This window comes from Chrysochloris asiatica, unplaced genomic scaffold, assembly GCF_000296735.1.
Source record: "Chrysochloris asiatica unplaced genomic scaffold, ChrAsi1.0 scaffold00174, whole genome shotgun sequence".
Lineage (NCBI taxonomy): Eukaryota > Metazoa > Chordata > Mammalia > Afrosoricida > Chrysochloridae > Chrysochloris > Chrysochloris asiatica.
Window position 1 is genome coordinate 4,133,024 of NW_006408692.1, and position 66,374 is coordinate 4,199,397.

Here is a 66,374-nt window from a genome sequence, read left to right on the forward strand (position 1 = left end):
TCCCCAGATTTCTGCCTGTGTTCTCCCTTTCAGGCAATTTATATAAACACCATGTTCCCTGTCTTTATCTGAAATTACTCAACTGCAGAATGCACCCGGGCCAACTGTGACACCAGGCGTGTGGCAATCCTCATTCATTTGTTGATTCCACAAACATGTATTGAGCAATGGATCCCTGTCACTGGTGAGGACCTTCTACAAAGGAAACTGCAGAAGCCAGAGGTCACTTTCACAATGGAAGGTTTGGACACATGACCCTCCAAGATTTAGAGGTTAATAGCTGAGATAGCCATTGGTGGGACACCCAGCTGCATGATTTATTAGCCTCTCTCTTGGGCAAGTTACTTGCTGGCTTCCTTTTCCTCATTATCAGGAGCTCTGCTGGTGCTGAGGGGTAGGTGTTGAGCTGCTAACTCACCAGCTGCTCCCTGGGAGAATGTTGGGGCTGTCTGCTCCTATAAAGACCCCTAAGATTCTGAATCAACTCAATGGCAGTGGGTTTGGTTTTTGGGTTTCTTCATCAAAAGGTAAAGGGGCTAAAAGTTTCATTGCAGTATTTTCTGTGTCTACCTGGCATATTGTCAGGAGGGACAGGTCGCTGGAGAAGGATATCATGTTTAGTAAGGTGAAGGGTCAGAGAAAAAGAGGAAGACCCCCAACAAGATGGATTGGCCAAGTGGCAGCATTGATGGACTCAAGCGTGGCAACAGTAGTGACGTTTGCCCAGGATCGGGCAGTGTATCGTTCTGCTGTGCATAAGGTCGCTATGAGTCAGTACCGACTCAATGGCAGCTAACAACAGGAACAACATCCTGGTATCAAATTCTGGTTCTGGGGTCCTGGTGTGGCAGTATAGGATGAATACTGGACTGCTAACTGCAATGTCAGTGGTTCAAATCTACCAGCTACTCCATGGAAACCCTATGCAGAGTCGCTATGAGTAGGAATCTACTTGAAGGCATTTAACACAAATAACCATCTGGGGTCATATCCTGGTTCTGCCATTTGCTAGCTCTGTGACCTCTAAGAAAGTTACTTAACTTCTCTGGGACTCAGTTTCCTCATCTGTAAAATGGAGGTAGTAGTACCGACTTCAAGGGGGCTGTTGGAAGAAGTAACTGAATTCATATATATAAGGCAGCTTCAGAAAGTTCATAGAAAAATTCCATTATCTTTCTATTCCATTTTCCCATGAATATTTTGAAGTCCCCTTATATAAACTGCTTTAGTAGTAAACCTGTTTTTAGATGTTTGATTGTTGCAATAGAATAATCCTGAAAATCGGTATCTATTAAAACCTCTTGGGAATAAACACACCGTTGCTTATAGAAAGTGTCCACAGTCACACTCAAGTGCGGTCTTTCTCTGATAGACTCAGTGCAAGTGTACAAAGAATGACAAATACAGAGCTATGCCGGCGTTAGTCTTATTTGAACTTGCACTTCAGTCACCCGTACCCTGGCTTCACCCTGAAATTTGTCATCACTTGAAATTGATAAACATGAGAAATCTTAAATTCCATCACTGCATCTTCTGACCATGACCTTCTAGCCTTCCATTTTCCCTCCACCTCAGTAATCTCTGTCTTTGGACCTGGTCTCTGGTCAGTTCCTATTTCCTTCACTTCTAACAGCTTCCTCACTTACTTTCCTGGTCCCTGCAGTTGCTCACCTGAGTCACTCTTTTTTTCAGTGCTTTGCAATTGCTTTACAACCCTAAACTGATGCCTATACTCTGAGTTAAACCTGATCCCTGGGCCATAGGAACACTGCCATCTGTTCCCTCACGTGGAAGACTCTGTCACAGAAAGTCTTGTGCTTGTGTCAATCATGGTCTCGCCCCGCTACTTGTCCATCTCCCTCCCAAATTTCACCTACCTCTTTAGGCTCTTGTCAATATCTACCTATTAGAGGAAGAGTTGACCTCCTTCATCTCTGAGAAAATTGACATCCTTAGATAGGAATCACTTTAACGTTCTACCCTTCTCCATCCATTCATTCACTCATCCAATACATATTTCTTGAACACCTGTCGTGTATCAAGCACTATGCTAGGTGCTGGGGACAAGTTAAAAAACAAACATATATTCTCTGTCTTCATTGGGTTTACTCACTGGTAATAAACACACACTTCCAACTAAACTCATGTTTGATGTTCGAGTTGACAGTCCCAGCTGAGGCCAACTTTTGAGTTACCCTAGTCTAGACATTAGACACGAAAGTGAAGAAGACTCCAGCTGACTCCTTCTTCTAGTGATTTCAGCCAGCTCCAGTCCTTTGAGGATTCCAAGCTCAGGCCTCAGATATTGTAGAGCAGAGATGAGCCGTCTCCACTGACTCACTCCACATTCATGATCTAAACCATCCGGGCTGCTTACTTGTTAAAAAAAAACTATTTCATTATTTCTTTCTTTAATTTTCCCCGTTCATTTGTGGATAGTTATTTATTTTTAGAAGAAACAAAACTTTGCCATTTCCACCATTTTCACATGAACAATCAGTCACATTGTTGGACAATCACACTTCCTTCCCTTTGTACACAACCATCACCACTCTCTATTTTCCAAACTTTTTTTTTTTTCACTTTCACCTTTCTTTTCTTCATCTTCTTTTTAATGCTTGCTCTGCCTTGAACATACTTTACAACTTTCTTTGCTTGGCTAGATATTTCTTAAGACCTAGCTAGATATTTCTTAAGGCTAGATATTTCTGACGGAGTCCTGGTGTGGCACTGCAGGATAATGCACGTGACCGCAAGATCTGTTTGAACCACAAGGTTGGTGGTTCAAGCTCACCAGTTGCTCCTTGGAAACCCTAAACAGGGTCTCTGTGAGTTGGAATCAACTAGACAGTACGAAACAAAAACAGGAAGAAGCACTCCCTAAGGCCTTGTAATGTCACTTTAGTCACAAGTTCTTAGTGAAGGGCTGTTGGGAGCAGAACACAGAGCAGATATTTTAGTGGCAACAGAAACTGGTGTGTATGATTTAGAATAAACTGGACAGGGATGAGGAAACAGCACACATTATCAGCTGCCCCAGTTAGGTTATATCCAAGCATGCCCCAGACTGCATCATGGGAGAAGAATGCCTAAATTATTCTCTACAAGGTTTAAATAGCACGTACAGAGAACAGGTAGAAGAAGAGGCAATAAAAAGTAAAACCTGAACGAAGCTGAACTTGGTATTGTCAAGTTGATTGCAACTCAGTGACCCTTTAAGACAGTGTAGAACTCCCCATAGGGTTTCGTAGGCCATACTCTTTACAGAAGCCAACTCCTTCCCATTGCTACATCTTTCCCCCATGGAGTGGCTGGTGGGTGTGAATCATGGACCTTTGGGTGAGCAGCCAAGTGCTTAAGCACTGCACTACCAGGGATCCTTAAAAGGTTGCTATGAGTCAGTACCGACTCGATGGCACCTAACAACAACAACAACAACAACAAACCCACTGCAATCCAGTGATTTCCAACTCATAGAAACCCTATGTAGAATTTCCAAAACTGTAAATCTTGACGGGAGCAGACAGCCTCGTCTTTCTGCTATGGAGTGGCTGGTACTTATCATACAGAACCACCAGAGCTCCTTTAAAAGGTAAAGGGGGGAAATAAAAGTGGAAGGTCCCCAGTAGCCAACATTGTTGCTCGGTGCTGTTGAGTTGGTTCTGTCTCATAGCAACCCCTCGTATAACAGAATGAAACACTACCCAGTTCTGTATCACCCTCACATTATTGTTGTGTTTGTGTCCACTCTTGCTGACACTGTGTCAATCAATCTCTTTGGAGGTCTTCATTTTTACCGACCCTTCATTTTTCCAAGCATGATGTCCTTCTCCAGGGACTAGTCCTTCCTGATAACATGTCTGAAGCATGGGAGACAGGAGCATTCTGGCTGTACTTCTTCCAAGACAAAGTTGTTTGTTCTTCTGGCAGTCCATGGTACCTTTCATAGTCTTTTCCAACACCATAGATCAACTGTATACATTCTTCTCGATATCTCTTATTTACTGTCCTATTTCCACATGCATATGAGGCCGTTGAAAATACCATGGCTTCAGTCAGGCGCACCTGAGTCCTCGAACTGATATCTTTGTTAATACTTTAAAGAGGTCTTTTGCAATTGTTGTTGTTGTTAGGTGCTGTTGAGGTAGTTCTAACTCATAGTGACCCTATGCACAAAAGAACGAAACAAACACTGCCCTATTCTACACCATCTTAACAATCACTGGTAAGCTTGAGCCGTTGCTGCTACTACTATGTCAAACCATCTTGTTAGAGGTCTTCCTCTTTTTTGCTGAACCTCCACTTTACCAAGCATGATGTCCTTGTCCAGGGACTGGTCTCTCCTGATGATATGTTCAAAGTATGAGAGACGAAGTCTGGCCATCCCAACTATTAAGGAGCATTCTGGCTGTACTTCTTCCAATACAGATTTCTTTGTTCTTCTAACAGTCCATGCCATTTTTAATATTCTTCTCCAACATCATAACTTAAATGGTTCAATTCTTCTTTAGTCACTATCCAACTTTCACATGCAGATGAGGCTACTGAAAATACCATGGCTTGGGTCAGGCACACCTTAGTCCTCAAACTGGCATCTTTGTTCTTGAACACTTTAAAAAGGTCTTGTGCAGATTTGCCTGATACAATACATCATTTGATTTCTTGATTGCTGCTTCCATAAGTTTTGATGGTATAAGTAAGCAAAATGAAGTTTTTTACAACTTCAATATTGTCTCCAGTTATTATGTTATTTATTGGTGCCATTGTGAGGATCTTTGTTTTTTTTTTTTTACATTGAGATGCAATCCATACTGAAGGCTGTGCTCTTTGATCTTCATCAGTAAGTATTTTAAGGCCACTTCACTTCCAGCAAGCAATGATGTATCATCTGCATGGCGCAGGTTGTTAACAAGTCTCCTTCCAATCCTGATGCCACACTCTTCTTCATATAATGCAGCTTTTCAGGTTATTTGCTCAGCATATAGATTGAATGAGTATGGTGAAAGAATACAACCCTGCTACACACCTTTCCTGATTTTATAACATTCAATATCTCCTTGCTCTGTTAAAATGACTACCTCTTGGTCTACGTACAGGTTTCTCGTCAGAAAAGTATTCTAGAATACCTATTCCTTTCAATGTTGTCCATAGTTTGTCATGACCCACACAGTTGAAAGTCTTTGTATAGTCAATAACTCACAAGTAAGCATCTTTCTGGTATTGTCTGATTTCAGCCAAGATCATCTGACATCGGTAATGAGATCTCTAGTTCCACATTCTCTTCTGAATCCAGTTTGAATTTCGGGCAGTTCTCTATTGATCTACGATTGTAACTGTTTTGAATTGTCTTCAGTAAAATTATACTGGTATATAATATTAATGATATTATTCAGTAATTTTCACATTTCTGCAGGCAATTGTTGTTTTTGCTAAGTGCCATTGAGTTGGTTACAACTCGTACCGACACTGTGTAGGGTTTCCAAGGAGTGACTGATGGGTTTGGCCCGCCGATCTTGTACCTCAAACTCACCTTGTGGTCCAGTGCATTATCCTGCAGCGCCACACCAGGACTCCTCTGTAGGCAGTGGGCATCATTTATTGCCCCTATTCAGAGTGGCTAGATTTGCAGCTTCCAGAGAACAACACTTCTCATGTATTAAGATAGAATTCTTAGAAGGCAGTCAACTACCACAAAGCATCTACTTTACATCCACTAGTAGCTATTATGTTGATACTTTGTTGTTGTTAAGTGCTATCTCATCTGTTCTGATTCATAGTGACCCTGTATAGAGTTTCCAAGGGGTGGCTTGTGGTTCAAACTGACCTTGCAGTCCACTGTGTTATCCTGCAGCACCATACCAGGACTCCTAATAGCTATTTACTGCCCCTGTTCAGAGTGATAGGGAGGTGACAAAAGAGATAAAGTATAGCTGTGCACCTTGCCATTGTTAAGTGCCGTCGAGTTGAACCTGACCCATAGTAACCCTATATAGTGTTTCCAAGAAGCTGCTGGTGAACTTGAACCAGCGACCTTGCAGTTCAAACAACTCTGCAGTCTAATGCATTAGCCACAGCGCCACCCCAGGACTCCTGTTGCTGTTGTTGTGTTGGTTCCGACCCATAGTGACCCTATATAGGGTTTCCAAGGAGCAGCAGGACTTCTAGCACCCCTTAAATCAGATAAAAACAGTTACCATTTAGTCAACTCTGACTCCTGGTAACCTCATGTGTGTCAGAGTAGAACTATGCTTCATGGAGGTTTCAATGGCTGACTTTTGGGAATTAAGATTGTCAGTCTTTTCTTCTGAGACACTGGGAATGAACTTGAACTTCCAACCTCCTGGTTAGCAGCTGAATGTGTTAAGCATGGGCATCATCCAGAGACTTTCCGAAATCCTTAGTTTAAGTGGTCCTTTTCTGGCTGCATCAGAACATCTCTTTTTTAGTATTATGTAGAAATGACTGTCTTTGTCCATCCAGTATTAATGTATACGCCTAACCTAACACAGATACTCTGCATATGCTTAGTAGCTATGTAGGAATAAATACAGTCCTTTGAGCCAGCTCTATGCTGATCTGAAAGGAGGATACGTTTGTCTTTAGCACCCCCTATCGTCTTCCATGCTGCAGAAGACCTTTTTAAAATGTTGAAGAGCAAAGATGTCAGCTTGAGGAGTAAGGTGATCCTGACCCAAGCCATGGTATTTTCAATAACCTCATATGCATGTGAAAGCTGGACAGTGAATAAGGAAGACTGTAGAAGGAATTGATGCATTTGAGTTATGGTGTTGGAGGAGAGTATTGAAAGTGCCATGGACTGCCAAAAGAACCAATAGATCCATTTTGGAGGAAGTGCAGCCAGAGTGCTCTTTGGAGGCCAAGATGGCCAAACTTCATCTCTCATACTTCAGACATATTGTCGGGAGGGACCAATCGCTGGAGAAGGATATCATGTTTGGTAAGGTAGAGGGTCAGAGAAAAAGAGGAAGACCCCCAACGAGATGGATTGACCAAGTGGCAGCACCGATGGACTCAAGTGAGGCAACAGTAGTGCGGTTGGCCCAGGACAGGACAGTGTTTCGTTCTGCTGTGCATAAGGTCGCTATGAGTCGGTACTGACTCGATGGCACCCGACAACAAATTGTCTTCCTTAACACTCTTTAAGCATTCCTTGTCACAATTCACTTTCAATATTACTGAAAAAATAATAAACCACCCAAACCCACTGCAATGGAGTCCATTTTGACTCATAGTCACCCCATAGTATAAAGAATTACCACATAGGGTTTTCAAAGGCACTACAGGGTAAACACTGGACTGCTAACCACAAGGTTGGCAGTTCCAAGCCACCAACTGCTCCTTGGAAACACAGGGTCACTATGATCTAACCGATTCGATGGTACTAACAACAATCTTTACAGAATCTGACTGCCACATCTTTCTCCTGCAGAGCAGCTGGTGGGTTGTAATTGCCGACCTTGTGGATACCAGCTGAGTGCTAGAACACTGTGTCGTTAGGGCTACTTTCACTATTACTGTTGCTGTGAAGTGCCATCGAGCTGGTCCAGACTCATAGTGAGCAACCCTGTATAGGGTTGCCAAGGAGTGACTGTTGATTTTAAACTGCCGACCTTGAGATTCAAACGCCTTGTATTTCAGCGTTGTATCCTACAGTGCCACATTACAACTATTATCAGGCAGGAGATGTAAAACGCATTATTTGGGACATGGATTTGCAAACGCTCACTCACTTCCGAGTCCTGTGTGGCACTGTGGAATCAAGCACAAGGTCGGCAGTTCAAACTCACCCAGCCACTCCTTGGAAACCCTACACAGAGTTGTTATGAACCCACTCAATAGCATTTATCAATGACTCACTTCCTAGTCTTGGTATGGCGCTGTACGATAAGAACTGGATTGCTAATCACAAGATCGGTGATTTAAACCCACCACTGGCTCCACCAGTAGCTCCTTGGAATCCAAAGGATTGTTGTTGCTGTTGTTGTTAAGTGCCGTCGAGTCAGTCAGTGACCCTGTATAGGGGTTCCCAGGAGTGACTAGTGGGTTTGAACTGCAACCTTGAGGCTCAAACTAACCTTGCAGTCCAGTGCATTATCTTGCAGTACCACACCAGGACTCCTAGGAATTTGAGCTGAACTCTGGTATTCTTCACAAGGAAGACAAGTGAGGCTTGAGAAGCAAGTAATTGTTCAAAAGGAGAAAACTGCTTGGGAGAGAGAGGTTATCAGGATTCTAGGAATAAACAGGAACCTGTCTCTTTGATACCTGCCTTCCAGGTGTCTGCTCCTATCAGGTTAGGATTTGAGGGACTACATCAGCTCTGGTAATGATATACCCCACTCCGCACATAGAAGACACCACTCTTGTTGGCTAGAGTGTGTTGGCCAGTGGTGGATCCAAGCTAGCTAGACCAGACTCTCTCCTCAGGGCATTTAGAATTACATTAGCTCTTCATGTGGTAGGAATCTTTGCACTAGTAAAGTTGGAGAGTAGTCTGTCCATAAGTTCTGTTCTGGAAACTCAGAGGTGACATATAAGATATTGATAGCTCTTAAGAGCCCATGTGTGGTTCCCCTTCTGTCTGTCCTCGGGTACTAATAGCCTCCCCCGTCCTTTATCCTTAACAATAATCCTCCTCTTCCATTTCTGATTTGGAATAACCAGTCATTTGTGTGGTTGTTATTTTCAAAAACAATCCTAAATAATATAGCTGTGGTTTTCAAACTGGATGTCAATGTGCCAGGGGACACTTACTAATGCTTTGGAATATTTTTAAATGTTAAGAAAAATCAGTACCATTTGCTTGACACCACACAATTATGATTCAGTTTGAATTTAACTATTTAACACATGAAAGAGTCAGGTGTGTGGATTATTTTGTCCAGAGAGTGCTGTGCAAAAATTGCCAGCAGGTGCTGAGAACTAAGAAAGCCTGGGAAACTGTAATACAGTTCATTGGGGCTTTCTATCTTCCCTAGTTAGAATTGTTAGATCTTAGCTACGTCAGTTACTCTCTTCTTTCTTTTGGTCAAGTTGCTGTAATGCTTTTAGTATATTTCTTTCTGCATGCTCTATGTGGGTGACCAATGAGGAGGAAGATACAAGCTACACTGACAAGACTCTCAATAGGATACTTGAGGGGCTGATGGGAAGTATTTAAATGCAGTGTGGTCATCTGACCCTTGATGGACAAGAGACCAGATGAATCCAGTGGGTCAGTGCGCTGGATCCAGAAGCTGGGAACAGAGCACTTGCTAGAGTATACATTTTGGTGAGGGGATCCATCCTGCATCTACCAGGCTAGTAGTGAACAAGTCTAACCAAAAGTTCACATTGAAGGATCTTTAAGAAACAAAACACTAACAGTGCTGACCTTTTGGGTTGCAGCAGATTCAAATGAAAGAAGTTTAATAAAACATCAGGTAAATCATGCAGTGACATATTTTGTGGTTATTCTGGGAAAAAAAACGAATATGAAGCCCATTTTCAAAACTGCCATTTGCAAAGATTAAACATCGTGAAAATTTACTTCGCAAAGAACACACACCACTTTTTAAAAATGTAGCTCAGCTTTATTTTCACAAAATTACTGACAAAAAAATTTTTAAAGCCCAAACCAAGAAAACACTTTTAATTACACTATGAGCGGAAGCGTCATATTTTTTTATGAATTCGATTTTAAAAAGCAACTTTTCAGAAGTCAGTCACAGGCAGATCCTAATCCACTTTTAAGTCTTTTCCCACCAGCATGGCCGTCACGGGATGCATGTTTGCTTTGTGCTGCTGGTAGGTGCAGACGGCTAGATCATGGGATTTGTCAAAGGCAGCGAGATCCCTTAGAAAGAAAGAACAGTCAACATCTCAAATGAAATTCATGAAAGAGGGCAGGGGTGGTAGCCGAGTATTTAACAGCAGTATGACTGTGGAAAAAGTGTGCAGGTGAGATTCGTTGGGGTGTTGCACTTAGGTAGCAGGGAAGTGGGTATAAAAATGAGTGCCGAACAGTGACATAAACTCGGAAGAGTGTTCATTCAGAGTTCACTGTGCACAGCATTAATAATCCTCATCTATATTTGGAGTCATGGTGTTAATGCGCTAGACTGCAGGTTAATGTCCTCGACTGCAAGGTCGGTTTGAATCGCAAAGTCAGCGGTTCAAGCTCACCAGCCACTCCTTGAAAACCCTATACGGGGTGGTTATGAGTTGGAATAACTCAAGGGCACTTAACAGCATATTTGGGGGGCGAGAGAAGGGGAGGGATGCAAATACAGGTAAAGAAAATAAAACCACAGATCCATACAGTATGATACAAAAACGAAAGTATTTTCAGTACCTGAGCTGTCCAGAGCAGTAGCCACTAGCCACATATGGATATTTAATTTTTAATTGATATAAAATAAAAAATTAACTTCCCTTGTCATATTAGCCATATTTTAAGTGGTCAGCAGTCCCAGGTGGCTAGTGGCTACCCCATGGGCAGTGCAGCTAGAGTGCATTTTCACTATTACGAAAAGTTCTGTTGGCAAGTTGGATAGTGCAACGCCAGAGAGATACTCAGGCCCATTCGTCAGATTCGTCTTATTTCCTAAAGAATCAGGAATTCTAGATGATTGGCTCCCTAAATATTACTCATGCTTTATTAACTTTTTATATAATGCTTCTAAAAGAGCTAATAAAACAATCTCACATTTTAAATATTTAGAAACATTACTTCCTATTGAACAATTGCATCTCTAAGCTTTAATAACTTTAAAGATATTTATCATTAAGGTTATCTTTTACAAAAAGTTTAACAACAGCAAAAAAAATCCCGCCCCCCCCCCCCCATATAAGTTCAAAACAGAGCTTGATTTGGGTTCTTACTTAAATAAGGGTCGTGTGAACTTCATTCTTCCCTGTTCAGTTGCCATTTTCAGAGCCAAAGGAATTGCTTCCTCCCACTTCGATTGAATGCAGAGCCTTAACCATCTGAAAGGGAGATTTTTAAAGGGGATAGAGTGGGAAGTGAGGAAGGGGCAGATATGGTAGCATGTTTGAAAAGGACTTGTGTAATGATGAATAATAATCCCATACCAATTATATTGTGTAATAGTTTATATTGCTTTACTCTGTGAATCTCAAATCTTTATATATATAGATGGAATTTTAATTGGAGACAACAAGGAAAGGAGTTTGTTCTTGAAAAAGATCTATGTTTTAAAAGGTTTGGATTATGTAAGTGCTTATGTTTCTTTTAAGTGCAATTTCTGAATGAATTAAACTCTGGTTTAAGCCCAGACATTAAACTTGAATTTAAAAAGATGGGCATAGAGGCTTAAGCAGCACTTTATTCGGCACCACTTGGGGGCAGCTGCAATGCCATTTTGTTGATCAGGAGCAGAGTCTTTCAGAATTACTAGTCCTACACCATACAGCTACAGGAGGATACATTAGCTTAGCAAGCCTTTGAAGAGGCTCCGATAGAAGAACACTTGAATTTGAAGATAGAGACAGGTCTGTTCAGGAGGAAATGGAGGTGAGAGTTTCACAGCTGCTGGCACTAACTGGCAAGAAGATAACAAGTCCCTAGTCCTGGTTCTAATTTAGGTGATGGTGATGACCTCAAACTTGGTTAATTAGTAGCACAGCAGATGTGTTGCTCATCTTTACATATATATTGCTTCTAATTGGCAGACATAATTGATTCCAAGACCAGAAACTGTGATAACTGGAGGTACTACAGTATAATTCTCAACCTTAGACAGTAACAGACACCACAAATTGCCATGGTTTTGTACTATGATTATAATACCTGCATTTCTAATATTTTAAGCATGTAGCCAGTAACAATTTGAAATTTGTTTCTATGCACGTTTACTTTGTTGGCATTATTTTAGTGAGTTGGAACTAATCACTTGTAAAGCCCTTTTTTCTTCATTGTAATTTAAATTTCATGTCATTCAAACATATGCCAAGAAGTTAAAATTTATATCAGAGGGGATTTTCTCCCTAGTCAGTTGCTTTAATTTTTTTCGTACTTTTAGATGTGTTGGTTATACAGTTTCATTTTAGATAAGCATTCCTGAATTTTTTTATTTTGTTTCCCTCATTTCCTTTTTTGTTTCTATAGTCTATGGCATTTTAAAACTGCTAATGTGTTGGCATTATTTACAAGCTAAAACCTAGTAGCACAGAGCTGTCTGCCACAGCCTTCTAACGCAAAGTTTACAGTTGTTAAAGTTGCAGTATCCTTTTAAACACTAGTAACACACACCCTTTGTTTCCTTTTTAAACAAAATCTTTAAATTGGTATTAACTGTAATCTGCACCAGTTCTGTAACCATGAGTTTGGGTGGAGATGGTCTACACAGATGAAAATATTCTACTGAAACACCTAAAGAAGTCACCGGCTGGCTTCTGTTATATTCAGGGATTATTATTATTATTTTTTTAAATCAGTTAGAAAAGAGATACAGGAGCTTCTTCATGTATGTAACAGTATATTAAACTGGAGACAGTGAGGAGTTCGCTACAGAGGTAATATCGTATTAAAACCATGTTTGAGATAGCTGCTTTTATGTGTATTTCATATTGCATGCTTCTGTAAAAACAATGCCAGGCAATGAAAGATTAGTCTTAAAGAGAAAATATTAATTTGTGCAGAGGATGCATTTTCTTCCAGTAATTATTCTGGAAAAAAAAAACATTCACAACTATGCATATGGTATTCTCCAAGACGACTATTCATAGAACCTTTGGAGACAAATTAGTGTAAGAATTTTGAAAAATACGTTCAATATCAAATTAAATGCAACTTTTAAAAAAATGAGACTGGAAAAAGTGCTACATGATTTGGCACCACCGTACAAATATTTTACATGGGTACATTCATTAAATGTTGCTCGTAGCTGAATTTTTACAAAAAATATATTTTAGCATAATAAAATGGCATTGAACTACCCTGGTCAGTTCAGATAAAGAACTAACATCTGAATGAGGTCAGTACATTGAAAAGCTATATTAATATACTTGATGGAAGAGGGAGGTGTGACTTTCATTGTAAACAGGTCTTAAAATTCAGAAACAGATATCCTGTATCTCAGAATGAAAACAGTTGTTATATATTCAAGTTGTGCATGGTAAGGAGTGTGTTTAAATAGCCATAAACAATAACACATCATCACAGGTCATGGTGATCTGTATCTAAGTCCTCTGAATGAATTTGGTTGGTATTTGGTGTTGTGAAGCTCACATGTTTACACACTCAGTGCCCCAATTTCCCCTGAGGAGACCACCTTACAGTGGTGTTTCACAGTTACTTTATCACAGAGTTCTTAGCTCTGATTTCTGCACTTAATTTTTTTTTTTTTAAATAATATGATGATGATACATTTTTCTCTACTGCTTCTAGCTTTTAATGCACCAGTAAATAAGATCAAATGCTATGAAATGTCTATGTTGCCATCTTTCTGTAAATATGGAATTTCTCTTGTCATTTAGCACTGCTTCTTTGTGTTATGCTGGCATTAAGGTCATGAGCCCTTCCCCTCCAATAGTGCAGGCTTTATTAAGTTATTTGATGCAATTTGATATTTTTCATAATCTCTATTTAAATGAAATGACATCATTGCATCATCTTTTCTAAATTCATTTCCATTAAAACGTTCCTTAAGCTGCCGGATTGCTTTTGTCATCATTAGCCATGATGTACTGTGTGTTGCCTGTTTAATTTACTTTCACAATAAACTTCTGTGTAGTGAAAAAAAAAGATGGGCATAGAGCAAAACCAAAGATTTTTCATTATTTCAACTCATGAATAGATTCAGTTAGTTGTGGAAAAATGTCTATTTATCAGCAAATGTCTAATTCTAGTTTTATTAAGGCAGGAGAGGTTCAGAACAAACTCTCACACAAAGATAAACACTAGTATCTTAACAGACATTCCACATATTCCTTAAATCCAATGCTAACTCCTTGTATAGATGCAATCAATGATTTGACAAGCATTTCCCAAGCCTCACATGTCTCACACTCTGCTTCCCTTTTTACACTAGTTTTCTGCTCTCTTCCATAAAGACAAGTGAAAATGATGTACCTGAATCGTATTTCAGAATTGTTCACGGCATTCAAGTTGTACACCTCTTGCATGCGCTTTATGTGGCCCAACGGAAGAGGTGCCTACAGGCAAAATAAAGAAGAATAAAGTATCATTTCAACAGGAGTTCTTGAAAGAAAGGAGCTGGAAAGAAAGGTTAGCCAGATTAAAATCCTACACCTTTTATAATATGGAAATATATTGGATGAAAATAAAAGAAACAAATGCACATTGAAGGAAATTTTGTGCAAATGTTCTGGAGAAGGGTGTTCTACTAAAAGCAAAGGGATAATGAGATACTCAGAGAATTAACAGGAGCCCTGGTGCTGTAGTGGGTTAAGTGCTGGGTTGCTAACCACAAGATTGGTTGTTTCAACCCACAAGTCATTTTGCAGGAGCTAGATGAGGCTGTCTGCTCTTGAAAAAGATTCACAGCCTTGGAGACCTTCTCTGCTCTGTCTTGTAGGGTCACTATGCGTTGAAATTAACTTGATGACTGTGCACTTAGAGAATGAAATGAGAATAGTGTGTTTATTGGAGTCCTGGTGTGGTGCTGTGGGTTCATACGCCAGACTGCAAAGCCATTTGAACTGCAATGTCGGCGGTTCAAGCTCACCAGTTACTCCTCAGAAACCCTATACAGGGTCATTATGGGTCAGAACTGACTCGACGGCACTTCACAACAACACAATTGTGTTTATTATACTTCTTGGACTTTTCAGTACAGAACAATATTAACTTTTAGATACTTTCCAGTTTTTCAAGTTCTCCTTTATACTTCTTGAAGCTTATCTGTATTTCCATTCTCCAGATTAAGTCACAGTTCCTTCATTTTTTTCCTCATGGATTCTCCCCGTTTTCATCTTTGTATGGTGGTTGGTGGTTAGGTGCCATGGAGTCGTTCAGACTCATAGTGACCCTGTACAGGGTTTCCAAGGCTGTAAAGCTTTACTGAAGCAGAAAATCTCATCTTTCTCTTGCGGAGTGGCTGGTGGATTTGAACTGCTAACCTCGTGGGTGAGCAGCCCGACATGTAACTCTCTGAAATCTCTTTTAAATGATCTACACAGGTACATAAAGCACCTCTTAAAGTTGTGCATTACAGAAAAAGCTGGCTATGCCAGGTGTTTGAAAAGGACTGCAATGATAAAGAATCACAGAATAACGATACTGCATACCAGTTTATACTATACTTTTACTACGAGAATCAACGCAAAATGAGGAAAGCGATTCTAAGGCAACAGGGGCCTAGTGAAAGTGAGAGAGGATCCACATTTAGTGAATCAGATCTGCACAGTGTGCGAACCTAATGGATAATATAGACCTTTTTCTTTAGAAAAATACATTTACACATAAATACAAACATCTATATACAATTTCAAGGAGCTCTGGTAGCGTACTGGTTATGAATTGGGCTGCTAACTTCCAGGTCAGCAGTTCGAAACTACCAGCTGTTCTGTGGGAGAAAGACGAGGCTTTCTGCTCCCTTAAAGATTTACAGCCTCGGAAACCCTGTACAGGGTCGCTATGAGTCAGAACTGACTCCATGGCACCACACCACCACCGCTATGTACAATTTCAGGAGGTTCCCAAGTGTTCTGAGCCTACCTTAACCCATGCTAAACTGGAGAACAAGTTTGAGTGAAGAAAAGAAAGATGGTGAGTTCAGTGTGAATCATGTAGAGTCTGTGACATGCACGTACAGGTGCCATGAGGGCTATGCCAACATTCCACTCCATCCACGACCTCCTTACTGTACAACACACTAGCTCCACACTAACCAACCATCTCTGTTTTCAATAACTGCTTCCTCAATGATTTAGTCGCTAAGTCTCCTATGGGTACACTCAACTCCAAGTCCAGCTTGGTAGGGCAGCTAGTTATGGCCAGCTCCTGGGTTTCTCAAATTTCCCCAGTTTTTGCCAGTCTCATTCTCAAATCATCCTCATTGAGTTTTCTCTCTTCCTGCTCTCAGGCCACAAGGCAGTGCTACAGAAAGTAAATTCTGAGGACTGGCATCACTAACTACGGGTCCTCCCTTATTTCAGGTAGAGTCCTCTTGCCTTTAAATCCTCTTCCTTGTTTTACATCAATTCTGTAGGAAATTCTGTTCCAAATATTCTCCATCCCTCTCAAGTTTTGATATCCTGTAAGTAGTGTAATACTTAAAGACTTAGTCATTCTTTCCCTCTCAAAATGCAGCTTCTCCTTCCAGCTTCACATATTATTTCAATTGGCTGGAACTGAAACTGTAAAATCCACTAGGGTTCTTTTTCATTAACCCCCAAATCCAGTCAGTTACACAAAGCTGAGCTTTCATCTTGTATAATCATCTAACTGGCTTGCCCCGCCCACCAGCTCATTGCCTCAGATTCCCATACTCCTAATAACTGTTTTTCTCAACTGGTCTCTAAAATTTGTCCCAAAAAACCCAAACCCATTGCCACTGAGTCAATACCAACTCACAGTGGCCCTACTGGGTAAAATGGAACCGCCCTATGGGATTCTCCTGGGCTGTGTCTACCTTTTTTTACAGTGGCAGACTGCCACATCTTTCTGTCAAGGAGTGGTTGGTGGGTTTCAACCTCCAACCTTTTGGTTAACAGCCAAATGCTAAATCACTGCACCACCAGATTTGCATCTAAAAATGCTGTTGCTGCTGTTAAGTGCTGTTGAGTCAGTTCCAACTCACAGCGACCCTGTAAAGGGTTTCCCAGGAGCAGCTGGTGGGTTTCAATCGCCAACCTTGTGGTTCGCAGTCCAGTGCTTATCCTACAGTGTCACACCAGAACTCCAATTTGTGATAAAAGCAGGTATATTTTTATTTTTAGGACTCCTGGTGTGGAATTGAATCAAAAAGTTGGTTTGAACCGCAAGATCGGTGGTTCAAACTCAGAAGCTACTTCTCAGAAACCCTATTCAGGGTTGCTATGAGTCAGAAACAACCCGACGGCACTTAACAACATCTTTCCTACTAGATTATAAGTTTCTTGATTACAAGGTCTATTTTTACCTATTTTTGTATTCAGAACAATAATAGTAAACATAGTAGGAAGAGTAAGAATGTAACACATATTTTTAAACACTTTTAGTGTTTAATTCAGTTTTTCTCCATTAGTTTTGTTCAAGTTGGATTTGATGTCAGTGCTATTCCTTTAGGCCCAGTTATTAGATCTCTACAGCTCTGACCTGGTACTTACTTTCTGGAGCACCAGTGCCAGAAACTCACTCAACTGATGTGAAGAGAGATCTGTCAGGTCTGCGGCGCTGAAAGAATTTAAATCATCTTCTTTGGCCTAAAATACATGTTACTTGGTTATTTTCACTCTTGTACAATTCAGTAATATTCATTGGTTTATCTGACATAGAATATATAAAAATCAAGAAATATATAGCCACAGTTGCAAAAAAAGTAAATATCCTTAGCTATCTAAATAATCCTGGGATTATTTAAATTATGACTGTAATTTAAAGAGCTAAAATCTCTACTACATAAGAAAAGTTAGACTATTAATAGTAAAGCTAGAAGAAACTTTCGACCACCTTTCTACCACTCAAGGTATATAGATTTTCAAAGTAAAGAAAACATTTTTAAAAGCATGTCAACTAACATGAGGGAGCTTCAAAACGTTTGTGGAAAAATTAAATTCAATGATAATGAAATTTTTCACAAACTTTTTGAACTCCTCTTGTATATGTTAATTAAAAATTGTGAATAAAGGCTCAAATAGCATATTTGTGGTATTATCACACTAATAAATTGATAAGACCACAAATTGATGCTTCCTCCAGACACACACATCTTATTTTCCCTAATTAGCTTTGGAAATCATCTAAAAAAAAGAAAAGTGGGTCTGTGCTTTTCGAAATCAGTATTCACAGACATTGATATTTGGGGATAGGAACATGAAATGCTATATAAAGTTTGCTAAAGTAAACATTTAAAAATTAGTTGAATGGTTTTTAAAACTGGCTTTTAAAATTTTTATAGAGGTATATGCAATTGTTAAAAAAACTAAATAGGACAGAATGAAAAATTCTTTTGTTTTTGTTCCATCTCCATTCCTAGTCCATAGTAACCAATATTAGTATTTCCTTGTACGTCTTTACAAAGGAGCTCTGGTGATACAATGGTAAGTGTTCACCTGCTAACCAAAAGGTTGGCAGTTCAAATTCATCTAGTGGCTCTGCAAGAAAAAGACCTTGTGATCTATTAGATGGCACTGAGTCGGATCCTACTCATTGTGACCCATGTACAACAAGATGAAACACTGCCCTGTGCCATCCTCACAACCATTGTTATGCTTGTGTTCACTGTTACAGCCACTGTTTCCATTCATCTCGATTATAAAGACTGTTGTTGTTAAGTGCCATTCAGTCAGTTCTGACTCAGAGAGAGCGACCTTGTATAGGTTTTCCGAGGAGCAGCTGGTGGGTTTGAACATATCCCACCTGATTCAGAGATCATACCAAGAACAGACTTGATCTATTAGACACTACTGACTGAAGACCAGCAGAGCCGTAGGATGACATCAAGAACATCATAGAGGAAGAAAGCAAAAGGTCATCAAAAAGACAAGATAGAAATAAAGAGACTAAAATGAAAGTCAGAAGAAACTCTGAAACTTGCTCTCCAGCACAGAGATGCTAAAATGAGTGGAAGAAATGAGGAAGTAAAAGAACTGAACAGAAAATTTCAAACAGCGGCTCAAAAAAACAAAGTATTATAATGAAATGTGCAAAGACCTAAAGTTAGAAAACAAAAAGGGAAGACCACAGTCAGCATTTCTTAAGCTGAAAGAACTAAAGAAAAAATTCAAGCTTTCATTTGAAATCTTGAAGGACTTTATGGGCAAAATACTGAATAATAGAGAAAGTATCTAAAGAAGAAGGAAAGTATGCACAGAGTCACTGTACCAAAAAGAAATGGTTGATGTTCAATCATTTCAAGAGGTAGCATATGATTAAGAGCTGATGGTACCAAAGGAAGAACTCCAAGGTGCACTGAAGGCATTGGCAAAAACAAGGCTACAGGAATTGATTGAGGACAAATTGAAATCTTTCAACAAACTGATACAGCACTGAAGGCACTTACTCATCTGTGCCAAGAAATCTGGAAGACAACTACCTGGCCAACTGATTGTAAGAGATTCATATTTGTGCCCATTCCAAAGAGAGGTAACCCAACGGAATGTGGAAATCATCAAACAATATCACTAATATCACATGCAAATATAATTTTCCTAAAAATAATTTAAAAATGGCTGCAACAGTACATCGACAGGGAACTACCAGAAACTCAAGCTGGATTGAGAAAAGGACATGGAATGAAGGATATCATTATTGACGTCAGATAGATATTGGCTGAAGGTAGAGAATACCAGAAAGATGTGTACCTGTAGTTTATTAACTATGTAAAGACTTTCAACTGTGTTGCTCATGACAAGCTATGGATAACATTATGAAGAATGGGTATTCCAGAACACTATATTGTGTTTGTAAGGAATCTATACATAGCCCAAGAGGCAGTAGTTCGAACAGAACACAGGGCTAATTTAAGATCAGGAAAGGTGTGTGCCAGGTCTGCATTCTGCCACCATTGAATACTCTTATTCAATCTGCATAAGAAACTGGATTATATGAAGAAGAGGGAGGCATCAGGATTGGAGGAAGACTCATTAAGAACCTGCCATATGCCAATAATATAGCCTTATTGCTGATAGCAACGAGGCCCTAAAATACTTGCTGATGAAGATTGAAGGATTGCACCTCAATGTAAAGAAAACAAAAATCCTCACCACTGGAGCAATCATGATAAATGGAGAAAAGACTGAAGTTGTCAAAGACTTCATTTCACCTGGACCCACCATCCTGTGACTTGTTTGGCCAGGGCTGCGGCTCTGCTGCTACCCAGGAGAGGCAGCATGGGCTCCAGATTGCTGGCAGCAGGTGGTGGAGTTACCCTGAGGCTCCCTAGGGGAAGAAGTTGCCTGAGGGAGTCAGATGGGCCTCAGGATGCTGCACCACGTTTGCAAGGGGAGTGGTACCTGGAGCTTTTCTCACTTGGATCCTAGCAGAGTCCTTCCCAGCCCCCTGCTCCAGCTGCCCAGGGCAGCTTTGGTAGCCAGCATTTTGCCATTGTTAGGTTCAGTGTGTCCTTGCCTGCCGATATCAATCTGCAAGGAAGTTGCATGAAAGCCTCATGTTCATCGAGTGGAGACAAAACCTGAGAGTCAAGTTTACAGATGACCATGTCTGTAAGAGTCACCTTCTGGACTGCTGCTCCCATGACATCCTTGATTCAGGAGAATGTACCAAATCCACGACTTAGCCCTCTGAGCAGATTGTGAGATTGCAAATAAAGAAAAGGATCTTTCCTCTTAATTAGATGCGATGGATCACCTGGAGTCCTTCATTGCCAAAAGTGACTGCAGAATGGAACTCCCCAAGAAGTGGTTGGCAGAGACAAGACACAGGAGGGGATCAGCGGAGGTCTTGGCCAAGACAAAGAAAGTACATGAATGGACAATGAATAAGGAAGACTACAAAAGAATTGATTCATTTGAATTATAGTGTGGGAAGAGAATATTAAAAGTGCTATGGGCTGCCAGAAGAATAAACAAATCTGTGCGGGAAGAAGTAGTCAGAATGCTCCTTGGAAGAAATGATGGCTAGACTTCATCTTTCATACTTTGGACCTATTGTCAGAAGGGTCTAGCCCCTGGAGAAGGACATCATGTTTGATACAGTGGAGGGTCAGAGAAAAAGAGGAAGACTCTCAATGAGATGGACTGACACAGTGGCAGCAGCAGTGGGTTCAAGCCTAACAATTGTGAGGATGGTGAAGGACCAGGCAGTGTTTTGTTCTGTTGTTGTGCACAGCGTTTTTATGAGTCAGAACTGACTGGGATGGCACCTAACAACAACAACATCTGAAGTTTATACCTTAAAGTAAAGAAAACAAAACTGTTCACAACTGAACCAATAAATAACATTATAAACAGGGAAAAGATTGAAGTTGTCAAAGATATCATTTTGATTGAATCCACAATCAACACTTATGGAAGCAGCAATCAAGATATCAAATGACATATTGTATTAGACAAATCTGCTGTACAAGACTTCTTTAAAGTGTTCAAGAGCAAAGATGTCAGTTTGAGGACAAAGGTGTGTCTGACCCAAGCCATGGTATTTTCAGTCACCTCATATGCATGTGAACATTGTACAATGAATAAGGAAGACCAGAGAAGAATCAATGCATGTGAATTACAGTGTTGGTGAAGAAAATTTTAAAAAGTAAGGTAAAATGCAAATGTTTCTGCATTACTTTTTGAGCTGAAAAGGAGCAAGAAAAATCAGAGCTACTGATACTGATATCAATTTTCACTCCATGGAACTTAATTTTTATACATTGTGGGTTTGTAGAGAATCACCTTAGAAACGTTAAAAACATGACATAAAAATAATCTTTGCAAATAACTCTTCATGAATGAGATCCACTGTCCCCCATCTTCATGAGTACAGACATATTTGTATTATTCAAAAAGGAGAACAAAAAAACACACATCACTACTCACAGTAATCCATCTTTGACTTAAGGTAATGCAAGCATTTGTCAGAGTCATATCATAACTGCATAGACAAAAAATATATATATATATATCAAGAATTCATTTTTATAAAAATACACATTTCCCCTGAATGGAATTTTTAAATTGTAGGACATATTTAAATTTTAAAGTAAGGAATTCTAAATGATGGAAATAAGAAATAAATCTTCCTTGACTTAATTATGAGCAATAAATTGAACTAAGTTATATTTATAATATTATACCATGGAAACTATTCTTTTGGCCTCAGGGTTAAGGTACAAACACCTAAGAACTCTATTCTAATCATTAACTAGTAATAGATTAAGTAAGTAAGGCATACGATCCTCTGAGATATCTTGAGGCGCTCCAAGGTGCAACCACTAGTTGAAAGGTTGGTGGTTCAAGTCTACCCAGGAGCAGCTTGGAAGAAAGACCTGTGGATCGGCTTCTGAAAACTCCATATAGTGCAGTTCGACTCTGCACATATGAGCTGCCATGAGTCAAAATCAATGAGATGTTAACTAAAAGCCACAGGACTTAAGAGACCAAGAAGGTAAGTATTTACTTGGGTTTTACAGGAGGCACGCCAGGAGCATGCAGCCACGCATTCCAATCAACTTGATTGAGAATATCAACCTGTGAACAGTCAGAAAAATACCAGCTTGCCACAGAACCAATCTTTCTGGCCGAGGAGGTAAAAAGAAAAATCTAAAGCATGCTTTCAAGTTCTCAAATCAACAATTTTGTCAACATTAGCATGTCAAGAAAATTTCTAAGTTCAAAAATAAATGAAATGCATAATAAGTGAACAAATTATAGCAAATTTGTATGGGTTACTTATTAAATAATTAAAATAGTAAAATTAAGTATACACAGAAAATGAAATACTAAAACATACTATTAAGGATTGCTTCAAAATAGTATAATTCTACACCTTAGTTCATGATGTTGACGTCACTTTTCAAACAGGAAAAAAATATAATGAGATTGAGCCTTAAAAGAAATATTATACTAATACCACTGTTAAGTATTTCAATTCAGCATAATGAATAGTCAATAAGTACAGCTGTATGGACAGGAAAATAAGAAAGCTTTTAAAACCTAACCTTGTCTTTGAAGTGGTCATAGAGAAAGTCCTTCCAGTCATCAGTGGTTATGCTCTTGTAAGAAAACTTCTTAACATAGGCCTTTAAAAATCCTAGGAAAATCTCTAAAAGTACATATAAAAAAAACAATTAATGGAAAGGTAACTACCTAGCATTTTTATGCTTGGCATTGTGCTATTAACCACAGAGAACAAAGAACACTCAAAAAATAGGGAAACAACTCAAGGCTTTAAGAGTAAAGACTATTCGAAAAAGGAGGTAGGACTTAAGCTGGGCCAAAGAATATATGTAATTTAGTGGAAGGAAGAAGCGAAATCCTAATTAATCCAGTTTAGGGGGACAACACAAATGAAGACACAGCAGAGGAATGAACAACCTAAGTTCTAAAAACGATGATCCTAGCCTGACTGGCTGGCTTGCTGGCAGGCTGTGTGCCATCCAGTCGGTTCTGACTCATAGCAACCCTGTATGGGATTTCTGAGGTTGTAAATTTTTACGGAACCAGCAAACCTCATCTTTATCCTGAGGAGTGCCTGACAGACTCAAACTGCTGACCATGTGTTTAGCAACCCAATGTGTACCTTGTACCACCAGGGTTCCTTCTAACATGACTGGTGGTGGTGGTAGTGTATGTACCAATAAGTCAGTTCTGATTCAGAGTGACCCTGTATAGGGTTTTTGAGACTGTAAATCTTTATGGGAGTAGAAAGTCTCATCTTTCTCCCATGGAGCTGCTGGTGGATTCAAACTGCTGACCTTGTGGTTAGCAGCCCAGCACATAACCCAGCACAGAACCAGGACTCCTTTGTAGCATAACTAAAAAGTCAAACAGTGAGATCAGAGAGGAGGAATGGGCCCAGCTCGTGGAAGGCCTTCAAAGTCAAACAACCAAGGAGAATAACTCAAGGCTCATCACTAGGGACAGGTTACACCAATTCAGCACACGTATTTGTTGTTGTTGAGGGCCGTCAAGTCGGTTCTGACTCATAGTGACCCTGTATAGGGTTTCCACGGCTTTAAATCTTTGCCCTGCAGTGCACATATTGGTATAATGAAATACTACGATGACATTTAAAAATATGAGCTAGATCTCATGTATTGACATGAAAGGATGTATATGCAATATTGTTGAGTAACAGCATAAAATACAGAGCACATATAGTTCTGTTTTTGTAATTAAAATATGACCTACACATATTTATTTGTCTGCTAGTTTAGTTATATTTAGAAAAGATCTGGAGCCACACACCAAACTGCTGACAGTGGTTTTTCTTGTTGTTGTTAGGTGCCATTGAGTCAGTAACGTCCCATAGCGACCTTATGCACAGCAGAACAAAACACTGCCCGATCTTGGGCTAACCTTACTACTGTTGCCACACTTGAGTCCATCGATGATGACATTGGTTACTCATGGGGAATCGAAAAGGCTGAGGGTGTCTCATTTGTTACTAATGAACTTCTATGCCATACACATTTTTTTAGCAAGCATGGGCTGCTTTTTTGATTTTCCAAATGTGGATGAGATTTTAAAAAGTCAAAGATTTCAATTTAGAACTCAGGTTCCACTCAAGGTTTTATGTAAAGAAGGTAACATTAGAAAACAAAACACACTTCTTTGACAGCCATGTATAGAATGAAATAAAAATTTTAAAGCAACAGGTTAAAATCCTTCCTTATTCTTTATATTACTCTCAAAAAGAAGAAGATGAAAAAAAAAAAAGAAAGAAAGAAAAATGTCAATGACTTGCCTGGTCCTCCAAGAAGTTGTTCGAGGTAAAAGAGTAAAGCAAAACCCTTCTCATAGGGAACTGAAGAATATGCCACATCAGGGTCTACAGCCTTGAGATCGACCACAAGCTTGGTGAAAGGATGTGTATCCCCCAAATTCTTTATCTGCAAGACACAGAAATGGATGCATGAAGACAGGTATCACTATGCAAACAAGTTAAGAGGATTATATAACTTCACTCAGGCGATTAACTTTCTTGGGAATCTACACCTGGAACAGATTTAAGTGACTGGAAATAGAAGGATATATTGGCATAAATATCTGGAAGTCTATTAATGGAATGTTGTTGTTGTTAAGTGCCATCGAGTTGATTTTGACTCATAATGAGCCTGTATAGGGTTTCTGACGAGCAACAGGTGGGTTTGAACTTCTGATCTTGTGGCTAGCAGTACTTATCTGACAGTAGCACACCAGGACTCCATTAATGGAATGGCTACTTGTTATATAAGGCTACCTGTATAATGTTCCGTGTTCTTTCTTGCCTAATTAAAGGCAGTGATATTAGCAACAAAAAGCCCTAAGTGGTCCTGAAGCTCTCAATTCAGACAACGGTTGCTCCCTACACAAGAATAATAAATGGCATTACTGATTGAGTAACCCACTGACACCAGCATCCGCTTCAGTTTCCATATCTATAAAAATGACTTTCGTGTTGCCACTATGTAAAGGCGCTTTACAAGCTAAATTTTTGATACCTATAACCTTTGGATAAATGTTTCTAAAAATCAGACTCATTTACCGTATTCTGTAGTTCTCCCCATCCTCCCAGAGCATGAAAATGTCTAAACTTTTCCCCAAACAATCGTCCACAAATATGGCGTTCCAAGTACACAGTATGTCCTTCATTTAACCTGAAAAACAAAACAAAAAAAACCCCACTGTCATAACTGAGAGGAAACAGCATTTGAATCAGTTAGGTATTTTCTTGGGGATTTTTCTACAAATTAAAACAACTGTAAAGCATGAACACTACTCATAAATACCATGAGTTTCACCCAGAGCTAGTTCAGAACAATGGGAAGCTGCACAGCAGATGGCAGCAGGGAAAATTAGATCATAGTTCTGGTTTTATGTCTCTATGCATTACTATGTGCCTGCATCAGAAACAAATTAACAAGCATAACTTGAACAGCTACAGTGATTCTAACACTTTAACAACTATGCCAGCATTGAAACACAAAATCTGTCCACCTTGATGATAACACAGAATAAGAAGATATATACAATTAGGAGTGGTGGGTGGTGGGCGACATGAAAAGAAAGCATTAACAAGAAATGAAAACCTTACCAAAAGTGATCCCAAGTTTTGTTAGTCACCAGATTTCCTGTCCAGCTGTGAGATATTTCATGTGCAATAACCTTAGGAAAAAATGAAAGTGATGAGAGGGAAGTTTTAGTACCTTACTTAAACGTATCTGTTTTTCAGGTACTTGAATTCTTTCAACTCCACTATAATTCCATTAAAAAAAAAAAAATTAGCTAAGACATTCAAGGGTTACTCAGTTTAGTCAAAAGAAATACAAATAAATAAAGAACTAAAATTTGTTAAGTGCCATCATTAAAATTTAGACAAAGATAAAAATGTGTGGCTTCATTAAAATCATTAAAAACAAAATTACTATGGAAATACTAAACTAAATGAATATATAACTTCATTAGAAAATATTTCATAAACATATGAAAAGATTGAACCATACATTTAAAAGAAACCTGTTAGATCTAATTGCTAATGTGGTAATACCTTACAACAAGGATTCCCAAACGATTTCTTTTAACCACATCTTCAATGTAACAATGCAATGAATATTTAAAAATCAGATGATTTCACACTTCTTGAGAGTAAAACTATCATAAGAAACATTAACTTACATTGGAGAGTGACTTGTCACCTGCCTAAAACAACAAAAAAAAAGAAATTTACCTTAGTATTTCATTAATTAAATGATAAACTTTATCTAAAAAACCACCTACTTCAATATCTAGTAATCTAGCATTAAAGACCCACTGTGCTTTTATAATTCAAAGAGGCATATAGTCAGAAAACACACAAATAAGCAAAAAACACAGGATGCAAAAAACAGCATAATTCTCTCATTAACCCTAGGGAATTTTTCCAATACCAGGTTCTTGTTGTTAAGTGCCTTTGAGTCAGTTCTAACTCATAGTGACTCTGTATAGGGTTTCTGAGGCTGTAAATCTTTAAGGGAGCATAAAGCTGGTAGAAGCAACCTGCTGACCTTGTGGTTAGCAGCCTAACCAGAGCTCCTTCACCTGGTTCTAGCATGTATTTAAAATAGTTTGCAAGGGCATATAAGATACAGCCACTTAATGTGGGAGTGCAGTGGCTCCATAGGATAAGCACTGGACTACAAATATCAAAGTCTGCGGTTTGAGCCCATTAGCCACTCTGTGGGAGAAAGATGAGGCTTTCTCCTCTCACAAAGATTTAAAGCCTCAAAAATCCTACATGAATCAGAACCAACTCCACGGAACTTAACAATAACAACAATATTTTGACCTAATCCTTAGGCAAACTGAGTTTTTTTCACCAGTACCTACATAGCAAATGTAGGAGTCCTGGTTTGGCTCTGTAGGATAAACACTAATCTGCTAACTGCAAGGTTGGAAGTTCAAACTCACCAGCTGCTCCTTGGAAATTCTATACAGGGTCACTGTGAGTCAGAACCAACTAGGTGGCACTTACCAGCAACTTAACTTAACCCTGAGTGGTGCAAGTGGCTAACAGTTTTGGCTGCTAACCAAAAAAGTTGGAGGTTCTAAAAAATCAGCCACTGAGAACCTCAGGGAATGCAGTTCTACTCTAACACACAGGAAGTTGCCTGCTATGAGTCAGAATTGACCCAGAACCGGAAACTGGTATATGAGTGTGAATGGTATAGTTTCTTTATCTGGAAACACAATCCATTAATGATGGCTTGTTATATAGCATACTCCCTTTCCCAAGTTCTCCAACTTCTGAAGCACAATATTCTCTTCCCACAAATGGCCAGTTTTCTTTGAAAGATGAGATGATGATATAACCACAATAAGCGATAAAATTAAACCAAGGGTATAAGGTGAGAGATACTATCAGGAGTAAATGGCTCTTCAGGCCTAGATCTATTTCTGAGAAGCCATGATTCAAATGAAAAAATGTTTATACTTACCAGGAGTGTAGGAGTTGCAAAAGTAAGGCAAGGATTCTCCATGCCACCGTAGGGGAAGGAGGGTGGCAGGACCAATAGGTCATACTGCCCCCATACATACGGTCCTCCCAGATCTTCTGCAATTTGAAGCATGGATTCAGTCTGAAAAATGAAGGCATGTCTTAATTACTACCATAAAAAATGTCTTAGAAGCCTCTGTGGTTTTCTATGAAGTTTATGAATTAATGATGCATATTTTAAACAAAAATGATAGGATCTAGCAACTGAAAATTCATGTATAATAAGATTTGATTCTTCTGCTACATCAAGTAAACTGATTTCATATCACACTCGAAATCTTAAACCTATTGTCTACCACAATTATTAAAAAGGGTAACGGTGTAACAAACCTCAGAAAATTCGTAAGCCGACTTTTCCACCTGTTCTTTCTCAGACCATACCAATGTTCTTGGGCCAAGCTGCCTACAAAATTAGAAAGTGTAATGAAACAGAAAGTCAAGGCAAATTACTCGCTTGGTTCTAGGGAGGATATAAGTGCTCGCAGAAGAAGTGTAATCTACCAGGTGCTTATGGGGAAGGGCTGAGGGCAATGGCTTTATACACGCCTGCTGTTTTAAACGCCTGGATAGATAGCAGCTCTAAATGGGGAAAGAGTCTGGGTCAAAGGAAAACAAAGACATAGATTGTCCCCAAGGTCAGTTTACTAGTTAAGACCTCTAGGCATCTAGTTTTCTCCCTCAATCTTACCACTGTAGAAATCTTGCCACAGAAGAAACAAACAGAACTCTATCTATCTTGTATGGCGCTGTTGTCTGTTGCCACCAGGTCAATTCTGATTCATGGTAACCCCATGTGTGCAGAAGAGAACTGCTCCATCGTACTAGGTAATTAGATCAGGGAAAGAAGGGGGTCTCAGGTCATTCTAGGTGTGGCTTGTCTCAGCAAGAAACAAGCCAGCCTCAGCAGTGAGGAGTCAGAGAAGGTGGGGTGGGAGAGAGAAGAAACAGTTTTCAAGAGTAAATAAATATAGTTAAGAGGAGTAGGTGAGACGGGAAACTATTGGAAGAAGAAAGTTACTTCATAAGCTGAACCCTGAATGACAAATGTCAAGGAAACTGTACATAGACCATTTCCCTGTATAGGTTACTGGGCACTCAAACCAGGAAGACAATCCACTTCCCTGACAAAGGGCTATACAAAGAAGAAGCCAAATTGTACGGGGCTCCACCTCCTCTTCTCTCACAAGGTGGAAGCCCACTCTTACCTCTCTCTGTAAAAATGCCTATACTTATAACAAACCTGTCTTTCACTTCCCTTAGCCTCTTGTCTTTCTAACTTCTTTTGCATGGATGAAGTGTGTTACGCCTTCCTAATTCTTTGGAAGGACAGTAACACTGTTCTAGGGATAACAATTCAACCAGGACAATAGAGTTTCCAAGGATATGATGGTTCAGAAGCAGCTCACCAAGGCTCTCTTCCAGGGTACTTCTAGCTGAGTTCGAATCCCCAAAATTTGGACTCTTAGTCGAGAGTTATTTGTGCCATCCATGCACCTTGTATGGTATTACAACTCATCTAAACTTCACTTTAAAACAATTTATACAAGAGGGCTTTGTGTTGGTATCCTGCATAGAAGGGCAATGATCTCAGAAGCAGAACTTCTGTAAATTTAATGGGCATACACATTATTTGGGTGACTTGTTCAAATGCAAATTGTAATCTAATATGATTAAAATAGTATCATTTTATCATGTCAACATAAAAAGTATTAATGAAGCAGTTCATATTTTATTCATTCATACTAAGTCTTAGAAATTTGGTGCATATTTTACACTTAATAGCACAACACAACGTCAAGTGCTCCATAGCATCATGTGGTTGTCTATTCTGCATGGATTCTGAACTCAGATGGTGTCAGTTTAGGGCTTTGCCACTTCCTAGCTGTGTGACTCTGGGAAAGCCAGTCAATCTCATGGAGCATCAGTTTCTTCACTGATAAAACAGGAAAAACTACTACTATCTACGCTGCAGGGCTGTTATGGGGATTCAGTAAGATAATGCATTGGACTTGGCATAAATAAGAACGCAATGCTGTCAGCTGCTGTTGGTAATTATACTGGTTAAATACCTAGAGTATTTCCTCTAGGCTAGAACCTAAACTAGGAGCTTTATTTAGATAAGCTAGGTCTGTTAATCCTCACACAAATCCTTTGAAATACATATTATTATTGTTGTTTCTCAGGTGAAGAAAAATAAAACTCAAAGAGGATGTAGCTAGGAAGGGCTGGAGCTGGAATCGGAATCTCTGTTTGCCTAATTTCTCTCCAACCTCTACATTTCTGGCAATTTAAAGAATGTGATCACTGGTGACATTCTTAATTTTCAGCCATTTAGAAAAGAAAACAAATAGAAAAATGGAAAAGGAGGGGAACTCTAGCTATTGGTAAAACTTTGAGAAAATATGTTATATTTCTATAATATGTATAGGGTTGAAAATGCTCCACTATGTTTTACGTTGTCTGTCTGTGAGTCAAGGCACAAACAGTGATAACTTTGAGGACGAAGAGATGGAGATTTCCACAAGTGATTTGTTTAAATTCACTTTAGAATCCCAATCTCTAACTCATTCTGCAGTAATGGGAAAATTGAAGGGGTAATTGGTAACGACTTTTAAGTTTAAATTTTGTTTACATTTTATAATTAAATTTGACTTTTTCTGGAGCTGCTACCTAATATCTTGAGGACTACCCACATGAGATGCCCAAGGGCTCACCTGCTTTCTAGAGCTCCAACAACTAAAGCAATCAAGTAGGAAGGTATCGGAACCTAGAGGAGATAAACACACACATACCACAAGCTTACATTAGTGTCCCAAAAGGTTAAAGTACAACAGTTCATTTTTTAAATTGAGTAATTTCTTTTTCAAGTCTCCAAACCATGATATGTTTTGTTCTTCTCAAATATGTTCAAAATGACAATGTAAAACATTTCAGAACATTCATTTCCTTTTTATTCCCCCAGAAAGGGAAATCCCAACAAATGGAAAATACTGCACATAGTTTTACAAGGTACATTTAAGCATTTCTCACAAATTAACCTATAGGAAGGCAACTGTGTTTTTCTCACTAGACTTTGAAACACTACCTACCGATACAGAGGCACACAAAATAACCCAGCAATAAGTGGAGGCCTGGAATTAACTTTTCTGAGTTTTAAGAAGCTGGGGTGGGAGCAAAATTGCCCATTGTACTTCACTTATGTGTTCTGTTAAGTTGGGTTAAAAACATACAAACACTGCTACACACACACACATGTTCAAAGTAAAGATACAAGTCAAATTACCATCTACATAGGAAACTAACTGCGACTGTGGCACTTTTATTGCTGTAAGGTAGCTCTTTCACTGGCAAATTCTAAACAGTCCCTTTCCTGCAAGCCTAGGCAGGTGAAGGGGCAACTTAACAGAACAGGCAGCCTGCTACAGACGAGTGAGCAGAAGATGGTATCAGCACTCACTCCTTAGCCTCTCTCTACAATGCAACTTTCTCTGTAAGCAGAAAACCATCTTTTAAATGCATAAAAGAGAAAAGAACAAAGGGGAAGAAAAAGCTACTTTTATTTAAACTCTGAACTATTTCAAAAGCACTTTTGCTCTTAGGATGGATATAAGCACTCATCGTTCACCACCAATGAAAACAGAAGCGTACTCTTTTGTTTTTGAAAATAAAAAGCTTACTTTTTGGCTGAATCTATAGAGTTTCCTGCTGGGGTCTTCTGGGTCAGGAGCTTCTCCATCACGAAGAGCACTCATAAGTGCCACCAGCTCCTTAGGGACAGACACCTAATTGAGAAGAAAAGCAATTTCCAGTTACAACTAGAAGCGCACATGTGAGATATCTAAATAATACACAGATGATGTGCTCACAAGGAGCCCTGGTGGCACAGTGGTGGCAGTGTCTCAGTGCCCGTGGGAAGGTGGTGATTTGAAGCCACCTTCAATGGGGGAAAGATGGGGCAGTATACTTCTGTGAAGATGTACCGCCTTGGAAACCCCAAGGGACACTTCTACTCTGTCCCACACGGTCACTGTGCATTGGAATAGACTCCACAGCAGTGGGTGTGGGTTTCCGTCTTTAATCAACTCAATGACTAAGTTTCGGTTTTGTAAATAAAATTGGCAATATACAAAAGTAGCTTCTTTAAAAATGAATGTGAAATACCTATCTACTCCAGAGTTTTGGAAGAAATGGGGTTGAAAGTTCTGCTCGAACTTCATGGCCTTGGGCTAATGACCTCCCTAAGTCTTAGATTCACCATCATATGAAAGTATATGTCATCAGTTTGTTGTAATTTACAATACTATAAGTGACTTGCCTAACATTGTGGCAACGGTAACCAAACCAAAACAAAAAACAAACCCACTACCAGCTCTATTTGCTTGGCCTAAGTAGGTCTAGCCTCTGGGGTAAAACCCAAACCCAATCCACTGCCACTGAGTTGGTTCTGACTCATAGTGACTCTGTGTAGGGTTTCTGAGACCATATATCTTTCTCCTGAGCTGTAATTGGTAGATTCAAACTGCTGAACTTATGGTAAGCAGCCCATCTAACCCACTACACCAATAGGGCTCTTAAGCCTCGAGGATGCTATTGTTCTTGTTAAGTACTTTCTAGTTGGTTCCAACTCAGAGCAAACCTATATAGGATTTCTGAGGAGTGGCTGGTGGGTTTGAATCTCTGACCTTGTAGCTAGCAGTTTAGTGCTTATCCTATAGCAAGGCACCAGGAGCATCTGGAATAGCTTCAATTTAGCACTGGAAAGTCAGTTTGACCCACATGGTTGGTGGTTCAAGCTCACCAGCTGCTCCTTGGAAACCCTCTACAGGGTTGCTATGGGTTAGAATCGACTTGATGGCACTTAACAACAGCTACAAATTTTATTATAGTCCACCTCATCCTCTAAGTATGAGCAAGTAGCTAGCTCTGGAATAAACTGGAAATATATGGAGACAAGTCTACAGTACATTCATATTCACATAGCTAATTCTGGTGGCATAATGGGTAAGCACTTGGCTGCTAACCAAAAGGTCACAGGTTCAAACCCACTAGTCACTTGGAAACTCAATGGGGGGCAGTTCTACTCTGTGCTTTAGGATCACTATGAGTCAGAATCAACTCAACCACATACCATACCACCATCATAACATAGTGGGTTTCTGGAAACTTTCATTTTGCACATTTCATAATTCTTGCTTTAAAGTCCTGAATTCTGAATTCATTTTAAAGTCAGAATGGTACCTGTTTCCTTTTTGTACACTGACAGTGCTGTCCCTGATACCTACAGTGCTGTGCCTTACAACACTGACGGTGTTGTAGAAATTAAAAATGAGGCCTACAGCCTCACTTTTGCATATTCTTTTTTCTTACATACTGCATATTCTGAAATTTAAGTAAAACATATTTAGTTGCAAAAATTTGATCATCTCTGCTTCTCATTTATGCCACATGTCCTCATATGAATCACTGAATCCAGGCACTAATTTGTGATGGTTACCTCCGCGCTGTAGGTGAACTTCACAGACGGTGTGTCCTGGCAGGGAAGAATTGCTCTGCAGTGGATGGCCTAAGAGGAGAAGAAAACACACAAGTAGCTATTCTCCATTCTTATATATATATATCAATATCTATATCTATCTATCTATCTATCTATCTATCTATCTATCTATCTATCTATCTATCTATCTATTTATCTATCTCTATATATATCATGCCATTAAGAAATCACTAACATTGCAGGATTATTCTGATCTGTCATTTTTTAAAATAGAAATGATATCTCACATTCCAAAAAGATGTAAAGTAGCAAAAGTTGGTGTATGGATAATAAAATCTCATTTTCCATTTCAAGGTTAGGTTCAGCCCTCACTTTCAGTTGAAGGGTGAAGCACTCTGTGGATCAGTGCTTCCTACGCCAAGTTCTGATAACAGGAGTGTCCGGTAAAAAGCTCCTGGCAATCCTGAGTAAACAAGACTCTGTAGTCAAATAAGTATGCGCACCATGGCACACTACCTCCCTGTACACTAGAGTAACTTAGCCACAGCAGACCTTGGGAGGTACTGAAAAGACCTACAGTTAGGGAACCTGTTCGATTTTTCATACTTATGTTAACATTAAATCGATTTGTCTCTGGTTAGTTATTAATATCCAACAAGATACCAGTCTTTGAAGGAACACAACCTGAAAATGATGATACTGTCTTCACATTTTTAATCTTACAACACACTTTGAAACTAAAAACAAGTAAGACAAGGTGAGAGAAGGACAGTTTCTCTCAATATGTTGTTGTTGTTGGGTGCCATCGAGTCACCACCGACTCATAGCGACCCTATGTACAACAGAACAAAACATTGCCCAGTCCTGGGCCAACCTCACAATTGTTGCCACACTTGAACACACTGATGCTGCCACTTTGCCAATCCATCTCGTTGGGGGTCTTCCTCTTTTTCTCTGACCCTCCACCTTACCAAACATGATATCCTTCTCCAGCAACTGGTCCCTCCTGACAATATGTCCGTAGTATGAAAGATGAAGTTTGGCCATTCTGGCCTCCAAGGAGCACTCTGGCTGCACTTCTTCCAACACAGGTCTGTTGGTTCTTTTGGCAGCCCATGGCACTTTCAATATTCTCCTCTAACACCATAACTCAAATGCATCAATTATTCTATAGTCTTCCTTATTCACTATCCAGTTTTCGATTACATATGAGGTTATTGAAAATACCATGGCTTGGGTCAGGTGCACCTTAGTCCTCAAGCTGACATCTTTGCTCTTCAACACATTAAAAAGGTCCTGTGCAGCATATTTTCCCAATGCAATATGTTGTTTGATTTCTTGACTGCTGCTTCCATGAGTGTTGATGGTGGATCTAAGAAGAATGAAGTCCTTAACTTCAATCTTTTCTCAGTTGATAAGAATGTTGTTTATTGGTCCAGTGGTGAGGATTTTTGCTTTCTTTACATTGAGATGCAATCCATATTGAAGGCTGTGCTCTTTGATCTTCATCAGTAAATGTTTTAAGTCCTCTTCACTTTTAGCAAGCAAGGTTGTATCATCTGCATATCTTAGGTTGTTAATGAGTCTTCCTCCAGTCTCAATACAGACATGTTCATGTAACATGCAAAGTGTTTCCTAGGTTCCTTATCAATCTGTCATAAACACTATTTCAGCCAAGAAAAGCAGCTGGAACACCTAGTGGTTTATAAAACCTAGTCTGTCTACAAATAAGTCTATGTGATAGCTGGCGAGAGAAGGAAGCTGAGTCTCATTGGTACAAGTCCTACTGAGCTTAAATGATACTGATATGATTATCCTTCTCTGAAGCTGTCAGAAATCCTAGACATTGCAAACTTCCTTAAAAACCCCAAACTCATTTCATAGCTAGAAGATTCCCCATGAGCAGGGGTTCCTGAATAACATCTTGACAGATTAAGCAGGACCAGAGAGCCACCTGATTCTCCTTCCAAAATAGAATTCCAGGACCATGCTGCTAGAATTCTTTAAGGGCCCCTAGTTAAGGTCCTTGGTTAGATTTGGCACTGCATATGTTTCATTGTATAAGATCAAATATACAGAGAGAACTGTAAGAAAAGTCATCCGAGAAAATCACATTTACACATTTCCCATGTAGTAATTTATTAACTTAACTGATATCTCTTTCCTATATTATACATACTACTGCCAATATGAAATAGAATAATATAGTCAAAATTCATATGTTTTGTAATTCATGTATCTTGCATTTTTTGCCAACTTAAGCTTGTGGACATTCTATAAGAAATACTGCTTGAAAAATCAGATCTTACTAAAAAACAGAGTGTACAATTTGTACCTGTATGCCAGGATTATCACATCTCTTCCAAATTAATGAACTAAAGTCTCTTAGATTAAAGAGATTATTTCAATTTACAATAGAAAATAAACATGATTGATTAATATGCTAATAGTGTTTCCTTCTTTACAGACTTACACATAATTTGAGCCTACTGTAATATCTATCATACATGAAGATGGGAAGGATTATATTTGCAAATACCTAGCACAATACTTGGAAGTATGTTGTTGTTGTGAAGTGCCATCGAGTCGGTTCCGACCCATATAGCAAATGCTTAATAAAGTGACTTCTGTAATTGTGAATTATTTGATTACTAATAGAATTAAGTATATTTTCTTTCTCAGAAGAATATTTGATACTTATCCTTATAACAGATTGCCTCTAATTATATTTGTCATTTTTAAACAGAAAATAAAGACAGTTTTTAAAGGTCCATTTAATATATTTATATAATATATTCATTGGTAAATGTATAATGCCAAGTTGGAAAGACTAAACTCGATAGGGGCCAGTCTGGGCAATGGTGTCTGGAGAGGGTCGGGGGATAAGATCTACTGCTAGCATTTTCTTATAACAAAATCATACTACTCTTGTTTTGCTCATTGTTTTTCCTTTTATTTTACGACCATTTTTTGAGTGCCCATACTGTGCTAGGTTCTAAACCAGGTGCTCAGGATATAAATATGGTTAAGACAGACACCATGCCTTAGATGGTCCAATCCAGGTAGACATGATCTCAAAGTAAAGGAAGTTTATTTTTTTAATGCTATATATGAATGTGTGAATACCAGTATGTATAAACATATGTTGTTGTCGTTTTTAAGTGCCTTTGAGTCAGTTTGGACTCATAGCAACCCTGTACAGGGTAAAGCTTTGTAGGAGCAGAAGGCCTCATCTTTTTCTCACAGAACGGTTGATGGGCTCGAACTTCCAACCTTGTGGTACGTAGTCCGGTGCTCATTATATGGAGCCACTGTGCTCCCAAATAAATAAATATTTACACATGTATATATTTTGTGTATAGAGAAACACAAAAAGAAAACACATATTTTAATCTAATTTATACAATAAATTAAAATACTGTATTAGGGAAGATCCACATATCTATAAGACCACGGTCCATTTTACTTCATTACACTGCATGTCTTGGGAGTTTTCTGTGTAATAAATCATTCCAGAGTTCTTTTTACCTGGCACTGACTAAAGAGATATGGGTGTTCCTTCCCAGAAGTTTGCTCAGGTGTGAGCCACTGAAGAGCAGTCGAATTTGGAGATGTCTCAAAGGAAATTTCTATAATGACTTCTTGATTTCTGTATGAAACAAATAAATATATTAGTAGACTGTAATCCTATCTCAGAGGACAGTTAAAAGATAGCTACAATTTGCATTCAGAATACATGTGCTGAATAATACAAACAATACTGTTGGTGATCTCATGGCTGGTGGGGGCACCCATGACTGACTGAGGGTGAGCTCTAGGAAGCCTAAATTCTAACATGGCTAAAGTTTACCTCTTGGTGTTCTTACCTGAATGCCACCTTGTGTGTCCCTGCTACTAAAACCGTAACAGGAATGACTAAGAGTCAAATGCCCCACTGTGTGATATTATTTTGACAGTGGGAAAGTGAGAGAGGTCATTCTGGAACCTGAACTACCTCAGTGATAGGTCCTTGAGCAGCGCTGGACTGTGACAAAATTAAGTCAAGAAGAAACTGACACTCACTCACCATTTAGAAACTCATCACTTTTGTGTCTGTTGAATCTAATAATTAAATGTGTGCTTCTATTTTGTTTCTCCTTTTAAAACTCTTTTTTTATTAATTAATTTTCATTGTATTTTACGAAATATCACTCTGTAATTGGAAATAACAAACACTGGCCCTTCATCTGAGATAACTAGACAAGGAAACACTGAGAATGTTGGAGCCCACAAACACACCTGGTAACAGCACTTCCTGGTGCTGTGAACTTGGGCAAATGATTTGATGTTCCTATGCCATACATTTCTTCATCTGTAGACTGAGGTTAAAAACACCTACCTCCTAAACTATGCTGGGGTATTTCTTTTTGCTTTATTAAAAGGGAAGAAAAGACACAACATTAGCCATGGAAAGGTAGGGGTAGATTAGCCTTGTTCTAGGCCAATGATTTTCTACCTTTCCCACTTCTCAAAAAAAACCCCCAAAGAGTGTAATATACTTCCACAGGACAATGCTGGCTACCAATGTCTTGGGTAAGTTACTTTATTTCTCTGAGGTTCTCTTTCTTCATCAGTAACATGCAATTCATACTATGTAGGGATGCTGTAAGGGTTAGCTAAAAGAATGCATCTAGAGCATTCATCCCAAGATTGGCACATAGTAACCAATCTCTTCTTGTCATTGTTGTTATTCCATTCATAAAAGTGGCTGGCCTCTTGGGCAAGGTGGGGGAAGATGCACAGCAGGTAATCTTGAAAAGCCTGCTTAACCATGCCCCCATCACCACTCTAGGTATTGGTAAAATGATAAATAGTAAAACATAACAGTTCCTAAGGTTCTATTCTTAAGTATTTTCTCCAGCAATTTCTTTAGTATCTTAAAAAATAAATCATAAGTAATTACCATGGAGTTGATTTCCAACTTATGGTGACCCTATAGCTACACAATGGAGTCCTGGTGTGGCGCTGTGGGTTAATGCGCTGAACTGCAAAGTCAGTTTGATCCTCAAGGTCGGTGATTCGAGCTCACGACCCACTCCTCGGAAACCCTATACAGGGTAGCTATGGGTCAGAACCAACTCGAACAACAACAACAGGACAACACAGAACTTCCCTAGAAAGTGTGAGAATCTGTGATTGTTATGGAAGTAGATTGTCACATCTTTCTCCCACAGAGCTGCTAGTGGGCTCAAGTCACCAAACTTTTGGTTAGCAATCAAGTGCTTAGCCACTGAGTCACCGGGGATCCTTTTGTTGTTGTTAAGGGCTATTGAGTTGGTTCCAAGTCATAGCGAGCCTATGTAGGATTTCTGAGGAGTGGCTGGTAGGAGGGGTCTTTTTAGAATATATGATTTTTACTATAAATGTCAATATGAACAAAGTTCAGTAGGAACAGTGTGCCAACAGCCACACATACCCAAACTAAAAAAACTGAAAGAAAAACTTGTAAAATATTTAAAAATACATGGTCTCCATTATGCAATTATAAAAGAGAAAGATAACATTCATACTTGCTCAGAGGAACAGGGAGAAAGATTTCCATTGGTGATCCTTTGTAACTCTGTCTTTCTCTAAGAGCATATTTGACTTCTTGTCCTTTGATCACCACTTTTTCTATTGTAAGATCCTTCGTATCCAAATTCTGTAATTAGAGTAATATTTTTAAATAATGAGAACATGGTTTTATACATCAGAGAAAATTAGCATTAGGTAACTATGGTGACTGGAGTTCTGGTGCAGCGCTGCAGGATCAGCACTAAAGCAAGGTCGGTGGTTCAAGCTCACCAGCCACTCCTACGAAACCCTATACAGTGGTGCTATGAATGAGAACTGACTAGACAGCATTTAGCACAACAACAACTATGGTGACTACAGATAGAATGGAACCAATTACCAATGGAGAGAAAAAAGTTCCAGGAATCAAGAGAGTCAAAAGTTATTTGTTTATGAATCAATTTCATGAGGCTACAACTCTCAGTTGTTTGGACAAACAGTAGTCTAGCTGACGTCTTTGAGTAGTTGTTATTGTTGTTAAGCGCCATCAAGTTAGTTTCGATTCATGGCAAACTTGTCTAGGATTTCCAAAGAGCAGCTAGTGGGTTTGAACTACAGACCTTGTGGTTCAGTGCATTATCCTGCATCACCACACCAAGACTCCCTTGGAATATTTTTTGGTGATTAAATCAGTTGGCCTTGAGTAGAGCAGATTGCCTTTCATAAAGTAATATAATTACCTAATAATTTTCCATAATGCATCCTTCCATGCTGCAGTCTAATGCCATGTAATCTATCAATCAAACTAGTGTTGTTCGGTGCCGTTGACTTAGTTCTGACTCATAGGGGCTCTATGTACAACAGAACGAAATACTGCCCGATCATAGGCCAGTCTCATAATCGTTATGTTTGAGCTCACTGTTGTGGCCACTGTGCCAATCCATCTCGTTAAGGGTCTCCCTCTTTTTCACTGAACTTCTTCTACTTTACCAAGCATAACCGGTCCCTCTTGATAACATGTCTAAAGTATGTGAGGTAAAGTCTCACCTCTAAAGAGTACTCTGACTCTACTTCTTCCAACATAGATTTGTTTGTTCTTTGGGAAGTCTACCGCAATTTCATACTCGTGCAGAAGTCCTAAACCTAATTCCTTATGAGCTATCAAAAGACTAGAATAAATAGACACACACAAGGGAAGACAGACATGTGAGGATAATCCACAAGCAAATGAATGTCAAGGATCACTGGCAGAAACTAGGTGTGAGTGCACAGGTGAAATTAATAATGTGGGACTGTAAGATAAGCATTCGACCTCAAGGTCAGTTTGAACCACAAGGTCGGTGGTTCAAACTTACCAGCCACTCCTCAAGGTCGCTATGTGTTAGAACCGACTCATGGTCCTAAACAAGAGCAACAACAAGACCCTGAATTGGACTTGTTAGCCTCTTAAACTGTCAGACAATAAATCTTTGCTCTTTAACCCCCTCCTCCCTTTGTGGTAGTTGTGTTACTGTACCCATGCACTACCATAGTGACCCTAGACAGAGTTTCCAAAGACATAAATTTTTATGGATGCAGAAGGCCTCCTCTTTCTTCTGTGGAGCAGATGGTGGGTTTGAACTGAAGACCTTACGGATAAGTCCAGTGCTTATACTACATGGCTAAGCAGCTTCTTTGATTTTACACCAAAATGGTTTTCCTTGTCCTCCTTTTTGTTAAGTGACATTGAGTCAGTTCTGGCTCACAGAGATCTGGTAGAGGGTTTCTAAGGAGTGCCTGGTGGGTTTGAATCACCAATCTTGGGGTTAGCAAGATTGTGTTCTGTTTCTCCTATTCTTTCTTAGTCTCTCTTCCTTCAAATTCCTTACTTATTTTTAATCTTACTATACTTCATATATTGTTTTTAGCAGTCTCAAATAATTTCTGGATCAAAGAAAGTTTTTTTTTTAAGTTTCCTGGTGTGGCACTGTAGGATAAGAACTGGACTGCTAACCAAAAGGTGGGTGGTTCAAACCATATCTAGGGTCCTATGAGTCAGAGCCGACTCCACAGCACTTAACAACAACGTTTCATTACTATATTCTTATTCTACTTGTCATTTGCAAAGTGTTGTGATGAAAAAAACTGGACTTCTGCATTAAAAACATAAACACCTTGGTACGATTCTCAGCTCAACTACTGACTCAGTGAAGACTGGAAGGTCTATAGTCAGAAAATTTTGTGTTCAGTTCCTCGATTCTGCCACTTGTAAGTTATATGATCTTGAGCAAGTAACTAAATTGACTGTGAACAAAATTTAGTGAAAATAAACCAACACTTCAGAAGATGTGTTTCAAAAACGGAGAATTAGTCCTATTAGAGGTTCTCCAGCATTCCCCTAGCATCATGAACTCTAAGAACTGCGAGAAAAAGGAACATAGGTTGATTGCCTTCTCACCTAGCATGGACAAGGGATCTTCTCTATCATTCTCACTTGCCAACAAACTGATTCCAACGTACAGTGAGCCTGTATAGGGTTTCTGAGGCTATAAATCTTTACTGGTGCAGAAAGCCTCATCTTTCTCCCTCAGAGTGGGTGGTGAGTTTGAACTGCTGACCTTTGGGTTCACAGTCCAGTGCTTATGCTACAGTGCTATCAAGGCTGCATCTCTGACATTGTTGTTGTTAAGTGCCACCAAATCAGTTCTGACTCACAGTGACCCTATATAAGGTTTCTGAAGAGTGGGTGGTGGGTTTGAACCACCAATCTTGCAGTTCAAACTGACTTTGTGGTCCAGTGCATTACCCTGTAGCGCCACATTAGCGGTTACTTACATTGCTATCTCAGACCCAAGACACAGCTAGAACTAGTACAGTGTTGCTGGTGTTATGTGCTGTTGAGTTGGTTCCAACTCATAGCAACCCTGTATAGGGTCTCCAAGGAGCAGATGGAGAGTTTGAATCGCAGACCTTGCTGTTCAAACTGACCTTATGATCGAGTGCTTATCCTACAATGGCACAGACCACTTTTAATATAGGCACTGTTTTCTAATTGAATTCATCCACTAATCAACTCATCCAACTTTTGCATCCTCTATGGCACTTAATAACAACAACAACAATGGCAGTGTGGGTTTGTGGGTTAATGCACTAGACTGCAAAGTCAGTTTGAACCACAAAGTTGGCGGTTCAAGCTCACCAGTTGCTCCTCATAAACCCTATGGGTCGGAACTGACTCAATGGCACTTAACAACAACAATAACAATATGCCATGTACAATACTAAGAACTGGAGATACAACGAGCCTATAATCTAGTGGGAGAAATAATGCATGGTCATATTCAACAGTGATAAGCTATCAAAATTTGATTTCTTTTAATAAATGGAAAAATTGCATTGGAACAGAACTTAACTTCAACCCTGCCCAGATAAAGCCGCCATTGCAATAAAGATAGCATAGTACTTCAAGTGGATCAAAGTACAACCTATAGGGAAATGTTTACTTTCTTGCTCATTTTTAATAAAAATACTTTAAAATACAAATACTTTTTTCATTTTAAGTAAAAATACTTTTATTTCTTTCTGATGGCACTTTTGTTGACTTCCAGAGTGGTTGTCCTTGCTTTCAAATCAGAATTAGTCTAATAAAATGCTATTCTTTTTGCTAAGTGCTGTCAAGTCAGTTCTGACTCATAGCAACCCTGAATAGAGTTTCCCAGAAGCAGCGGGTGGGTTTGAGTCGCTGACTTTATGGTTTACAGTCCAGTACTGATACTACAGTACCACACCAGGAGTCCAATAATATACTAAAGGACATGACGTATGAAAGTTATGTGCTTTAGTTCACACTGATGAACTAAAAAAGCCACCAGTTTCTCTCAACACTTAACATTTTGTCCAAAAACTTCACCCCACTAATTTCCCTTGGTCGAGTCTACCACATACCTGATCTTCTGATTGCAGAGGTTTAATAGTTATCACCCTGCTAAACCTGTGTAAATATCATCCTGAATTGATAAAGAGGCCAACTATGGTTGGCCTTTGAATGTCCCTCTCATTCAATCCTTCATTTCAACTATTTTGGTGAAAGCTGAAAAAACAGGTTACGTTATACAAATAATAAAGTGGAATAGCAGTTCATGAATCTAACCACATTTTTAGTTATTAAAATGGCTCAAAAGTTTGTAGCAGTATTAGCACATCAGCTTCTTGGCATCAAGTACAACTACTTGCTTCTTGGGGGGGGGGGGTGCTTAATGTATTGAGTCCTCCTTGGAAAGCTTGTTTTTGTTAAGTGCCACGGAGTTGGTTTTGACTCATAGTGACCCTGTGTAGGTTTTTCAAGCAGCGGCTGGTGGGTTTGAACCACCGACCTTCCTTATCCTACAGTGCCACACCGGGACTTGTGTGTCCCAAAACCAAAAACCCGTTGCAGTCGCGTCTATCCTGTCTCTTAGTTACCATATAGGGTAGAGTAGAGCTGTAATCTTTACATCTTTCTCTCTTGGAGCAGCTGGTGGGTTCCAACGGCCCACCTTTAAATTAAAAGACGAGTGTTTATAAAACAGCCAACGTTCCTCGTGAGTGCCCCACGCATCCTTTAAGTCACAGAGAACAAGGGTGATTAGTTGGGAAGAACCATGACCCCAGAGAGAAAGAGCTGCAGCCATCATGGAAGAAGGCAGAGACTGGAAGCAGGGCAGAGGGAAGGGGCTTTCTAAAGGGGAGGAGAATCACTGGCAGTGTCGGGAGGATGAGACGACCCACGGTTTCCTGTAGAGTTTTAGGCAGAAATACAGGAGCCGGGTAGGGAAGAAGAAGGTCTGGAACTTGGATGCGACTGCCAAATAAGGAAGGTAGCTGAAGACTGAGAGAGGGGGGCTCTGGGATGCGGCCCGAGGAAACGAAGCCACAGTAAGGCTAGCACTGGGAACTAGGATTAAGGGCGGAAGGAAGATTGGTGCAAAATTGAAACCTGGGGTGCTGGGTGAGAAGCGAGGCTTGGATGTGGCTCTAGGATGTGCTCAGTTCCTGGGGCTTGGATGTGGCTCTAGGATGTGCTCAGTTCCTGGGGAGAGGGTCTGAGGGGAGAAGGGGAATTAAGTACTTGTGGGAAGGGATGCAGACGATTTAGGCAGAGTGGAGAAGAGGGCGCTAAGAGGGCTCTGAAGATCGGCGCAGGACATGGGTTGGGGTCTGCCGAGCGGCACTGAGGGATGCGTGGGGCTGAGGAGTGGCTGCAGCGGGATGATCAGGCCTCGCGCCGCGGGGACAAGGACGATCGGCGAGGGGGCAGCGGCCCGGGAGAGTAGGCATGGAGTCGGGGTGCGCGTTCCCACCGTACCAGGCTGCGGAGATTGTCCTCCAGAGACTCCACAGTGAGCGCGACGGTCCCGGTCAGCGTTCGACGAGTAAAATCAACGATGCAGCGGAGGTGCAGGTGCTTGGTCCTGCATACAGAAGCCGGCGATGCAAGAGAACACGTATCCGATACCTCCGACATGGCTCTGGGAGGCCAACTGCACACCGATCCACACCCTAACTCCGCTGACAGACTGCTCGACTGAGAGCTACTGGAGGAGAGAGAGAGTTAAAGAAGAGGCGGAGGGATTCGTGACGCACGCTGGGAAAGGAAGTTTCCCAGAATCGTTGGAGAGTGGGGATAGGAATGAATGAAACCACAAGTTCCGTGGTGCAGCACGACAGGGCTTACGCTATGCTACCTGGGAGAGAGGTAGTGTGCCTGTGTGTACGTGTGCCTGTGTGTAGGCGAGGCGACAGTTGGGGAAAGGGTGTGCAGAAAAAAGATGATAAACGGAGCGAGGACGTCTTACTTTTAGTTTCTTTTAACTTCAGTGGAAATTATAGTGACAAGGAAAAAATGGCAAGCATTGAAGGTAACAAAGATAGGAACAGATAGAAATAGATAAAGGTCTTGCTTTAAAGCTGCTTTTCATGTGATTCCTCGTTAGTATAGTGGTAAGTATCCCCGCCTGTCACGCGGGAGACCGGGGTTCGATTCCCCGACGGGGAGACACAAAGGAGCTTTTTGGTTTCTTAATAAATTACAAAATGATCTTGCAAACTTTTAAAAAAGCTAATATGAAAAAGAATAGTCAACTTAAAGTTAGTGGAATAAAAATTGTCTTGCAAACTTTTAAAAAGATAATATGAAAGATAATAGCTTAAAGTTGTTATGTGCCGTGGAGTCGGTTCCGACCCTTAGCGACCCTTGTACAGGGTTTCCGAGGCTGTAAATCTTTACGGGAGCAGAAGGCCTCCTCTTTCTCCCGCGGAACAGCTGGTAGTTTCGAACTGCTGACCTTGAGGTTCGCAGCCCGATTCGTAACCACAAGTTGTTGTTGTTGTCAGGTGCCATCGAGTCGGAACCGACTCATAGCGACCCCATGCACAGCAGAACGAAACAATGTTCGATCCTGGGCCAACCTCACCACCGCTGCCACCCCCGAGTCCATCAATGATGCCACCTGGCCGATCCATCTCGTTGGAGGTCTTCCTCTTTTTCTCTGACCCTCCACCCTACCCAGCATGACATCCTTCTCCAATGATTGTTTCCTCCGGACTACATGTCCAAAGTAGGAGAGACAAAGCTTAGCCATCATGGCCTCCAAGGAGCACTCTGGCTGCACTTCTTCCAAAACAGATCTATTGGTTCTTTTGGCGGTCCATGGCACCCTCAGTATTCTCCTCCAACACCACAACTCAAAGGCATCAATTCTTCTACGATCCTCTTTATTCACTGTCCAGCTTTCGCATCCATATGAGGCTATTGAAAACACAATGGCCTGGGTCAGGCGCACCCTAGTCCTCAAATAAAAATTGTCTTGCAAACTTCTAAAAAGCTAATATGAAAAATAATAGTCAACTTAAAGTTAGTGGTCAGATTTGTATATTTAAGAACAGTTGTTGTACCATGGCATGTTCATTTCCGTCAGTCAAACTAGTACTTATTTAGTGCTTTTTACGCCTGTCACCACCAACACCACGCCTATCCAGGCATAAGATCTAAAACCAAAGAAAGCAATTTAGGCAGATTATTTCAACATACTTGTCCTGGTGTAGTGCTGTAGGATAAAGCACTGGACCACAACGTCCTTTTGAACAGCAAGGTTGTCAGTTCAAACTCATCAGCTGCTCTTTGGAAACCTGTATAGGTTCGCTATGAGTCGGAACCGACTCCAAGATATTTAACAACAACAACATACTATTATGAGAAGATTCTCTGATATGAGCATACCAACACACTCATCAATTATCTTCCACTTCTAAAATTTCAAATTCTTTAGAAATGGCCATGCCGTGGCTTTGGCTCTTTTTGTTTTGTCTTATGTGACGTTGATGTTATGTGCCGTCGATTCAGTTCCGACTCAGCTACCGCGTACAGGGTTTTTCCCGCAGAACAGCTCGGAGTTTCGAAGTGCCAATTCTGAGGTTAGCAGCCCGACTTGTAACCACTACGCTACATACTTGAGAGCATTCATTACATGTTAGTTGATTTTATTACTGTTGGCTTTGTTTTGTCTGTTTTAATAATTTTGATATTTACATTATTATTATTATATTTGTTGTTGTTTGTGCCATGGAGTCGGTTCCAACTCCTAGTGACCCTGTACAGGGTTTCTGAGGCTGTAAATCTTACAGGAACAAAAAGCCTCATCTTTCTCCCATGAAACAGCTGGTAGTTTCCAACTGCTGACCATGAGATTAGCAGCCCGATTCTTCACCACTACGCTACCAGAGCTCCTGTACAGCAGCAGGAAGCCTCATCTTTCTCCCACGAAACAGCTGGTAGTTTCCAACTGCCAACCATAAGATGAGCAGCCTGATTCGTGTTTTTTTTTTAGTGTTTTTTTTTTTTTTTTTTTAGCCAAAATTTTTAGGAATACCTAAAAGTGACTAACAGTTCTTCATTACTACTAGCCACTGCCATATAATCCAATCTGTTTATAGTAACCCTGTACACAGAGTAGAACTACTGCCCTATAGGATTTCAAAGGATATAAATCTTTATGCAAGCAGATTGCTGCTCCATCTTTTATCTGCTGAGCAGCTAATGGATTGGACATTTCTCATAACAGCAGGGTTCTTGAACCACTGCAAAACACCAATATTCTTTTCCGCTAAATTAACCCTCTCAGAAGGGTTTTTGATATTATCAATGATCAAGTGTCTGAAATAGGTTTATATTTTGTTAACACATTCCTTAAAAGACTGTGAAGACTTACTATTATTATTCTTACTTCACATGTTGTCATCAAGGGCTGTGAGGTGGTTACAACTCATAGCCACCCTGTATAGGGTTTCCAATTAGTGGCTGGTGGGTTTGAACTGCAGACCTTGCAGTTAGCATTCCAGTGCTTATCCTATAGTGCCACACCAGGACTGCATTATTGTTGTTGTTAAGTGTCATCTAGTCGGTTCTGACCCATAGCAACCCTATATAGGGTTTCCGAGGAGCAGCCAGTGAGCTTGAACCGCCGACCTTATGGTTCAAACTGACTTTGGAATCTGGTGCATTAACCCATCACCACACCAGGACTATAGGACTCTGCAGACCCTTCCTTTAAAAAATATTCAATGCAGTTTTTTTGTGAGTATTCTATTGCATGGAGTTCTGGTGTGGCACTGTAGGCCAAGTCATTTGAACCACAACATCGGTGGCTCAGGCTCACCAGCTGCTCCTTGGAAACCTGATACAGGGTCGCTATGGGTTGGAACTGACTCCACGGCACTTAACAACAACAAACAAACACAATTCTATTACACTATGCTCCCTAGAACGGTTGGGGAAGGCTCCATCCCATAGCTCTACCAACCAATGACCTAAACCAGCATGCTCAAGGCCCCAGAAGAACCAACTATAAATGAAGTTCTAAAGGGACAAGTTCTATCCGTTTAGAGAGCATCAGGAATACCTTTATGGATGACATAACATTTGAAATGAGACTTGAAAGATGTTCACATTTTCAAAGGACAAAGCGGTATGAGTTGTAGAGTTAGACACAGAGAATGGCGGGGAGGGGGCGCTGGAAGGGGAGACAGATTCCCCAGTGGACACAGTAGCAAAAATCAAGACAGAGAGTCAAAATTCCAGGTGTGTTTGGGACTGAACAATTCTGTGGGTACAAAATCCTACAAGTTTACCCAATGCTTCAGACACTTATTAATAATTTTCCCTTTTTCTTCATGATATGTATCTTGCATGCTTAGGCCGCTAACTGCAATCTAATCCCCCAGCCACTTGCTTGCATGAGAAAGATGAGGCTTTTTGCTTCCGTAAAGATTTACAGTCTCAGAACCCCTATACAGGGCCATTATGAGTTGGAACCAACTCAACAACACGCAACAACAAAGATTTATAGCCTCAGAAATGCTACATGGAGTTGCTATGCATTGAGTTGATGACAGTGGTTGGGTAGTAAAACTTCAATATACAAGAGGGTTTTTGAAGTCCCCTCAGTATATATCCCAGAATTCTTTGAAGCTATGGTCATGTAATTAAGTTCTGGCCAATGGAATTATGACTTCTGGGAAGTGTCCTTCAAAGTAACTTTTCTTTATTCTTTTGTCTGGAATGCATGCAGACATGAAGGCTAGAGTTGCAACTGCCATATTGTATCATGAGATTGAAACCATGTACTGAGGCTGGCGGAGAAGCGAGATAGAATGAGCCATGAGCCAAGTCTCTGGGGATCGTAGAGCCATGTGTGAATGGCCTGCCTCTGGATTTCTTTAAGAGAAAAATAAACTTCTGCTCTGTTGTTACCTGCTGTCAAGTCGGCCACTGACTCATGGTGATCCCATATGTTAGAGGGTAAAACTGCACCATAGGGTTTTCTTGGCTTTCTTAGAGACGCTTGTTGTTGTTGTTGTTAAGTGCTGTGGAGTTGGTTCCGACTCTTAGCGATCCTGTGTAGGGTTTCCAAGGAGCTACTGGTGATTCTGAACCGCCAGCCTTGCAGCTCAAACTGACCTTGTGGTCTGGCACATTATCCCATATAGCCGCTGGATGGCTTCAAACCACCAGCCTTTAGTTTAGCAGACATGCAAACTGCTTTCATCACCTGGACTCCTATTTTGTTTGTGCCCTCAAATCTGTTCCAACTCATATTGACCCTATATAGTTTCCAAGGAGTGCTAATGGGTTTGAACTTATGAACTTGCAGTTAGTAATCCAGTGCTTATCCTATAGCACCACACCAGGACTCCTGTTTTGTTTAAGTCAGTGTTGTTTTGGGTTTTCAGTCATTCAAATAGAACTCAATCTTTATTAAGACACTTGATCTCAGTTGGGCAGGCTCATCCATTTTGACCCAGGTATTTGCCCAATCTATCAGTTCATCACCACTTTATTGTGGACAATTGCATACGTGCCACCATTTGTTTTTTGGTTTGTCATACTTTGGTGGCTTGCATGTTGCTGGGATTTCAAATACCAGCATAGTCCAGCCATGGTGGACAGGTTTCAGTGGTGCTCCCAGTCTAAGACAAATTAAGAAGAAGGGTCTGGTGGTCTATTTCTAAAAAAAAAAAAAAAAATTTTAATTGATCAGTAAAAACCTTACGTATAGCAGCAGAACATTGTCTAATACAGTGCTAGCAGAAAAGCCACTTATTTGGGACTCAAAGTCAGACTGGGAGAAAGCTGCCTCCTCAAAGTATAATTGACCATGATGAGGTAGATGAAGTAAAGCTTTTAGGACCTTCATTTGCTAATTGTTGTTGTTGTTGTTAGGTGCCTTTGAGTCGGTATCAACTCATAGTGATCCTATGCACAACAAAACGAAATACTGCTGTGTGCTGAGCCACATTTGCTGATGTGGCGTGACTTAAAATGAGAAGAAACAGCTGCAAACATCCGTTAATAGTCAGACCATATGCTATATGAAGTATGCATCTAAGAAAATTGGAAATCATAAAAAATGAAATGGAATCCACACGGATCAATGTTGTAGGCATTAGTGAACTGAAATGCACTCATATTGGCTGTATTTAATTGAACAATCATATGGTCTGATATGCTGGGAGTATCAAATTGAAAAAAAATGGTATCACATTCATCATCAAAAAGAACATTTCAAGATCTGTCTTGAAATACAACTTTGTCAGTGACAGGATAATATCAATATGCTTTCAAGGAAGACCAGTTAATAAGACTATTATTCAGATTTAGATGCTAACCACTAATCCCTCCCACTGTCTGTCAGTTTGATGTCCTGTGGTGGCTTGTGTGTTGCTATGATGCTGCTGGAAGCTATGCCACTAGTATTTTGAATACCAGAAGGGTCACTGATAGTACAGGTTTCAGTGAAGCTTCCAAACTAAGACAGACTAGAAAGAAAGAGAACCAGACTACTTCTGAATGTTTGTTGTTGTTAAGTGCCTTCGAGTCGGTTCCGACCCATAGCGACCCTGTACAGGGTTTCTGAGGCTGTAAATCTTTACAGGAGCAGAACACCTCATCTTTCTCCCACAGAGCGGCTGGTAGTTTCGAACTGCTGGCCTTAAGGTTCGCAGCCCGATTCTTAAACACTACGCTACCAGAGCTCTGAAAACCTTATGAATAGCAGCAGAGCATCGTCAGATACAGTGCCAGAGGGGGGAAAAAAAAAACCATTACCAATAGCACCAGAATATTGGCAGAGATAGTGCCAGAAGATGAGCACTCAAAACGTGACTGGGGAAGAATTGTGTCCTCAAAGTAGAGTTCACTATGGTGTTGTGAAAGGAGTAAAGTTCCCGTGACCTTCATTTGCTGATGAACTCAAAATGAGGAGAAACATCTGCAAACATGCATTAATCACTGGAACATGGAATATACAAAATATTAATCTAGGAAAATTGGAAGTTGTCAAAAATTAAATGCATTAGTGAGCTGAAATGAACTGGTATTGGCCGTTTTGAATCTGATGACCATATGGCTTACTATGCCAGGAACAACAGATTCAAGAGGGATGACATAGTATTCGTCTTCAAAAATAACATTTCAAGATCTATCTTGAAGTACAACATTGTCTGCAATTGGATAATAATATCCTCAAGCTGACATCTTTGCTCTTCAACACTTAAAAAAGGTCTTGTGCAGCAGAATCATCTAATGTAATACGTCGTTTGATTTCTTGACTGCTGTTTCCATGAGTGTTGATGGTTAATCTGAGCAAAGACTTAGTTAAAGTCTTTGACAACTTCAATCTTTTTTCCATTAATAAGAATGCTGTTTATTGATCCAGTAGTGAGGATTTTTGTTTTCTTTACATTGAGATGCAGTCCAAATTATAAAATCTGTTTAATGATATAGTTTCTTTTCACAAAATTTGTTTCATCTTTTATAAACAACTTTATAAACAACTAGTCTACAAGCAAGAGTCCTGGTGTGGTGCTGTAGGATAAGCAATCGGCTGTGGGAGGACAAGCACTCGACTGCAAGGTCTGTTTAAACTGCAAGGTTGGTTGTCCAAACACATTAGCTGCTCCTTGGGTCGCTATGAGTTGGAACTGATTCGATGCTCTTAACAGCAAAAAACAAATACCACTATTATTCAAATTTACACAACAACCACTAGTGATAGTGAAATTGAAGAATTCTACCAACTTCTTCAGTTTGAAATTGACCAAACATGCAAGCAAGATGTATTGATAATTACTGGTGATTGGATTGCAAAGGTTGGAAAGAAAGAGGAAGGATCAGTCGGTGGAAAATACAAATATGGCTTTGATGATAGAAATGACACACGATAGAATTTTGCAAGACCAATGACTTCTTCATTGCAAATACCTTTTTTAAGCAACATAAAAAGTGATTATACACATGGACCTCACCAGATGGAATACACAAGAATCAAGTTGACTACATCTGTGGGAAAAGGCGGTGTAAAAATTCAACATCATTATTGAAAATAAGGCCAGGGGCAGACTATGGAACAGATCATCAATTGCTCATATGCAATTCAGACTGAAGCTGAATTGTTTGTTCTTCAAGTAGTCCATGGTACTTTTAGTATTCTTTTCCAGCACCATAATTCAAATGCATTGATTCTTCTATGGGCTTCCATATTCACTGACCAATCTGTATACAATCCAAGGAGTTGGACTATAGAAAGAAGAACATGGCATCAGGATTGAAGAAAGATTCACAGATGACAACATCTTGCTTTATGAAAGTAAAGAGGACCAGAAAGAAGCACTTACTAGTAAAATAAAAGATTATAGTCTTCAGTATGGATTACACTTCAACATAAAGAAAAAAAGATCTTCACAACTGGACTGTAAAACAACATCATGACGAACAGAGTTGTCAAAAATTTAATTTTATTTGGATGCACAATCAATGTCAATGAAAGCAGCAGTTAAGAAATTAAAATGATGTATTTTATTGAATTGAGCAAATCTGCTGCAAAAGATCTCTTTAAAATGCTAAGACGCAAAGATGTCACTTTAAGAACTAAGGTGTGCCTAACTCAAACCCAAGGAATCCTGGTGTGGCACCGTGGATTAATGCACTAGACTACCAAGTCGGTTTGAACCACAAGGTTGGTGGTTCAACCTCACCAAGACACCCCTCTGAAACCTTATACAAAGTCACTATGGGTTGGAACCAATTTGACGGCACTTAATAACAACCTAAATCCAAGGTATTGTCAATTGCCTAATATGCATTTGAAATCTGGACAATGACTAAGGAAGATCCGAGAAGAATTGATGCCTTTGAGTTACAGTTTTGAAGACTAACATGGAGTAGAGCATGGACTGGCAGAAGAAGGAACAGAAATACAGGCAGGATGCTCCTTTGAAAAGAGGATTTTGAAACTTCTTATGTACTTTAGACATCTTATCAAGAGAGACCAGTCTACGGAGAAGCACGTCACACTTGGTTAAGTAGAGGGTTAACAAACAAAAGGAAGACCTTCAATGAGATGGGTTGACAATATGAGCTCAAACAGCAGTAATTGTGGAGATGACGCAAGACAAGGTGGTGCTTCACAAGCGAGTCGCTATGACTCACAACCAATTAGCACAACAACATTACATAGTTTGAAAATGTTATCAGTTAGGTCTTTCTTCCCTCTTCCCTTGTGTTATCTACTAGAGCATTCTTTGTCTAATTTAACCTTGCTAAAATCCTTGAAGGTCTCACCAATAACCCCAGCAGATGTTTTCTACCTTTCTTGTTTTGGGACCCATTTTCAAATACTGAGACATTTGGCATACAATTAAAGAAATAAAAGATCAATGTGTATGTGTTGTATGTGCATTTGTATATAAAGTAATCTTTGGCAAAATTGAAAAATAACGTATTGTCTATAATATGTACTTAGTAAATTTGTATTATTTTCATGTTTTTTTAATCTGAAATTTTATTAAAATGAAAGATGAGTCTCAGTTCTTATTCAAGTTCACTTTTTTAAAATTTGCAATTGACAACTATATGAGTTGTTGTTGTTGTTGTTAAGTGCTGTCGAGTTAGTTCCGGCTCATAGCAACCCTGTGTAGGGTTTCCGAGAAGCAACTGGTGAATTTGAACTGCTGACCTTGTAGTTCAAACTGACCTTACAGTCCAGTGTTTATCCGACAGCATCGCATTAGGACTATATGATCAGAGAATCCTAGTTGGCTGAGAAATGACAGCATACAGCATAAAGAATATTAAATTGGTTTCTCTTCAAGACTATATCACTGAACAAAATGACTCTCCATCTTGACTCTGCCTTCTTATGTGGTCTGGTAATCCTTTGATTCTAACTCCTCGTTTAACTCTTCCCCTTGCCTCTTTCTCACAGAAATGAGTACCCTGATTTTCACCAATTTATTTAAGTCACTCAGTTGAATATTCCACCTGACAGACATTATTAAAGTAGTATAATCCAGTTGTTATTGAATCAGTTCCAATTCATGGTGGCCCCATGTGTGTCAGAGTAAAACTGAGCTCCATAGGGTTTCCAGAAGCTGATTTTTCCGAAGTAGATTTTGGAAGACACCCCTGGGTGGACTTGAGCGTGTTTGTACTACTCTGGGATTCCAGAGTAGTATAAACCCCTAGAGTAAGCCAAAAATAATTCTATAATTGGTTAACAATAATGTTTGTGATCACTGAATGGCATAGAAACAGCAGAGTCTTATCATGGTGACTGTCTCTTCATGATTTCATTGATCTACTTCCTATGAAGCTTATTCAACTTATCCTCCACTTACCCTCTAAAACCCTCTGTTCTCTGACTGCTCCTAAATTTCTACCTTTCCCTTCAAACATTGTTTTATCTCACAACTCTGTTGTTGTCAGTAGGTACCCTTGAGTCAGTTACATTTCATATCACAATAGAAGGAAACACTGCCTGGTCGTGCGCCATCCTTACGGTTGTGACTCTTGAGCCCATTGCTGCTGCCACTGTGCCAATCCATCTCATTAGTGGTCTTCCTCTTTTTTTCTGACCCTCCACTTTACCAAGAATGATGTCCTATCAGGAACTGGTCCTCCCTGATAATATGCCCGAAGTATGAGAGGCGACATCTGGCCTTCCTGGGTTCTAAAGAGAATTCTGACTACCCTTCTTCCAATATAGATTTTTTTGTTCTTTTGGCAATCCATAACTCAAAAGCATCAATTCTTCTACTGACTTCCTTATTCATTGTTCAACTTTCACATGCATATGAGGCTATTGAAAATACCATGGCTTGAGTCAGGTACATCTTAGTTCTCAAACTGACATCTTTGCTCTTGAGCACTTTAAAGAGGTCCTGTGCAGCAGATTTGACAGTGAAATACATTGTTTAATTTCTTGACTGCTGCTTCCATGCTAGTGGATCTGAGCAGAATGAACTTTTTGACAATTTAAATTTTTTCTCCATTTATCATGATGTTTTTTACTGATCCAGTGGTAAGGATTTTTGTTTTCTTTACATTGAGTTGCAACCCATTCTGAAGGCTGTAGTCTTTGATCTTCATCAGTATTTTAGTCCTCTTTGCTTTCTGCAAGCGAGGCTGTATCATCTGCATGTCACAGATTGTTAATGAGCCCTCCTCCAATCCTGCTGCCACATTCTTATTCATACAATCCATCTTCTCAGAGTATTTGCTCAGTATACAGTTTAAATAAGCATAGTGAAAGAATACAACCCTGGCACTCACATTTCCTGATTTTAAACCATTCAGCATCCCCCTGTTCTGTTCGAACGACTGCCTCTTGGTTTATGTACAGGTTCCTCATGAACACGATATCATTGTTGGCATTAAATGAAACACAGAATACCATCTTCTTTTGATGCTTCCTGCATCATTCACTAGAGTTCTGGTGTGGCTCTGTAGGTTAATGTGCTGGACTGCAAAGTTGGTTTGAACTGCAAGGTTAGCGGTTCAAGCTCAACAGTTGCTCCTTGGAAACCCTATACAGGGTCGTTATGGGCCAGAACCAACTTGACAGCAGTTAACAGCAACAGCACAGCATCATCATTCAATATTTTGCCCATAGAATCCTTCAGTATTTCAAGCCTAGGCTTGAATTTTTCCAACTGTTCTTTCAGCTTGAGAAATACTGAGCATGTTCTTTCCTTTTGGTTTTCCAATTCCAGATCATTATAATACTTTGATCTACCCTTTGAAATTTTCTATTCAGTTATTACACCTCCTCAGTCTTCCATTTGCTTTAGCATCTCTACATTGAACAGCAAGTTTCAAAGTCTCTTCTGACATCCATTTTGGACTTTTCTTTCTTTCTTGTCCTCTTAGTGACCTTTGCTTTCTTCATGTATGATGTTCTTGATGTCATCATGCAACTCTTCTGGTCTTCGGTCACTAGTGTCTAATGCATCAAATCTGTTTTTGAGATGATCTGTAAATTTAGATGTGCTATGATCAAGGTCAAATTTTCTCTCTGTGGACTTATTTTAATTTTCTTCAGCTTCAGTTTGAATGTGCATATGAACAACTGTTGGTCTATTGTACACTCTATCCCTATTTTGGCTGATGATATGCAGCTTTCTCACCACCTTCTTGTACAGATGTAGTTATTTTTATTTCTGTGTATTCTGTCTGGTGAAGTCCATGTGTGTAGTCATCTTTTAGGTTGTTTTAAAAAGGTATTTGCAATGAAGAAGTCATTTGTCTTGCAAAATTCTATGATGCAATATCCAGCATTGTTCCTATCACCAAAGCAATATTTTCCAACTACTTATTCTTCCTCTTTCTTTCCAACTTTTGCATTCCAATCATTAGTAATTATCACTACATCTTGCTTTTATGTCTGATCAACTTCAGACTGAAGAAGTTGGTAGAATTCTTCAATTTCATCATTGTTGGTTTTAGTGGTTGGTGTGTAAATTTGAGTAATAGTGGTGTTAACTGGTGTTCCTTGTAGGCATATGGATACTAGCCTTTCACAGATAATATTGCACTTCAGGATAGATCTTGAATTGGTATTTTTTTTGATGATGAATGCTATGCCATTCCTCTTCAATTTGTTTTTCCCAGCTCAGTAAACCATATGATTATCAGGTTGAAATGGCCAATACCATTCCATTTCCACTCACTAATGCCTAGGATAAGGAGATTTGGTAGTGTAGTGGTTACAAATCGGGCTGCCAACCTCAAGGTCAGGAGTTCGAAACTACCAGTGGTTCCATGGGAGAAAGAAGAGGTGGTCTGCTCTTGTAAAGATTTACAGCCTCGAAAACCCTGTACAGGGTCGCTATGGGTCGGAACCAACTCAACACTTAACAACAATAATGCCTAGGATATCATTCATTATGCTTTCCATTTCATTTTTGACAGCTTGCAATTTTTCTAGATTCATACTTTGTACATTCTATATTCTGATTATTAATGGATGTTTAAAACTGTTTCACCTCTATTTGGGTTTTGCCCCATCATCAAATGAAGGCCCTGAAAGCTTTACTCCATTCATGTCATCATGGTCAACTTTACTTTGAGGAGGCAAGTCTATCCCAGTTTTATTTTGAGTGCCTTCTAAGCTGAGGAGCTCACCTTCCAGCACTATGTTGTTGTTGTTGTTACGTGCCGTCGAGTCGGTTCCGACCCATAGCGACCCTGTACAGGGTTTCCGAGGGTGTAAATCCTTACGGAAGTAGAAAGCCTCATCTTTCTCCCGCGGAGCAGCTGGTAGTTTCGAACCGCTGACCTTTAGGTTCGCAGCCCGATTCGTAACCACTACGCTAATATTTTGGAGCTATTCATGATGTTTCAATTTCCAATGTTCTGGTACTATCTGACAGTGTTTTACTGCTATTCATATGTTTTCAATGGCGAAACATTCAAAAGTAGTTAGCCTCTCCTTCTCCCTAGTCTGTCTTAATCTGGAAGCTTAGCTGAAACTTGTGCACCATCAGTGACCCTACTGATGTTTCAAATAGGGTGATATAGCTTCCAGCATCACAGCAACCTGCAAGTCACCACAGTAAGACAAACTGACAGATGGGCTATGATCAAGGTGGAACTCACAACTCTACCTCCTCACATAAACTTTAACTTTCCAAAAACATTTTGCATTCAAAAACTTTTGTTTCTTCAAGAAGCCTTGGAGGCACAGTGGGTTAAAAGTCTGGCTGCTAATAGCAAAATGTTGGTGTTTGGTGCTGTCAAGTCAGTTCCAACACTTGGCAACCCTAACCCAACATAATGGAACACTGCTCAGTCCTGCAACATCTCACAATTATTGGTACCTTTGAGCCCATTGTTGCTGACCTTCCACTTTACCAAGCATGATATCCTTCTTCAGGGACTGGTCCCTCCTGATAGCATGACTGAAGAATGAGAGCTGACACCTTGCCATCCTCGCTTCCAAGGAACAATCTGGCTGTACTTCTTCCAAGACAGATTTATTTGTTCTTCTGGAAATCCATAGAAATTTTATTATTCTTCTCCAACACCATAATTCAAATACATCAATTCTATGATCTTCCTTATTCATTGTCCAACTTTTACATGTATGTTGTTGTTGTTGTTAAGTGCTATCTAATTGGTTCCAATCCATAGAGATTGGTTCCAATCCATAGGGTTTCTGAGTAACAGCTGGTGAGCTTAAACTAATGACCTTGCAATCGAACTGACTTTGCAGCCCAGCGCATTAACCCACAGTGCCACACCATGCATATTGTTGTTAGGTACCATTGAGTCGGTACCAACTCATAGTGACCCTATGCACAACAGAATAAAACACTGTCCAATGCTGGGCCAACCTCACTATTGTTGCCACACTTGAGTCCGTCGATGCTGCTACTTGGCCAATCTATCTCATTGGGGGTCTTCCTCTTTTTCTCTGATGCTCCACCTTACCAAAAATGATAGCCTTCTCCAGCTACTGCTTCCTCCTGACAATGTGTACAAAATATGAGAGCCGAAGTTTGGCCATCCTGGCCTTCAAGGAGCACTCTGGCTGCATTTCTTCCAACACAGATCTGTTGGCTCTTTTGGCAGCCCATGACAATTTCAATATTCTCCTCCAACACCATAACCCAAAAGTATCAATTCTTCTAAAGTCTTCCTTATTCACTGTCCAGCTTTTGCATGCATATGAGGTTATTGGAAATACCATGGCTTGGGTCAGGTGCACCTTAGTCCTCAGGCTGACGTCTTTGCTCAACACTTTAAAAAGGTCTTGTGCAACAGATTTGCCTAAGCAATATGTCATTTGATTTCTTGACTGCTGCTTCCATGAGTGTTAATAGTTGATTCATGAAGCATGAAGTCCTTGACAACTTCAATCTTTTCTCCATTGATAAGAATGTTGTTTATTGGTCCAGTGGTAAGGATTTTTGCTTTCTTTACATTGAGATGTAATCCATACCGAAGGCTGTGCTCTTTGATCCTCATCAGTAAGTATTTTAAGTCGTCTGTGCTTTCAGCAAGCAAGGTTGTATCATCTGCATATCTCAGATCATTAATGAGTCTTCCTCCGATCCTGATGCCACATTTTTCTTCATATAACTGAGCTTCTCGGATTATATGCTCAGCATAGAGGTTGAATAAGTATGGTGAAAGAATACAATCCTGTCGCACACCTTTCTTAATTTTAAGCGATTCAGTGTTCCCATGTTCTGTTCAAACAACTGTCTCTTTGTCCATGTACAGATTCCTCATGAGCACAATTAAGTGTTCTGGAATACTCATACTTCACAATGTTGTCCATAGCTTGTCATGATCCACACTACCAAAAGCCTTTGTGTAGTCAATAAAGCACAGGCAAACATCCTTCTGATATTCTTTGCTTTCAGCCATGAATTGTTGTTGTTGTTAAGTGCCTTCGAGTCGGAGCCGACCCATAGCGACCCTGTACAGGGTTTCCGAGGGTGTAAATCCTTACGGGAGTAGAAAGCCTCATCTTTCTCCCGCGGAGCGGCTGGTAGTTTCGAACCACTGACCTTAAGGTTCGCAGCCCGATTCATAACCACTACGCTACCAGAGAATATGGCTTGGGTCAGGCACACTTCAAATTAGACAGTTTAAACCCACCACCTGCTCTGTAGGAGAAAGATGAGACTGTCTGCTCCTGTAAAGATTTAATCTCAGACATTTAAGGAGTAGTTCTACCATGTCTAATAGAATCGCTTCAATGGCAGTGAGGGTTTTGTGTTCTGTCTCCACATTCAAACTGGAAAATTCCCTATCTGGCACTCACATTAATTAGTAAGATAACAGCATGGAGGGTGGTCCTGTGGAGTCAACTGAGGAGGATGGCAGAGGCTCAACTTGGGAAAATGTGTCTACCATGAAAAGGGTCTTACTTACATCTTTTCTCTGAGGCTGTTAGAGGTCACTGAAGGACCTTAAGTTGTAATATGCTTAAATGTGCAAAGAGTTCTCTGTGGCAGCATGAGAAAGCGAGTAGAGAGATATGTGTTGGGGAAAGGGAAAGAAAAGAAACTTCCCAGGGTCATCCCCTTGACTGCCCTTGCTCCTGGATACTTTTGAAGACAAACAAGTAGGTCTTTTCAGTCTTCAGGGTTTTATGGATAATTATTACAGGAAAAGAGACTTTAGGGAAATAAGGTGGAAACTGGGAGACCAAATCTCACCAATAATTTAGGTGAGAGACAATAGTGACTTGGAACAAGGAGTTAGCAGTAGTAAGTAAGAAGCGATCAAATTCAGCATAAATTTTGAAAATAAAGCTACCAAAATTTCTTGGCAGATTAGATGTGGCATGTGAGAGAAAGAAAGGAGGCAAGGATGGTACCAAGGCTTTTGGCCTGAGAAATGGGGAAAGGAAAGGATTAAGTGAGATGGGGAAATTGCGGGAGGAACAGTCTAGGTGATGGAGGTTAGCTTCAGGAGTTCAACCGTTTACATGTTAAATTTAACATGAATCACCAGCTGCTCCTGGAAACCCATACAGGGTCACTGTGAGTCAGAACCAACTTGACAGCACTCAACAACAACATTAGTCATCCAAGTGGAGATGTTGAGCAAGCAGTTGATATGATGAGTACAGTGCTCAGGGGAAAAGCCTAGCCTGGAGACAGAAATTTTGGAGTTCAGCATATAGATGGTACTTCAAACTACAAAGCAAACTCAGATCACCTAGGGAAATGCATATTGATGGAAAGATTAAGAGGTTCAAGAATTCACCCTGGGGCACAGGGAGAAGAGGAGACACTAGTAATGTACTCTGAAAAGTAATGGTCACTGATATAAAAGAGAAAACAAAATAAGTGAAGAAATTATGTCATAGAGAAAGGAGCTGTGTCAAATAATTCTCGAGGTCAAAGTAAGATAAGGATTGAGAATTTACCACTGAGTTTAGCAACATGGAGGCCATAGGTGATCGGAAGAAGAGCAGTTCTGGTGGATGGGACAAGGAAAAGCATAAACATTGAATGAAATAGGTTCAGAAAAGAATGGGCAGAGAGAGGAATTAAAATCAGAAATTATTCTTTGGAAGAGTGTTTCTATCAAGGTGCTCAGAAAAATGGGGTGATAGCTAGAGAAAAAAATGAGATTAAAATAGGGTCTTTTGCTATAAGATAGGAGAAATAGAAACATGCTTGTCTTCAGTTGGGAATGATGTAGTAGACATGCAACCACTGATGATGTGAGAGAGAAGGGGGAGAGTTGCTGGACCAATGTTTCTCATGTCTGGGCACCAGTGATGGGGTCCAGGCCACAAATGAAGAAGTCTGCCTTAGCTAGGAGCACAGAGCATGCACCCATAACCACAGGACAGACAGTAGAGTCCACAGGCACAGATGCCTGAAGGGGAGATGAGATCAAGAGAATTTGTGGACTTCCTCTTCTAAGTTTATCCATGAATGGGAGCAAAGTCATCATTGGAGAATGAGGAGGAAAAAGAATGAGGCATTGGAGGTTCAGGAAAAGAAGAATAGGTATACCAGGGTTTTCCTGGAAAGTGGGAAAGTAAGTGAACTAAGGAAATGTAGTTTGGTTACTGGAGGCCCTCAGTAAAGGATTTTAAGGGCCAGCATTTCTGTGTGATTTTTCTCTAGTCAGCTGTAGCTGCCTGGGTGGAGCAAGAATAGCACAGGGAGGGTGGTGGTTTAGCTGTGAGTAGTATATAAGATGGATGGGAGGAGGCATGGTGAGAGGACACTAGGGGTGGGAGACAGTGAAGTGGTAGAAAGAGTCAATGCATAGGAGTTCCTATGGGGTGAAAAAGTGGTTGGAATTGGAGTACCCACTCTGAAAATCTGAGAGGTAGTGAAGTCAGAGACTATAACTAAATATAGATCAGGTGGCCTGATGTTTTTTCATGAAAGGAGAGGTTAATTATATGCTTGTACAATTTGTTCCTCTCTCCATAAAATATTTCTGGAAGATTCGTAAGAAGTTCATAGCAGCAGTTTCCGGTGGGAAGAACAAGTAGAGTGGCTAAGGAACAGAGGTGAAGAGATATTTCAAGTTTTTGAATTTTGGTGTGTGAATTTACTACCTATACAAAATTTTTATGTATTTTATGAGAAAAATTAAAGTCACCAGAAGCAAACACAACAAACAAAAACAACAGCAGCCTTCCTCATGTCTTCAGAGAACTATTCAAACCCTCCTTCAGGCCAGTAAGGCCCAGTTTACTTCTTCAGCCTCCACCTTTGGTGGATCCACACACCATACTTCAGCCATGCTGAACAAAAGTTGTCCAAGATCTTTGATTTTTTTTTTTCTTCCTGAAGTCTGGAAGCCTCCTCCATACGTCACCACCATACATTGGCTGGGACACTCCTCCTCCTGCCTTCAATCTGGGAAGGAGTCTCATAGAACCTCTCTCCTCTGTGGAACAACTTGCATTCCTATGCAATCCTTTCCACTTCCTCCTTCCAGTGTGTGAGAAAACGGAAGAAATGATTTCAGCTACTTTCTTTTATGTTTAGTTCACAAACTCGTTGAGGCAGCCCGACCTAGTTCTCTATTGTTTTGGCTAATAAAGCCTTGTGAAGAACTTGATACTTATAGTCACATCTCATGTCTGTTCTTCAGGTTAAGAAATGGAAGGCCAGAAATGGAAAATTCATGAGACAAAGTTCTGCCAGTTTTGTAAAATACCAAAGTGTCCCACGTTTCCTCACTCCTCTCCACCAACCCCCCTGGTTGAGAACAGAAAGGGTCTGGAAAGTCTCAGCAGTCACACACTTCTCTCTCATACAGTCTTTCTTTTATTTCTCCATGTGTGCCCCCCAGAAGAACTGAGTTGTGCAAGATGGACTATCAGTGGGGTTGGGGCTGCTGGTCATATGACTTCCTCTCATCTCTTAGACAAAGTGTGGCATGCTGATCAATGGCATTGACATCTCCTTGAAATCTTGTCAGAAATGTGGAATTGCGAGCCTTGCCCCAGATCTGCTTCATTACAACCCGCATTTTGACAAGATGGCCAGGTGATTTGTGTGCACATTGAATAAATCACTGCCTTAGAGGTTCAATGGATACTTTGGGGATTGGAAGAAACTAAGTTCAAGATTTAATCAAACATGCCAAGACTTCTTGTAAAGTCCATTGTGTTGGACCACAAATCACTGCTTCCTAAATGCCCTCATGTGATCTCCATCCAGTGTTTACCTCACTGTCCATAACTGTCAAATTTTTTTGTCAGTCTTCTCTTAAATGCTGAACTCTGTATTTTCCTCTCTCTGCATGTTTATTGGGTGAATGAAGAAGTATGTTAATGAATTAATGAGGTTTCACATGGGTTACAGGCATCCTTTTATTCAATCCAAAATATGAGAGATGAAGTCACCCCATCCTACTTCTAAGGAGCATTCTGGCCACACTTCTTCCAATACAGATTTGTTTTTTCTTCTGGTAGCCCATGGTACTTTGAATATTCTTCTCCAACATTATAACTCAAATGCATCAATTCTTCTATGATCTTTCTTATTTGTTGAATAAGTAAAAAATGAGGGCACTGAAAATACCATGGCTTGGTTCAGGTATATCTTAGTTCTCAAACTGTTATGTTTGCTGTTGAAAACTTTACAGCAATCTTGTGCAGCAGATTTACCTACTGCAATGTGCCATTTGATTTTGTGACTGCTGCTTCTATGAGAGTTGATTGTGAATCCAAGCAAAATAAAGTCTTCCACAATTTCAATTTTTTTTGCCATTTATCATGCTGTAATTTATTGTCCAGTGGTAAGGATTTTTGTTTCCTTTACATTGAGGTGCAATCCATACTGAAGGCTGTGGTCTTTGATCTTCATCAGTAAATAGTTTAAGTCTTCTTTGCTTCTAGCAAGAATGGTCGTATTATCTGCATATTGTTGTTGTTAGGTGCCATCAAGTCAGTACTGACTCAGAGTGACCCTATGCACAACAGAACGAAACACTGCCCGGTCATGGGCTAACCTCACAATTGTTGCTACACTTGAGCCCATTGATCCTACCACTTTTCCAATCCATTTCGCTAGGGGGGGTCTTCTTCTTTATCTCTGACCTTCTACCTTGCCAAACATGATCTCCTTCACCAATGACTGGTCCCTCCTGACAATATGTCTGAAGAATGGTAAAAGGAGTTTGGCCATCCTGGCCTCCAAGGAGCACTCTGGCTGTGTTTCTTCCAACACAGATCTGTTGGTTCTTTTGGCAGTTGATGGCACTTTCAATATTCTCCTCCAACACCACAACTCAAAAACATCAATTCTTCTACAGTCTTCCTTATTCACTATCCAGCTTTCACGTGCATATGAGATTATTGAAATTACCATGGCTTGGATCAGGCACACCTTAGTCATCAAGCTGACATCTTTGCTCTTCAACACTTTAAAAAGGTCTTGTGCAGAAGATTTGCGTAATGCAATATGTCATTTGATTTCTTGACTGCTGCTTCCATGAGTGTTAATAATTGATCCATGAAGAATGAAGTCCTTGACAACTTCAATCTTTTCTCTGGTGATAAGAATTGGTTCAGTGGTGAGGATTTTTGTTTTCTTTACACTGAGATGCAATCCATACTGAAGGCTGTGCTCTTTGATCTTCATCAGTAAGTATTTTAAGTCCTCTCACTTTCAGCAAGTAAAGTTGTATCATCTGCATATCTCAGGTTGTTAATGAGTCTTCCTCCAATCCTGATGTCACATTTTTCTTCATATAACCAAGCTTCTCGGATTATTTGCTCAGCATAGAGGTTGAATAAGTATGGTGAAAGAATACAACCCTGTCACACAGCTTTCTTAATTTTAAATGGTTCAGTGTTCCCATGTTCTGTTCAAACAACTGCCTCTTGGTCCATGTACAGATTCTTCATTAGCACAATTTAAGTGTTCCAGAATACTCATACTTCATAATGTTGTTCATAGCTTGTCATGGTCAGTCCACAGAACTCCCTTTAGGATGTTTTGCAGCTCAGGGTTGACTTTGGCAAAATCTCTTAGCTTCTGTTTATCCTGGAATGTTTTGATTATACTGTCATATTTGATTGACAGCTTTGCTGGGTAAAGGATTCTTGGTTGGCAGTTTTTCTTTTTCTTTCAGAGTTTTATATATGTCTCCCCATTGTCTTCTTTCCTGCATGGTTTGTGATGAGAGATCCGAGCTTAATATGACTTGCTTGCCTTTGTATGTACCATTTCTCTTTTTCCTAGCTGCTTTCAGGATTGTTTCCTTTTCTTTGATTTTGGAGAGCTTGTTTATGATATGTCTTGGTGATTTTCTTTTGGGGTCTATTCTTCCTGGAGTTCATTGAGCTTCTTGAATGTTTATCTTTTTGCTTTTCAGGATGTTAGGGAAATTTTTTTCCAGATGCTCTTAAACTATCTCCTCTGTGGACTTGTGTGATTCTTCCTGTTCTGGAATGCTGATAATTCTTATGTTATTCCTCTTCATGTTGTCCAGCATGAGTCTTAAGATCTTCTTCAGAATTTTTTATCCTTTTTTTTTTTTTTTTTTCCTGCTTGCTCTTCTATCGTAGTATTGAAAAATTTGTCTTCCATCTTACTAGTTCTGGCTTCTATCTCTTCAGTTCTATTCCTTTGCCCTTTCAGTGTATTGTCCATTTCTGATATTCTATTATTAATCATTTGGACCTCTTTCTGTAGGGTTTGAATTGTTTCTAATGTTGTATCTATCTTATTTGATTGTTCCTGTAATGCTTTCCTGACTTCTTCCTTATTTTCTCAACTCCATTGTAAAGTGTTTTGATACATTTTAAAAATTATTTTTCTAAATTCCCTCTCAGGCATTTCCAAAGCCTGCTATGGAGTGCAGATCTACCTACACTCATTTGTCTCTTTCACTGTATCTTGTTTCTGGCCATGTGCTGATATGGTCATCTGTGTCTGTTTCTTGGGCATACTCAGTAGTTAGCTGTGGCCTTAATACTTAAATGAATGTGTATTTTGGTATTTTTTGTGCTATCTGATTGCCTCCAGGTAGATATGATCAGGGGATGGACTTCCATTTTTACTCTTCTTGTAACTTGACTTAGAGTAACTGTTGTGGGTGTTGGCTGCCTACCTGGTATATGGCAGCTGGTATTAGTTCTTGCCTGTATTGTGGCATTTTATAGGGTATGAATGTAGCTTGACTATATGACAGCAATTGGTGTCTTTTCTTGGGTAATATAGGGAGAGAAAGAGCCTCCTAAAGGTAAAGAGGGGACCCCCAAAAAACAAAACAGCAATGACAAAAGAAAAAAAGAAGATTGGATACTGTAGTCTCTAATCACAGAAAAGAGAGAAGAGAAAAAAAAATTCTGTAGCCTAATATGAATGAGTATGACTTTAATATCCTCTTTCAGCTTCTTGCCTTCAAAGCCGCCTGAGAAATTTCGAGATGCCACTGTTGGTCATTATGATGTAACTCAGGATTTAATTTTTGGCCTTTTTTGTTTTTAGTTAACCCCTCCACTCCACAACCCCTGTTCTGGCCTTTTACCTAATGATAATCAATTCAGGGCTGGCTGTTGTCATTTTGCGCTGCCTTTTGGTTTTATGTGGAAATTGTTTCTTTAAATTTTTAGGAGATCTGTGCACATGCATAGTAGAACTCTCCGGGAGGTGGGGTGTTCACTCACTCAGGTATCCTCTTTTGCCACCAGAATGGAGGTATGCAGACAGCAAGTGACCAATGAACAGATACAAAAAAAAAAA

General features: G+C 39.9%; 1 protein-coding gene and 1 non-coding gene across 2 annotated transcripts; one reads left to right on the forward strand and one right to left on the reverse strand.

The window, feature by feature from the left end:
• Positions 1–9,524: 9,524 nt before the first annotated feature.
• Positions 9,525–44,316, reverse strand: LTA4H (leukotriene A4 hydrolase). Its single transcript, XM_006871802.1, has 19 exons — positions 44,158–44,316; positions 38,852–38,982; positions 36,831–36,951; positions 33,303–33,371; positions 31,486–31,590; positions 30,523–30,575; positions 28,139–28,211; positions 27,750–27,890; positions 26,452–26,475; positions 25,871–25,941; positions 25,322–25,433; positions 24,542–24,686; positions 22,794–22,897; positions 22,253–22,323; positions 21,673–21,727; positions 17,296–17,391; positions 14,096–14,178; positions 10,885–10,989; positions 9,525–9,856 (listed from the first exon to the last, which is right to left on the reverse strand). Exons 1-19 carry the CDS (start codon positions 44,314–44,316, stop codon positions 9,739–9,741), a joined length of 1,836 nt encoding a protein of 611 aa, XP_006871864.1. The 3' UTR covers positions 9,525–9,738.
• Positions 44,317–44,775: 459 nt separating this feature from the next.
• Positions 44,776–44,847, forward strand: TRNAD-GUC. Its single transcript has one exon. It is a non-coding gene; the product is annotated as a tRNA-Asp (tRNA).
• Positions 44,848–66,374: the final 21,527 nt, after the last annotated feature.

Coding starts and splice junctions, on each gene's coding strand:
- LTA4H (XM_006871802.1), bottom strand. CDS start 44,316: ATGTCGGAGGTATCGGATACGTGTTCTCTTGCATCGCCGGCTTCTGTA. Junction 28,212..30,522: donor GTTGGAGCTCTAGAAAGCAG/GTGAGCCCTTGG, acceptor CTAATTTTGTAG/GCAGCTTGGCCCAAGAACAT. Junction 10,990..14,095: donor AATTCTGAAATACGATTCAG/GTACATCATTTT, acceptor TCTCCCTTTCAG/ATGGTTAAGGCTCTGCATTC.